This window comes from Hylobates moloch, unplaced genomic scaffold (genome assembly GCF_009828535.3).
Source record: "Hylobates moloch isolate HMO894 unplaced genomic scaffold, HMol_V3 SCAFFOLD_10, whole genome shotgun sequence".
NCBI classification, from domain to species: Eukaryota; Metazoa; Chordata; class Mammalia; order Primates; family Hylobatidae; genus Hylobates; species Hylobates moloch.
The window spans coordinates 90838560-90910648 of record NW_026652285.1 but is presented as its reverse complement, the minus strand read 5'-3'; the positions used below and the strand labels follow the sequence as shown (position 1 = coordinate 90910648).

At 38.0% G+C, this 72089-nt stretch overlaps 1 long non-coding RNA gene across 1 annotated transcript; it reads left to right on the top strand.

Annotated features, from left to right (window-relative positions):
* Positions 1 to 21932: 21932 nt before the first annotated feature.
* Positions 21933 to 61147, top strand: LOC131384493 (uncharacterized). Its single transcript, XR_009215382.1, has 4 exons — positions 21933 to 22048; positions 37219 to 37305; positions 41088 to 41194; positions 60907 to 61147. It is a non-coding gene; the product is annotated as an uncharacterized LOC131384493 (long non-coding RNA).
* Positions 61148 to 72089: the final 10942 nt, after the last annotated feature.

Here is a 72089-nt window from a genome sequence, read left to right as displayed (position 1 = left end):
AAAGCACAATAAGAAATATTATCATAGTTAACGATGAGTATTACTTAAATTTAGGAAATTTTGGTCAATTCCTCAAAAAGAAATAATAATTCTAAACATGTATGCACCTAACGGCAGAGTCAGGTATATTTAAGAGTTGAAAGACAAGAGGCAAAAACTGTTAGAAGTAAGGAGTAAGAGTCATATCCACTATTATAATTTAAAAATTCAACAGTGTTTTTATTTTTAGTAATCGGTAGAGAAATCAAGCAGAAAATTAGTAAGGATGTAGTTTACCTGGACAGCTAAATCAACTTGATCTTATTGTCAATTTTAGAAAAATCATGATAAAAACTTTTCAGCAAACTAACAACAGAGGCAAGATTCTTCAACTTGAAAAATAATGTCTACAAAATAATGTCTACAAAACAGACAAACAACTACAACAACAAAACCCACTATTGCTTTATGCTTAGAAATCGGACACTTCTCTCCCAAGATGAGGAATGAGTCAAGGATGTTCTTCCTCAGCACTCCTATTCAATATCATACTGCAGTTCCTAACTAGTGCAATAATTAAAGAAAATGATAAAAATTATATGAATATTAGGAATTTACAAATAAAACTGTTCTTGCTTAGAAATAAGGTGAGAGTCTACATAGAAATTCCCTAAGAATTGACAAAAACAACAGCAACAACAACACTCCTGGACCTAATTAGTGAATACAGTAAGGTTGCAGGAAAAGGGTAATGTATATGAATCAATTGCTTTCCTATATACCAGGAATGGACAAGTGAAATTGGAAATACTACCACTACTGCATACACACAAAAAACTTTATAAATCTAACAAAGTATCTATAAACTGATTAAACAAGTTAAAGAAGCTGTAAATAAATGGAGAAATGTTCAGTGTTCATGAACAGAACAGCTCAGTATTATGATGATGTAAGTTCATCTCAGTTTGATCTACAGAGTCATTGTAATCAACATCTCAATAAGCCATTTTATAAGTATTAACAAACTTATTCTAAAATTATATAGAAAGACAAGTGCCCTAGAATATCCAACACAATATTGACCAAGAATAAATTTAAAGAACGCATACACTGAACTTTAAGACTTACAAGACTTAGGTAACTAAGAAAGCATGGTATTTAAATATCTCCATAGGTCAATGGAATAGAATATATTGCCCAGAAATTGATCTATACAAATGAAGTCAATTGACCTTTAACAAAGACACAAAAAACATTTAATGAAGAAAATAAGCTTTTTTCAACAAATTGTGCTGGAATAAATGACATTCACATATCAATTATATATATATATATATGGAGAGAGACAGTCACATTTTCTTCATTCATCCATTGACAGACACTTAGGCTATTTCCATATGTTGGCTATTGTAAATAAGGCTGCAATGAACACAGGAGTGACATATCTCTTTGAGATACTAGTACTTTGGATATCTAATCAGAAGTGAAAATCCTTGATTATACAGTAGTTTTATTTTCAGTTTTGTGAGGGGCCTCCAGGCTGTCTTTTATAATGCTTTGACTAATTTAAAATTCTACCAACAGCGTGCAAATATTCCCTTTTCTCCATTTCCTCTCCAACATTTGTTAGTATATGATTTTAAAATAATCCCCTTTCTAGCATGTGCAAGGTGATATCTTATTGTTTTAATCTGTAGTTCTCCAATGATTAGTGAAGTTGAACATCTTTGTGTATTCTTATTGGGCATTTGTATGTGTTTAAAAAAACATATTATTTGCTTCCTTTGCCCGTATTATTAATATAATTGGGTTACTTGATTTTGTTGCTATTGAGTTGTATGAGTTCCTTATATATTTTATATATTAGCCACCTATCAGATATAAAATTTGCAAATATTTTCTTCCATTCCATAAGTTGCCTTTTCATCTTATTATTTCCTTTGCTGTGCAGAAACTTGTAAATTTGATGTAGTCCCATTTGTTTATTTTTGCTTCTGTTGCCTTTGCTTTTGAAGACATATTCATAAAATTGTCAAGATTAATGCCGACATCCCTATGTTTTCTTCTAGTAGTTTTATGATTTTAGGTCTTATACTTAAATATTTAATTCTTTTTGAGTTTTTTTTGTGTATAGTATAAGAGAAAGGTCCAATTTTATTCTTTTGCATTCACGTTTTCAGATTCTTTCATTCCATCAAGCATGCTGTTGAAGCTCGCTATTGCATTTTTAATATTATTCATTCATTCTTCAGTTCCAGGATTTTTTCTTGGTTCTTTTTCATGATTTCTCTTTGCTGAATTTCTAATTTTCTTCATGCATTGCTTTTCTTATTTTGTTGAATTGTCTATCTGTATTTTCTTGCATCTTGCTGAGTTTGCTTAACATAATTATTTTGAATTCCTTTTTTTTTTTTTGAGATGGAGTCTCACTCTGTCGCCCAGGCTGGAGTGCAGTGGCATGATCTTGGCTCACTGCAAGCTCCAACTCTCAGGTTCACGCCATTCTCCTGCCTCAGCCTCCCAAGGAGCTGGGACTACAGGTGCCCGCCACCACGTCCAGCTAATTTTTTGTATTTTTAGTAGAGATGGGGTTTCGCCATGTTAGCCAGGATGATCTTGATCTCCTGACCTCGTGATCTGCCTGCCTCAGCATCCCAAAGTGCTCAGATTACAAGCTTGAGCCACCACGCCCCACCTTGAATTCCTTTTTATAAAATTCATAGATCTCCATTTCTTTATGTTCATTTATTGGATAATTACTGATAATTATTGTTCTTTTGGTGATGTCATATTATCTTGTTTTTTCATGTTTCCTGTGCTGTTGTGTTTATGTTTGTGCATTTAATGGAATAGTTACTTTTTTCAGAACTTACAAGCTGGCTTCAGTGGGAAAAGACTCTCAGCTGTGGGTGATTGCAAGGTCACTGGTTGGGTGCAATGCAGTGACTCTGGTTTAGCATGGGAAGCAGCAGTGTAGTCTCCAGGAAGCTCCAGGACACAAACTTTTAGAGTGCCTGTGCATCTGGGCTCCGGGGCTTAAGGAAATACTGTGACACCTGCATCCTTGGGAGCAGGTCTACTCACTGAGTTGTGGACCTGCGCAGAACACCCAGAGAGCCAGAGTCTATGACTCTGTGGCATGCCTCAGAAATCTGTGCTGGAGAGATAGGCTGCAGCTGTGGCTTGAATGTAAAGGTCCCTGGAAAGTTGGGGTGCCACATCAGCTTAATTCCTGGGGTACAGAATGCCCTGGCAGCAAGGCCCCGAAATGTTGGCCCACAGCAAAAACCCAGGTCTCAAGATGTAGGATGCAGCACTAAATTGAGCCCTAGGAATATAGCTTTTTGGCAGCAGCTTGACCATGGGGACATAGAGCAACAGCAACTCAGACTCAAAGATAGTGGGGTACTGTGGCATCCCAGGCCCCAGGCAACAGAGTGCAGTGGTAACAAGGGCCCAGAAATGGTGAAGTGCAGTGGCTACTCAGGTAAAGGTGCAATGCAAAAGCATAGCATTGTCTCCTTCTCTGGGACAAGTGGAGAGTGTGGACTCCATCTGGGCAGCTTTCTCAGTTGGGCTTACCATTGATAAAGACTGTGGAGGTCCCCAGTGGTGAAGGCTCCAGGTATTGTGTCAGTGGTGAGGACTGGGATCCTCCTGCTCACCTTTGTCCCATGGGGGAAATATCTCTCTGAGGAGATCCCTCTTAGCTCCATGCTGCTCCTGCTGGGGGATGAGGTGACTCAGGCAAAGTGTTTTCCAACCCTTTCTATGGGGTCATCCTTAGTTTCTATGTTGCCCAGAGTTTCTACTACTTTTTGCATTACTCCAGAGTTCTTCCATAGCTATTTTCATTGATATTTATTTCTTTGCTTGTTGTTGTTTTTTGTTTGTTTGTGTCTTAGAGGGAGATAAGTGTTGGGACTGCCTAGTCCTTCATCTTGCTGACATCAGTCCTCCTGTAAGATTGATGTTGGATTATTATGTTTCACCATTGCAGATACCATATGCTAAAATACGGTTCATGCTAGCCTTGTGTGTGGTGTCCATTTGAATGAAAATCTATTCTTTTGATATTTAAAAATCCATACTTTCCCCATAACCTGATAGTTTATAAATCTGTGGTCATATTTAGGAAAATCTCTTTACCACAGGATTATAATTCTCTGATGTTGGAACCTATTGACTTAGTGGTATTTTTTTTTTCATTTATATATGAGCTGCCAATCCATCCTCAGTAGGGCAGAGTTTTAACATTATTTTTCCCCATATAGTGATTCAGTTCTCCCAGCACCATCTAGTAAATAATTTGTCCTTTCCTCACTAGTTTATAGGACTATCTTCATCATATACTAAGTTACCAGTTATAAATGGGTCAGGTTTTAAGATCTTTATACTCTTTTTTCCTCATTAGTTTATAGGACTATCTTCATCATATACTAAGTTGCCACTTATAAATGGGTCAGGTTTTAAGATATTTATACTCTTATCAAGAATCTTTACGTTTTTTTCACTCTAGTCTGTCCATTGCCATTTAAATATATTACTTTTTATTACTATGACTTTTTCATATGTTCATGGCTGATAGAAATGATTTTTCTTCTTTGCTTTTAGTTTGCAAATTAAATTAGGTCTTTGTGAAAATTTTATTTTTCTATGTAACATTTTAGAAAACTTGTCAAAATCTTCAAAAACGTTAAAGGAAATGTTAAATTCCCAGGTGTTTCAAGATTTGAAAGAAACAATTTTGCAATGCCACTCAACATTTATTTAGCACTTAGAAAATTGGAGTAACATGTGGGGAACACTCGCCATGGGCTAAACACCGTTCCAGATAATTTACATAATTTATTACATGCATTTCTCATAGAAACTCCATGATAACTTCATGTGAGCAGCACTATTTTAAAGGACATGCAGAAAGTTAAAGTACTTTGCCAAGGTCACTTTTTAGTTAGTATCAAACTTGGTATTCAATCCAGTCAGTTTAATTCCAACATAAAGTTCTTAGCCATCAAATATCTTTTTCAGGTAATTACACATTAATCGGACCTTGCAACCCTGTAGAATAGGTTCTGCTTCCTTCAGGAAGCTCATTGTGAACATTTTCACACTTTCTGTGTCCCTGATGGAAGTTACAGCTTTTTTTCTTGGAACTCCAATGACACTTTATCCACGTTGCTCTCTGGTGCAACAATAGTGGAAAATGTCTTTGAGGCCAGCAGTTCACAGAGGAAAGATCTGAAATTTCCCCTTTCATAACAGCTTTGGGGTAAATAAAATAGAGAACAGAAAACACACTCAGGGCTAGGCACTGTGGCTCACGCCTGTAATCCCAGCACTTTGGGAGGCCAAAGCAGATGGATCACTTGAGGTCAGAAGTTCAAGACCATCCTGGCCAACATGGTGAAACCCCAACTCTACTAAAAATACAAAAAAATTAGCCGGGCATGGTGGTGGGTGCCTGTAATCCTAGCTACTCAGGAGGCTGAGGCCGGAGAATCGATTGAATCCTGGAGGTGGAGGTTGCAGTGAGCCGAGATCGCACAACAGCACTCCAGCCTGGGCAACAAGAGCAAAACTCTGTCTCAAAAGTAAAGAAAAAGGGAAGAGAGAAAACACCCTCAAGTTGGCTTGGCTCTGCTTGAGTTTGATACAGATTCAGCAGCAATAATTTTAATGTTTAAATAGTATTGGTTATAAGAGTATGAAAAAAAGAAGAAATGCTTGCCCCAAGCAAAATAGTTTATTCATCTTTAGGAATTAGATTTTTGTTAGTTATAGATATACTTCTCTGTGACCTATTACTAGTGCATTGAGGACAACCCCATGACTGCCTAAATTGTGTGCAAATGGGGATATTAGCATTGCCTTCAATTTCTCTTCCCTTTTTCTCTGTGAGGCTACATTACATACTTTGGGCTGGCAGAAATAATTGTTGACATGTTCATAAAATATTAGTTGATCTTTTTTTTTTGTAACAAAAAATGTTAAAAAAGTATTCAATTACTTTCACTAAGCTCTGAAAGGATAAAAAATTAGAGTAAGTGACTAAAGTTAGGACACATAAAGTCTTTGGTGGTCACGTTTCAGCAATGCACCAATTCATAAGTTAGCTCTTAAGATAATAGACCATATGTTTATTTAGGTCTAGGTCTTATCTCCCTCATAGACTGTGAGCTGCATCTGGGCCTGTTGAGGTTTGTCTCCATGTTCCACATAATCAGCCAACTTAAATTCCACCTTCCTGACTTCTCAATAAGAATATAAAATATGGCTGGGCACGGTGGCTCACGTCTGTAATCCCAGCACTTTGGGAGGCTGAGGTGGGTGGATCACAAGGTCAGGAGTTGAAGACCAGCCTGGTCAAGATGGTGAAACCTCATCTCTACTAAAAATACAAAAATTAGCTTGGGGGGTGGTGGTGGTGGGTGCCTGTAATCCCAGCTACTCAGGATTCTGAGTCAGAGAATTGCTTGAACCTGGGAGGCAGAGGTTGCAGTGAGCCGAGATTGCGCCACTGCACTCCAGCCTAGGTGACAGAGCGAAACTCCATCTCAAAAAGAAAGAAAAAAAAAAGGAATATAAAATACATGCAATAATGTTCACAATAAAATGTTAAGTGAAGCAGGCAGAATGTACATTTGTAATTACTGGAGGCTTCTAAGTATATATGTATATATATTTATTTATATATACTCACATTTCTAAACATGTGAATAACGATATGGAAAAAGTGAAGGCAGGAATACGTCAAAATGAAATAGTGACTAACCCTGGATGGTGGAGTTATGAGTGATTTCAACTTATTTTATGTACTCTTTTTTATTGACAAATTGTATTTATTGAACGTTAAAGTAGAAATGACTGGCTGTTGACCAAAACACATTATTCCTGATCCATAATGTAGAGTTTTGTTAAGAAAAAGCTACTAAGCAGGCACTATGTTTCCCAGGCCCCCTTGCATCTGAGTAGGGCCCTGTGATTCCATGCTTGCCTTATAGAATGGGAGAGAATAGGAGACGTGTAATTAAAGAAGCAACTGTACCTTCTCTAGCTACTTTTTCCCTCAGAGGGCACTCTGAGGTCCTAAAAGTTGACAAAGCCAACTTTTGGTGGAAGGAACGTGGGTCCTCGAGTTTACCCTTTGGAAGCTGCCTGCTAAGTAGAACAATCATATTTTTTGATTATCCAAGCAAAAATTAAACTTCTGTTGTTAATCAAATTCCTTTGCCTGGTTTTCCCTAATAACAGAGCCTATAAAAAATTGTAGGCAGATAGTTTTTTACGAATTTATTCAGAGAGCCAGAGTGAGGGGTCACTGAAGCGAGTTAGAGACGGAGAAAAAGGGTTTGTAAGGACACATTATTGAGTTGACCCTCACTGCAGACAGGTGGTGCACAATCCCACCAGGACTTCTGAAGAGGCATATAAATTCATCTCAGGACAGCGTACCTGTGGAAGAGAAGAAGGGAGCATTTTTACATCTGCTCTCATCTTCAAGTGGTCAAGAGCTGGTCCCTGGGGCATAGATTCTTTGGCTTCCAGGCTGCATATGATTGCACAGAGTATGTCATGAAAGTGTTCCTTGCTAATCAGTCAGAGATGTCCTAGGGCAAAAAGATGGAGGTGCCTAATGCATGTCTGAGGCAAGGTCTTGCTATGTCATGCCTGAATTAGGCCATTCATGACTGACATGGCTGAAATAAGAGGTGAAGTTCAAAGGATTTCAAGTGGTATACAAGAAATATACAGAGTCACTGAAAATGTATAATTGGTTTATTACAGTATCTAGCCTTGCATTAATTAAAATAAGCACATATTACTCTTAGAATTAAAAAGTACACACACACATATTTATATACATATACTTGTTTGGTTTTGCAGAATATCTCAGTATTTTTATGACATTTACTTCTTCCGATTCACATTGAAAGCGTAACTAACAAGTGAGCCACAATGGGCATCTTTTCCTCCTCAACTATTCAACACCAAAGCCAATCAATCCCACCTCTTAAGCAGTCATTGGAACTTCCCCTGCTGTCACATCTGTTGACTCTCCTTTAGTTGGGGCCTTCATAAGTGCACCCATGAATTATTGCTAGAGCTTCCAATCTTCCTATTCATTTTTTAATATCTAAAATTACATTGAACTGTGGTAAATCCCTGCTTAAAACCTACCTCAAGGGCTCCCCATTGTCACAACATTCAAGCTTTTTATGTGGAATTCTACACACTTCATAATCCAGTCCCAATACAGATGTCTAACTTCACCTCCATTATGCCCTAGGCTACACCTGGCACTTGAGGAAGACAGTAGTAATTCTCAGGAAACCCCAAGACTTGTCATGCCACTCTGATTCTGAGCATGCCTCTCAATACTGGGAATGCTCTCCTTAATTATTTATTCCCCCTAGGGCAGGTATTGGCCAACTACAACCCCCCGGCCAAATTCAGCTCATCACCCATGTGCTAAGAATGTTCTTTTAAAAAATATTTGGAAATGACTGAAAGAAATGTTTAAAAGGTAATATTTTGTGACACATGAATAATTATATGACATTTAAATTTCATTGTCCTTAATGCAAAATTTCTCAGAATACATCCATGTTTGCTTATTTGTTCACATATTGTCTGTGGCTTTTTTGGTGCTCTAATGCAGCCCTCCCCCCAACTCTCAGGGCCCCCCCCAACTCTCAGGCCAAGGACAGGTACAGGTCCATGGCCTGTTAGGAAGCAGGCTGCCCAGCAGGAGGTGAGCAGCAGGTGAGCCAGCATTGCCACTTGAGCTCTGCCTCCTGTCAGAGCAGTGAGAGGCATTAGATTCTCCTAGGAGCAGGGGCACGAACCCTATTGTGATCTGGGCATGCAAGGGATCCAGGTTGCTCACTCCTCATGAGAATCCAATTAATGCCTGATGATCTGAGGTGGAACAGTTTCATGCCGAAACCAGCCCCATCTCCTGTCCGTGGAAACATTGGTTTCCACTAAACCAGTCTCTGGTGGCAAAAAGTTTGGGGACTGCGCTGCTCTAAAGCAAGAGCTGAGTAGTTGTGACAGAGATCTGCAGTCTACAAAGCCCAGAGTATTTATTACCTGGCTTTTTACAGAAAAACATTCACTCACTAAGAAGTTCTACTCTTCCTTGTCAAGCCTGCCCATGAAGGGTCATTCCAGATCTTTATGTCCACAACATTTAGTTCTTACCTACAGAAACACGCTTTCCCTAATTGTGAACCACGCATGTACATATCTTCTCCCCAGCCCTGCCTCATTACCTTCTTGGAAGCCAAGATCATGTCTTATTTATCTCTGACTGTCTCCTGGCCACTAACTTGGTGCCAAGTACACAGTGGGACTCAGCCAATATGGTTGAATGTGTCCAGTTCTGAGCCCTGCTTCCAGACACCATGACTTTTTTTTTTCTTTTTCTTTTTGGAGAGTGAATGGTTAATAGCATGGGCTAGGGAATTTCACTACCTGATTTGATTCTGGGTCTGGCACCTAAAGCTGTGCAACCTTAGGCAAATTATCTTAACCTCTCTAAGCCTCCCTATCCTCACTGACCAACAAAGATATTGATAGCAACTATTTCATAGGCTTGTTGTGAGAATTACATGCAAATTACTGTTCAACGTGCTAAGCACAGTGTGAGTGCATAGTACATTTCCAGTTAATATTAGCTATTATGATGATATTTGCATAGTTCCTGAAGCTTAAATGAAATCCTGGGGTCTCCTGAGAGACATTGCTGACCAAACAATATCCCCTGCATGCACAGCTCTACGGCATTACTTGTTTTTCGGCTATTTTAATGCACACATTTGTTGTTAAATGAAATGATGTCTTTGTAGAGGCAAGGGAAAAGATCGACTTGAAAACACAGTCTTTTCATTTTATCTAAGAATCTCCCTCAATCTTGTTTTGCCTACATCTATCTTCTTCCCGCTGGGTTTGTTTTCCTTTTCTCTCCGTGTTTCTTTCTGCCGGCTATGTCTCTCACTGCTTTCTCAACTAGTTTGATTACTTCATTTTGCTTTTTCATCCCTTTCAGCCTAACTTCCTTCCTCCCCACCTTGGGTGTCTTTCCTTTACTATGTATAGATTTTGCTATTTCTCAGCTTTTCTTTTTCCTCTCCCTTCACTTTTGGTATCTCCCCGCTTCTATTTACCCTCCCTTTCTCTCCCTCTCTATGTGTTTTTACTTTCTACCTCTCATTTTGTCTTATGAATCTTCCTTTATCTTTGAAATACAGGCTTCTCTATCTTTATTCTTTCCTTTTTTCCACCCTGTTTTCCTCTCATTTTGCTTTATTTCTGTCATCTTCTTATTATATCCCCTGGCTTTTCTTTTTTCTTCCTCTTCCTTGTTTCTGCCTCCTCACGCCACCTACACTGGTTTCTCTCCCTGGGTCCTGTGGGGGTAGAGGCTGCTCTGGCTTCCAGATGGCCAGTAGATCAACAAAAAGCTATTAGTCCCCTAGCAGAGGAAGAAGTCAAGCTGTTGAAATGCTTGGGGAGCATCTCGAGGCCAGGCAGAAAATGAAATGGTCAGGAAGGAAGAGGAGGTGGTGTTTAATGGAACAAAAATAAAATAGGTGAGAAAAAATGAGATGGAAAAACAGAGATTTACGACACAAGAGAATTTAGTTGGAATGAGATTGTCATCAGATCAGCTGGGGGGAGAGAATGGAAAAACAAGCTTGTTAAAGTGAATTCTTTGTCATAACCATGAGCTTTTTATATTCAGCTTTCCCTGCTTGGCTTCTCAACACTGTTCTGTTCTTTCATAACCATTTTGTTTGATCCTTCCCTTCTCACCATACTTCACTATTTACCCAGCCCTGTCTGATTCCCATTTACTGACTGATTTTCTTGAGCACTTTTGATTTCTAACCAAGAGGTTAGAAATAGATCTAGTATTATAAAGATTAGAAGTGCAGATTCAGGATTCAGACAGGACTTAGAATTGGGCTTCAAAAATCAGGCTGTTTTTGTATTCAAGAATACTATGAAATTACTTGTATCTATTACTGAGCACAGGCCTTGGAACAGGTTAACTTGAATTACAATCCTGTTTCTCCACTGACGGTTTTGTGATCTTGGTAATTAGTTAACTTTTCTAATCCTATGCATTTTTATCACAGTGATAACAATACTTACTTTCACAGATAGGTTTGAGGTGATAAATAAATGAAATGATTGAGGGCAAGTGCCAAGGGCAGTGCCCAGCATATAGTCAAGCTCTTTTAATGTTTGCTGGCTCATTGTTACTATTTTAATAAATAGGCCCACCACTCCTTTATTATGAGTTGAGGCCAGCTTTTCTGGATTACCCTCCTGCTGCCACTCCAGATCAAATGCTCTTTGTGCTGCACAGATCGCCTCATGATTAAGACTCACTTTCCTAGGTTGGTGCCCAGGAGACACCATGATTTGCTCAGCAGAAAGATGTGTGTTTTGGTAGACTTCAAAATTGTGTTAAACCTCACCCACCTGCCATTTCCATACCCTACCCTTCTTCTTGGTTCCTACTAGGGGAAGGACAAAGGAAAGGTTGAACTATCTTCCAAGAGACGCAGGATAGCCCATGAATTCACCACTTCCAGCTTAAATAGCTATCCAGAATTCAACACACATCAAACACAACTCCTCGCTTCCACCGCATTGGATGATTTTAGCTCCTGGTGAGAATCTCATCATAGAAACCATTTCTTTCCATTTCTCTCATTTCCATCACCAACTCCACCATCCCCACAGCCCACCCTTTGGAAACATTCTTTACACCCACACTGTTCATTTAAACCTGGTATTAAGAGGGTATAACCCAGCTGGAAATTTCCAAAGGTAATTTCACGGAGTCCTCCTGCATGCTTCATTTCAATACAAAGGGGCAGCAGCCTGTAAACCAAAGGGGCACAGCAAGGTTTACTGCACACCTCGCTGACCTGGGATGTTGCAGGTGACTCTCAGCAAGTCCCTCTGTTATACTTTACCTCAGTTTCCTCGACGGCACAATGCCAAAGGATCTTTGCAGTTTGTCCTAGCTCCAGCATTACATGTTCAGAATTCCAAGCTCTATTCTGGTGAATGCAGATATCCAAAGAGCCTTTGTTTTTACTTCCTGTGTCCATCACCTGGATACTAGTATACCTAAAAACTTCACCAATTCTGTCCTGTTTCCCAACTTCAGGACATACAAATTCCAAAGCATGCCTGTCCAAAGAGGGCTATAGAGAAGAACCACCTTCCTGGGAAATGGTAGCAGTGTTGTGTGAAAGTGAGTTACAACTGGCTCTCTCCAATGCCAAGCCATTGAATTTGAAAAATAAAGATGTTGGGGCCTGGCACAGTGGCTCATGGCTGTAATCCCAGCACATTGGGGGGCCAAGGCAGGCTGATCACTTGAGGCCAGGAGTTCAAGACCAGCCTGGCCAACATGGTGAAATCCTGTCTCTACAAAAATTAACTGGGCAAGGTGGTAGACTCCTATAATCCCAGCTACCTTGGGAGGCTGAGGCATGAGAATAACTTGAACTCAGGAGACAGAGGTTGCAGTGAGCTGAGATTGTGTCACTGTACTCCAGCCTGGGCCACAGAGTGAGACTCCTTTTAAAAATACAAAAAAGATGTTGGGGGCACCATTTCTTCAGATTTCAACTGTAAAACAAATTCTGAAAAATGATTTTGCAGAGAAAAAATTAGGGATGATATATAGTTTGGTTATTTGTCCCTGTCCAAATCTCATGTTTAAATGTAACCCCCAATGTTGGACGTGGGGCCTGGTGGGAGGTGTTTGGATCATGGGGGTTGATCCCTCATGAATCACTTGAGCTGCCCTTGGTGGTAAGTGGGATCTCATTCTGCATTCTCATAAGATCTGGTTGTTTAAAAGTGTATGGCATCTCTCCCTCTGTTCCTTCTCACTTGCTCCTGCATTCACCATGTGACATGCACACTCCCACTTCGCTTTCCACCTTGAGTAAAAGCTCCCTGAGGCCTCCCCAGAAGCCAAGTGACATCAGCACCATGCTTGTACAGCCTGCAAAACTGTGAGCCAATTAAACCTCTTTTCTTTCAAACTTACCCCTTCTCAGATATTTCATTATAGCAATGCAAGAACAGTCTAAGACAGATGAAGAGATAAGAAAGGGAAAAAGGAGTTTGGGTAATAACGTTCTGAAAAGCAACCAAGGTAATCCAATGGAGGCATGGGTCTCTCTTCAGTGTATACTTTATTCTAATTGCCTCTTTTAGCTAGGAATTGTAATTTCATCAGATGAGCTTCTCACATGTTGAAAAGTAGATACCTGTTGTAATGCTGGCTGCATATCTCCAAATGAAACAATAGGCAATGAAAGGGAAAACATGGTTGCAAACAAAGAGACTCAATTATAGCAAATAATTTTATGTTCTAGAAGGAAAAATACATTTAAGGTGATAAAGAGAAGCCAAAGAGGGGTGGTTAATAAAATTTAAGAAAAGAAAGAAATAGGAGAGGGATCTTACAAGGTAAAAATTGTGGTATAATAGAAAAGAGCATTGGATTGGGAATAAAGAGACCTGGCATCTAATCGAAATGGCACCAACTACCTCATGATGCTGTGAGCCTCTATGAACCTCAGTAGACTCATGTGTGAAATAGGGAAACAAAAAGCTTTTCCTACCCTTCCCATGATAAAAAGTTGTTGTGAGAATCAAATGAGATCAGAGCAATACAGGTGCTTTGTTAACTGTACCCACCTAAGGGACATTTTTATTATAAAATGTTGAATTCATTCTAAGTTTATTAAGAGTGGTGCATCCCAGAGAGTCAGGTTCTCAGGTTTAAAATGAAATAACAACATGTGAATGAGACTTCTTAATCTTCTTCATGTGGAATTCTTCCTTTTGCCTGAGCAAAAGACTCTGGAGGACTAGAAGTCACCAGGTTGGATGTGAATTAATGGAGAAACCTAAGGCATTCCCTCTGTTTTCTCTGCTTGATGGGCGTTGCCCAGGAGGGGGCATGGGTTTGCTCTTCAGGCAATCTGAGCAATTGATCATCCTGCTTCTTTCTGTGCTGGTCTAGAGCCTTTATTGATAAACAGAAACATGGCCTTTTCTCCCATCTGACAGTAGAAAAATTCTTATAATACAGTCATAGTGTGATAAATACCATTTGAAGTATGTTCTCCAGTAACCTCACTTTACTGGGAGTCCCTGCCAACCATTTTTAATTATGTGACTATATACACATATTTCTCACTGCTGATTGGATTAAACAGAGATGCCTGATCAAAATTGGTCTAGGTACAGTTTCTTCCTGAGAGTTTGGGGTGGAGAGAGAGAGAGGGACAGATAATTTTGGGCTATTAGAACTTAAATCCAGATTCTGTGATGACATGGGTATCTCTCTCTTATTCTTTCTAAGTGGACTGAAAAAGTGGGGAAAGTTATTGGTCTGGGAGAAGATTAAACAGATCAAGATAAAATTAACATGGTTTTTTTCACCTGAGTCCCAGTATCATGCAGTCTGAATTGTACCTTTACCTCAAGGAAACATGACTCTCTTTTATGCTTATAATGAGGCTCCTTTTCCTTTAAGTTATCTAGAATTAGTTGCTGTGTCTTGAAGCCAAATATATAATTTATTCACAAATTCATATTGATTATATGTGAAGAGATCTGAGATTAGGAGCTAAGCAGCAAGAGTTCTAGTCTTGACTCTCATGTAATATTTACTATGTGTGTTAGGCTATTCTTGTATTACTATAAACAAATACCTGAGACTGTGTAATTTACAAAGAACAGAAGTTTAACTGGGTTATGGTTTTGCAAGTTGTGCAAGCATGGCACAGGTATCTGCTCTGGTTCTTGGGAGGCTTCAGGGAGCTTTTACTTATGGCAGAAGGTGAAGCAAGAGCAGGCATCTCACATAGCAGAGCAGGAGCAGGGGGTTGCGGGGAGGTGCCACACACTTTTAAATAACTGGACCTTGTGAAAACTCACTCACTTTGGTGAGGACAGCACCAAACTATAAGAGATCCTTCCCCATGACTCAAACTCCTCCCACCAGAGCCCACCTCCAACACTGGGGATCACAATTTAACATGAGATTTGGGCAAGAGATGTATCCAAACTATATCATTACACCCCCTGGACCCCCAAATCTCATCCTTCTCACATTATAAAATATAATCATACCTTCCTCCAAAGTCTTAAATCATTCCAGAATTCATTTGAAAGTCCAAAGTCTCATCCGAGACAAGGTAAATTCCTTCCACCTATGAGCTTGTAAAATCAAAAACAAGTTAGTTACTTCCATGATGCATTGGTGATATATGCATTAGGTAAACATTCCTGTGTCAAAAGGGAGAAATTGGCCACAAGAAAGGGGCTATAGGTCCCACGCAAATTTGAAACCGAGGATAGTCATTACATCTTAAAGCTCCACAATAATCTCTTTTGACTTAATGTCCCACATCCAGGGTACTCTGGTACAAAGGATGAGCTCTTAAGGCCTTGGGCAGCTCCATCCCTGTGGTTTTGCAGGGTTCAGCCCTTGCAGCGGCTCTCACAGGTACCTAAAGCTTTTTCCAAACACAGGGTGCAAACTGCCAGTGGATCTACCATTTTGGGGTCTGGAGGACAGTGGTCCCCTTCTCACAGCTCTACTAGGCAGTGCCCCAGTGATGACTCTGTGTTGGGGTTCCAAGCTCACATTTCTCCTCCATACTGCCCTAATAGAGGTTCTCAGTGAGAGCCTGCATTTGCAACAGGCTTCTGTTTGGGCACCCAGGGTTTCTCATACATCCTCTGATATCTAAACAGAGGTTGCCAAACCCCCTTCACTCTTGCACTTTGTGGGCTGCCAGACTTAATATCACATGGAAGCTGCCAAGGCTTATGGTGGCTTGCCTTTTCCAAAGCAGCAGCCCTAGCTGTACTGGAGCCCTTTGAGCCACAGCTGAAGCTGAAGCTGCCTGGATGCAGGGAGCAGTGTCTCAAGGCTGTGTGGGACAGCACCATCCTGGCCCTGGCCCACAAAACCATTTAGTCCTCCTAGGCCTCCAGGCTTGTGATGGAAGGGAGTGCCTCAGATATCTTTGAAATGCCTTCAAGGCCTTTTTGCCATATTTGTGGCTATCAGCACCTAGCTTTTTTATTATATAAATCTTATAGCAAATGATTGCTCCACAACCCGCCAGAATTCCTCTCCTGAGTAAGTTTTCTCTTTCTCTGCCATATGGCCAGGCTGCAAATTTTCCAAACTTGTACACTCTTCTTTTCCCTTAAATATACCTTTCAACTTTAAGTCATTTATTTGGTTCCACATCTGAGTATATGTTGTTAGAAGCAGACTTGCCACTTCTTAAACACTTTGCTTCTTAGAAATTTCTTCCATCGGATACAGTAAATCATCACTTTCAAGTTCAAATTTTCACAGAAATCCTAGGGCGTAAGCAGAATGCAGCCAAGCTCTTTGCTAGCCAAGCTCTTTGCTAAGGCATAACAAGGGTGACTTTTACTCCGGTTCCCAGTAACTTTCTTATTTTCTGTCTGAGATTTCATCAGCCTGGCCTTCACTGTTCATATTATTATCAGTATTTTGGTCACAACCATTTAACCAGTCTGTAAGAAGTTCCAAGCTTCCCATCTTTCTATCTTCTTCTGAAACTTCCAAACTCTTCCAGCTTCCCATTTTCCACTTCCAAAATTGTTTCCATATTTTCAGGTATCTTTATAGCAATGCCCCACTCCTCAGTACTAATTTTCTGTGTTAGGCCATTCTTGCATTAGTACAGAGAAATGCCTGAGACTGGGTAATTTATAAAGAAAAGAGATGTCATTGTCTCATGGTTCTGCAAGCTGTACTAGGATGGCACAGGCATCTGCTGGCATGGCACAGGCATCTGCTTGGTTTCTGAAGAGGCCTCAGGGAGCTTTTGCTCATGGTGAAAGGTAAGGCAGGGGTAAGCACATCACATGGCAAAAGCAGGAGTAAGAGAGAAGGTGGGTGGGGAGGTGCCACACTTTACAACAAGCAGATCTTTCAAGAACTTATGCACTATCACAAGGACAGCACCAAGCCATAAGGGATCCACACCCATGACCCAAACACCTCCCACCAGGCCCCATCTCCAACATTAGGGATTACATTTCAATATGAGATTTGGGTAGGGACAATTATCCAAACTCTGTCAGTATGCAATAGTTGGAAAGTTGATTACCTTTCTTGAGCCTCAATGCCATCATATACAAGCAGCAAAAATAGTCTGAGTTATATCAAGGCTGGCTGGAGAATAACGGATTTAGAAGAGTTTTATAAATTATGCAAACATTAAAAAATTATTATAAATTATTTGTGTTTTTACTTTCTTTTAAAATGCACCTTAGCCTAAATCAAAGGCCTTCTAACCTCAGGTTCTAAACTATATTTTGAATGTTATTCTGTACAATATTTAAACTAGATATCTCTCTTTCTCTCTCTCTCTCACACACATGCACACACACATACACACACACACACACACACACACGCCCTTCTTTAAAATGTCCTGCAGTTTCCTGTCATTGTTCATACCTATGCTATCTCTCCCATTTGCACTAGTGTCTCCAGCACTGCTTCCCCAATTATCACCATATCTATTTTTGTCCATGTCATTTCTGTGCTCTCATTTTTGAAGAAATAACTCCAGTGTCCTAGCCTTTATAATTGCTTCTTAGATACACCCAATTCAAGCTCTTACCATCTTCATGAAGAACTTGGGCATGTTATGACACATCTTACAGCCTGCCTGCTATGGTAGTCTGTGTCATCAACTTAGGGTGGAAAACTTGGGCTTGACAAACTGACAGACATGGATTTGAATCTTGGCTCAGCCTTTCATAAGCCATATAATTTGAGGAAGTTCTTTTGTTTTCTTTAACTGTTCCAAGCAAGTTTCCTCACTGAAAAAATAAGACTGATAATAGAACTTATTTCATGAGTCTGTTGGGAGGACGAGATAAAATAGGATGCAAAATATTTAGCATCCTCCTTTAGCACATAGTAAGTAAGAAATTATAGCTATTATGACAATTTCTGTCAGTCCTGCCTGGTTTTCATAAGCTTAATTCTTTGTTCTTCCATATCTCTGTTCTGTGGAATATAGACCTGTATACTGCATGGTCCAGAATCTCATATGAAGAGATACATAGATATTCAAACAATAGGAGCACTGAAATGGTATTGGAGGGTGAGAGGAAGGGAGAATCCAGAGTATTTGTCCCTCAACACCCACCTCCACTTCCACCTTAGGTGATGTCTATACTCATGGCTGGTTCTCCTTTGTTTCTCTGTTTAGTCCACTGGACAAATATCCTGTGATTCTATGAGACCTTGTCTCAGAATCTAGCAATATCAAGATTTGTCTCCTTTCCTTTTAAAACTTAGGGATGGTTGTGTAGTTCAGCTGTTGATAATCTTGGGGTGCTTCCCTGACCCTCATTGTCTTCTCATCTCTTCCATCACTTGTGCAATAAATTCCTTGTACTAGGTTTCCTCTCAGAATAGTTTTTATTTTCCTGGTTGAACTTCATTAACACAGGCCACCCTTACCCACATTCCAGGTAGACTGGAAATTTATTTTAAATAGAACATATATCTTCATTTGCTAGATTTTCTTATAGAAAAATATGTACTTGAGTAATGCTAAACACATATTTATTGAATTCAATGTTTGTACACAGTGATTTACCAACTTTTGCCTGTCCCTTCTGTCAATTGTATCACCCCACTTGTGAGGTTAGGTCTAAGCCTGGAAAACTGAGTGAGCAACATCTCCGTCTATTCTCTGATGCCCATGTGCTAATGACCAGGAGATAGGTTCAGGATGATCATGGGTTGTAGACTGCATTCTATGCGGTTTGCTCCTTTTATTCCCTCCTAGATATAATAAAGACTTTATGCATCAAATTCAGTTCCATCTCATATCATTTGTCGTGTTAATTTTGTCTTAATTTTTTCATTTACTCTGCCGAGTCTATAGGCAAAAATTGCAGAATTTGAAAAGCCTATTAAGTAAACCCAACTTTTAGTATACAGGGTAATATGGTGCAGATACAGGGCCAAATGCAGTCTGAAGCCTACCTAGCCATGCTTTGTCTTTTCCGGATTCTAAATAACTGGACTTCGAAAATCAGGCAACATGTGTTTCTTCTTTTTAATATGCTTTTCTGCTAAGTCAAGAGTTGCAAACACATGGCATTCAGGCTGCCTTTTTCAGTGCCTATTGTACTCCAATCAATCGAAGCTAGTTCTCAGGGTAAACCTCATTGTCATTTCTTTTAAGTATTTATTCTTGCTTTGTTTTGTCTTTTCATGATATAGCCATGGTTGCTGTCTCCCAATACTCATGTTTCTCCTTTTCCATTGGGAAGCAGCCATGGGTTTAGAGGAGATTAAGTGTCCCAGCTCTTCTTGTACTATTTAAAATTTATCTAATCTCATAGGGAACCCCCACCCCATTGTTATAGTGATTAATTAAGGCAACAGAGGCTTAAGCCAGTCAGAGGACAACATGCCCATGGTCAGCGGCATTGATATAAAAATGTGTATGTGATTAAAGTTGAATCAATGAGTCATGGGAGAAGATTTTCTAAGGGCTTTATAGAAATAGTTACTTGCCATTCTGGGTAAGCTATCAAAAACCAACCCACTAGTAGTTACTGGGAAATTGTAGTACAAGAAGTAACTTAACAATCTTGACCCCAGGAGTGAAGCCAGCCTTATAATGATGTTGAAATTGGCACAAAGGAAGGCAGAGTAGAGAGACAGAAGAAAGCTACTTGCTTAGAGAGACCACTGAGCTACTGAATGAAACATACTGAAGACCTTCCACTTTATGAGGTCGTAAATAAGTCCTCTTTGTTGTTTGAGTCACTTTGAAAGGACTATTCCTAAAAGCCAAATTTAACAACACATCCAGCCTCAGACTCAGGTAAGTTCTGCTTCAGCCACCACTTTCTCCCTACATAGTCTCCAACTCCATCTGTCAGATCACATCAGGCCCATTTTTCTTCTTCATTGTTCTTACTTTAATGGTCCCTTCTTACAGATCTCTACCACCTCCCAGCACCTGACTCACCTTTACTGCTGATTTTCATTTGTTTTACTACTCTTCATAAGCCATCAGTTATTACTCTCTCTCTCCTTTTTGTTTTTTTTTTTTTTTTGGTATTCTAATACTCAGTAGTGACATCCTTTGGAGAGGGGAAGAAGATAGTTTCATATAGGCTCTGATTTAAATTTCAGAGTTGCAGCCTCGGGGTCAAATTGCCTGAACTGACAATTCATTATTTTGCTTTTCTTCTTTTGTGTGTTGTTTTAAATGAGTTTCGGAGAATTTTATAGATAAATGGGACCTTGAAAGATGTACTAGCCAAACCCCTTTATATAATAACTAGAGAAATGGAGGTTTGAAAATGTTAAGTGACTTGCCCCATATCACACAGCTGGGGATCTTGAGGAAAGATTATAGCTCAGGTATGCTGACTCCCAGCCAGTGCCTTCATTCTGACCTCATGCCCACTTTCATTCACAACATAGCATTTTGCTGGGGGCTTTAGTTGCAGATATCCTGCACAGAGCTCTGAGATTTGGCTGCTCCCAGACGGCACATCAAGTAGACACAGAAATGTTGCTGCTGTCATTCACCCACTGGACAAGGACCTGGTCAGGCAGCCTGACAGGTTCAGGATTCTCCCATAATTCCCTAGATCAGAACTGGCTGCTGTTGACAGCAGGGGAGGCCAGAGTGGTTCAGAGTTTCAATCCAGTCAGATCTATTTTCAGAATGATAATGTGAAGTGAATTTTCTTAGAAACTGGTGAAAGAGTAACAAAGAAAATTTAAAAGCTATCTTATTTTATCATAAAATCCAAAGCTCTCCAAAGATTCCTAAAATGCATTACTTGAGGCCATTGAGGCTTTAGGGAGGTAGCGTACCTAAATGGTTAAAGACCTGACACTCTGAAGTTAAACCCTCTGGTTTGTAGCCATCTCTGACAGTTATTAGATCCATAACCTGAAGTAGGCTCATTAACTTCTCCAAGCCTCAGTTTTCCCTTCTGTAGACTGGAGACTAGGGTAGTACCTGATTGGTAGGATTTCTGGGAAGGTTAAGTGAGTTAATTTAGGTAAAATGCTTAGAATAATGTCTGGCATATCGCACACCTTAAATAAGTTATTACTATTAATATCAACATCACATTTTTTATGTTCATTTTCATCAGTTACAATGTGTTTATATTTTGCAGGAAAGATGGAAGGTCATATATAAATTTTTTTAAATGAGTGAAAAAGAGAGAAGAGGTGAATAAATGTGAGAACCAGGGAAAGCAGAATAAAAAGGATACAAGGAAAGATGAAGGGGAGAATAAGGAGAAATGGGAGGTAGGAGGCAGAAGTGAGTGACTCATTTGTTCTACTCACATACACTGAGGACCAATATTTGACCCAGCTACAATGTTTGTTCCGGGAGTAAACCTTCTTCCTAACTGAACAAAAACAAAAAACAAATAACAAAAACACAAGATTACTGTCTTTTGTCTTTATAAGAAAGACAAAAACTAAACACAAAAATATAATCATAACTTTCTGTAAAGGCTACATTATGTGGTCAAAGCAGGCTTTCCTGAGGAAGCGACATTCACCAAGAGTTTTCTATAACCTAAGTATCAGGCATATGTGCATACATTATTACAATTCTATTTATACATTTAGTTTTTCATTTATTGCTTTATACACTCATCCTTCATTTTCTATCAACTATACCCCAGACCATTTGCATCATGCTTGGAGTATACTATTAGAATACAGAAAGGCAGCTGTGTAAAGAAATAGGGTCATGAAATCTGATGAAGAGTTATGAGGTCATATACAAGAAGGTGGAAACATAAGGAGATCACCAGAAAAAAAAAAAAAAAAAGACTCAGAAGAAAAGTAGTGGTTTTTTGTTGCAGTTTTGTGTTGTTTTTATCAACTCTGTGCCAGCCACTCTGACAATTCACAGATGCCATCTCATTTGTAAAACCATCTCATCTGGTAAGTCATGAAGATTCTAAAATTCAACATAGAGAAAAGGCTGGAGTCCAGGCTCAGAGTCTTTCTCTTCTAGGATAGTGCATGACACTGGGCAGAGGAGGGTTTCAGTGGAAGATGCCTTGCTAATAAAAGGAGAGAGAATAGCACGCTTGGCTGCTGTAGGGAGAACCTGTCCCAGTTTGTCCCTAGAGAGGTGGTAGAACTCTGCCATTAGACAGAGTGGTGCAGAGAGCTTTACGCTGTGCTGTCACCTCTCATGCCTACAGCAATCAGGCTCTCCTACCTCATTTCTTTCTTCTGGCTTCTCAGCCAAATCATACCTTCTCTTTTTCAAAGACAATGTTCTAGCTCTTTATAAAGCTGATGTCAGATAAAGGGGCTAGCATACTTACTGTTGAACAACTACCATATTAGGCTTGTGGTGGGTGTCTGGACTAGAAAAGTAGAGTGAAACTGAATCTCAGTGGTGTGGACCCATTCATGACTGGGTTTTAGGGAGTACACGCTTCTGCTGAAATTCAGGACTTATTGTGTGAGCATGTGTTCATGTGCATTTTTGTAAAAAGTGAGGATTTGTAGCTATTCTCACATTTTCCAGGAATCAATGACAATAACATGCCTAGTAATTAAATACTGATTATGCATCCACCTTTTACAGACTAAGACCATTGATTGACTAATAGACCAGGTCATGTTTATAAAAAAGCAGAAATGAAAGAGAACACCTGTTCATCAATATATGAATTAGTGCTAGACAAAACATATTATCATAGGTGAATATAAAAAATAAAAGCTTTATTTTCCTTATTACCAACAGACAGATTGAGCAAGGTCGCACAGTACAAGATTGAGTTTAAAGTAGTATACAGATGTCCAGGCTTTCAGGATTATATTTTTTTAAGTTTTTAACATTCTTTCATCTTCAAAGGATTAAAGTTATAAACAATTTTTCCTATGGGAACTATAAAAATTGAGGATTCTATGATGTTAGAGTAGCATGAATAAAGTATGAACATATTTCTCTCACTTAAATAGGTTGTATTCTGCTTCAAATACATTGTATTCTGCCACGTTATCAACACAATAAATATGCTATGTGTTGATAAACAGCAAATTTTACTATAAAACTATAATACGAATATAAAGCAATCAACTTGAGCATGGCAATAAAGTACCATTACGCTACCCAGAAAGCTGGAGTATGACTAAGCTTGGTAAATTCTGAAATTTTGGAAGTACTAATCTGAGCTAGAGAAGGCTCTTCCTGTAGTCTAATCAACATAATGAAGCCTGTTTTAAGGATGGAGAGAGCTTTTTAATATATTATTCTTGCCCTTTCTTTCTTATTCGTTTTATTTACTGACTTGTCCAGGCTTCATGATAGCATGGAAATAATATAGAATTCAAAGGGAAATGGGCTCACATTTAAATGTTGGAGCCATCATTTCATTTTAGTAGTAATAAGAATAAAAATGTAAAGGCTTGTTATATTTGCAGCAGTTGTTTTGTATCTGAAACTGGGCTAAAATCTTTATATCCATTATCTTATTTAATCCTCATAGTAAACCATCAGAGTTGATCTTCTATTATTCTCATTTTATATGCTTGGAAATTAATACTGAAAATTTGGACTGGGTATCCAAGGCAAGACGGCTAACTAGATGCCACCAGGAAGAACATCTCCCACCAAAACAGACCAAAATATCCAGTAAATCAGCATACTCAGAACAGATCATCTGAAGGAATGAACTAAAAGAGATTAGAGAGACAACCCAGACACCAGGATGAAAGAGAGAGGAAGCTGGGAATCCTTCTTGGGGTTGCTGAATATGGGACGTGTTCCAGGCCCTGAATGGCTCATAAGGATATAATGGCCCCGAGTTACGTAATTCACTAGACCTGAAGGGAGCAGGGCTGTCTTTCCTGCAGGACCAGGATGAATCTCATCTGTGAACCCCACTGTCCACCAGCCCCTTTTGGAGTCCCTGCCTAGCCATGTCTGCATGCAGCACAGCCTTAACTACCCCACCAGAGCACTTTTGCCAATGTCCACCACCATAGTGGTTTTGTCCAAGCTCCCCTGCTGCCCTACCAGAGCACTTTTGCTGATAGCCTCCCATCTGAATGTGTTCTCCTGCAGCCCTGTCACTACCCCCTTGGAGCACATTTGCCTATGGCACCCCTGATGCTCACGTTAAGCACTTCCTGCCTGTAGCACCCCTTCTGTACCTGCTGGAGTGCTTCCTGCCCCCAGTGCCCCTGCCACTGCTGCCATGCTTCGCATCTATGGTGCCCCTACCACCCCTGCTGGAGCACTTATACCCATGACTCCCCACTCGCCCCTACAGAGTGCTGTTGCCAGTAGTCTGGGAGCGTCCTAGCCCATCAAGCTCAGGCAACACTCAACTTTGATGGGCTAAAGGACATAGCTGCAGACCTGGTCCCAGCCACCTAGGGTTAGAGCAGACAACCCAGGAGTGCAGAGCTGAGCCTGAGCCCCCTGAAAACATCCAGAAATAAAGTCATTCAATTACACCAAGCTTGCACCACAGTCAAACTCTCAAGACTGGGCAAGATGGCTCACGTGTGTAATACTAGCACTTTGGGAAGCTGAGGTGGGAAAATCACTTGAGCTCAGGAGTTTGAGACTAGCCTGGGCAACATAGTGAGACTCCATCTCTACAAATTCTTTTTTTAAAAGTCAGCCAGGCATGGTGGTACATGCCTATAGTCCCAGCTACTTGGGAGGCTGAGGTGGGAGGATCGGTTGAGCCCAGGAAGTCAAGCCTTCGGTGAGCCATGATCATGCCACTGTACTACAGAATGGGTGTCAGAGTAAGACCCTGTCTCAAAAAGAAAACTCAAGGGAAATAAAGATCATAAAAACATAAAACCAAAAAGTCCCAATGGAAGAACAGCAACTTCAAAGGATAAAGGGACATCAGCCCTCTAGCTCCCTAGCAATGGCTCTCAAGAAGATTGAAATGATTGAAATGCCAGACATAGATTTTAGAACCTAGATGGCAACGGAGCTCATTAAGATAGATATAAGAAAAGATTGAAACCTAATCCAAAGGATCAGTGAAATGATCCAAAAGTTGAATAATGAGATAACCATTTTAAGAAAGAACAAAACTAAATTTCTGGAAATGAAAAATTTACTACAGGAATTTCAAAATACAATTGGAAACATTATCAAAAAAATAGACAAAGCTCAGGAAAGACTCTCGGAAGCAGTAGGCTGCTCCTTCAAAGCAACACAGGCAGACAAAAATAAAATAAAAAAGAATTTAAAACAAGAATAAAACCTCTGAAAAACTTGGGATTATGTGGAGACCAAACAAACGAAACATTGACATTCCTAAAAGAAAAGGACAAAGCAACTTATAAAACATATTTGAAGATACAGCCCATGAAAATTTTCCCAATCCCACTAGAGGTCAACAAACAAATTTAGTAAATTCAGAACATCCTTGTGAGATACTATGCAAGATGACCATCTCCAAGACGCATAATCATCAGATCCCCCAAGGCCAAAGCAAAGGAAAAAAATCTTAAAGGCAGCTAGAGAGAAGAGACAGGTCACTTATAAAGGGAACCACATTAGGCTAACAGTAGACCTTACAGCAGAAGCCTTATAAGCCAGAATAAATTGGGGGCCTATTTTTAACATCCTTATGTAAAAGAAATTCCAGCCAAAATTTTATATGCCATCAAATTAATCCTCATAAGTGAAGAAGAAATGAAGTTAATTTCAGACAAGCAAAGGCTTAGGGGATAATTTACCACTAGACCTACCTTATAAGAAGTCATAAAGGGAGTGCTAAACATGGTAATGAAAGAATGATACTTGCCATCACAAAAACACACTTAAGCACAAAGCCCATTGACATGATAAAGGAGACATACAATCCAGTCTACATAATAACCAGCTAACAGCACAATGACAGGATCAAATCTTTACATATCAATTTTGACCCTGAATGTAAATGGGCTAAATGCCCCCACTTAAAAGGCATATAGTGGCACATTGAACAAAGAAGCAAGACCCAACTCTCTACTGTCTTCGAGAGATTCATCTCACAAGTAACGACACCCATAGGCTCAAAGTAAAGGGATGGAGAAAGATCAGGTAAATGGAAAACAAAATAGATCAGGAGTTGCTATTTTTATATCAGACAAAACAGACTTTAAAACAACAATGATAAAAAAGGACAAAGGCATTACATAATGATAAAGGGCTCAACCCAACAAGAAGACTGAACTATACTAAATATATATGCAACCAACATTAGTGCACCAAGATTCATAAAACAAATTCTTAGACATCTATGAAGAAATATAGACAATCACACAATCCTGGGGGACTTCAACATCCCACTGACAGCATTAGACAGATAATCAAGGCAGAAAACTAACAAGGATATTCTGGACTTAAACTAAACACTTGACCAATTATATCTAGTAGACAGCTACAGAATACTCCACTTGACAACAACAGAATATACATTCTTCTCATCTGCACATGACACATATAATACTCTAAGACTGATCACAGTTCAGCTATAAAGCAAGTTTCAACGAATTCAAAAATATCAAAATCATACCAACAACACTCAGACCACAGAGCAACAAAAATATAAATCAGTACCAAAAAGATCTATTAATACCATACAATAATTTATGGAAATTAAACAACTTGCTTCTGAATTACTCTTGGATAAAGAATGAAATTAAGTCAAAAATTAAAAAAGTTATTTGAAACTAATGAAAACAGAATCACAACATACCTGAATCTTTGGAACACAGGTAAAGCAATGTTAAGAGGAAAATTCATAGCACTAAACCCCAACATCAAGAAGTTAGACAAATCTCAAATTAACAACTTACTGTGCCACCTAGAGGAGCTAGAAAAACAGGAGCAAACCAATCCCAAAGCTAGCAGAAGAAAAGAAATAAACAAAATCAGAGCTTAACTGAACAACATTGAAATGTGAAAATCTATACAAAACATTAGTGAAATCAAAAGTAGGTTCTTTGAAAGACTAAACAAGATTGATAGACTAGCTAGATTAATAAAAATATTAAGAGAAAAGATACAAATACACATGGTCATAAATGATAAAGGGGACATTACCACCAACCACACAAAAATGCAACACCAAAAAAATTCTCAGACACTATTACAAACACTCTATGCACAAAAACTAGAAAACATAGAAGAAATGGAAGAATCCCCAGAAACACTCAACCTCCCAAGATAAAGCCAGGAAGAAATTAAAATCCTGCACAGACAAATAACAAATTCCAAAATTGAATCAGTAACAAAAAGCCTACCAAACAAACAAAGTCCTGGACCAGATGGCTTCACAGCTGAATTCAACCAGAAATATAAAGAAGGCCCAGTACAAATCCTACTGAAATTATTCCAAAAAATCAAGATGATGGGAATGCTCCCTAACTCATTCTATGTAGCCATCATTATTCTGATACCAAATCCTGACAAAGAAACAGCAAAAAAAAAAAAAAACTTTATGCTGTTATCTCCAGTGAACACAGTAGCAAAAATTTTCAACAAAATACTAGCAAATCAAATCCAGCAACATATCAAAAAAGGAAATTCCCCATAATCAAGTAGTTTTTATTCCTGGGATGCAGGATTGGTTATGTGATTCACCTCGTAAATAGAATTAACAACCAAAATCACGTGATCATCAAAATAGATACAGAAAAATCCTTCAATAAAATTCAATACTCCTTCATCTTGAAAGCCATCAACAAATTAGGAATTGAATAAACATATCTCAAAATAATAAAGAGTCATCTATGACAAACCAGTAGCCAAAATCACATCAAATGGGCAAAAGCTGGAAGCATTCCCCTTGAGAATCAGAATGAGACAAAGATGTTCACTCTTACCACTCTTATTCAACATAGTACTGGAAGTCCTAGCCAGAACAATCAGGCAAGAGAAAGAATACAAAGCATCCAAACAGGAAGAGAAGAAGTCAAAATATCTCATTGTAGACAGTATGATTCTATACCAAGAAAACCCCATAGCCTTCTAGAACTAATAAATGACTTCGGCAGTTTCATGATACAAAATTTATGTACAAAAATAAGTAGCATTTCTATACACTAGTATTATCCAAGCTCAGTCAAGAACACAATCCCATTTATAATGGCCACAAAAGAGAATAAAATACCTCAGAATACAGTGAACAATGGAGGTGAAATATTTCTACAACAAGAATTAGAAAAAACTGCTGAAAGAAATCAGACATGAGACAAACAAAATAAAAACCATTTCATCCTCACTTGTGGGAAGAGTCAATATTGCTAAAATGGACATACTGCCCAAAGCTATTTATAGATTCAATGCTATTCCTATCAAACTACCAGTGATATTTCACAGAGAATTAGAATTACTATTCTAAAATTCATGCAGAACCAAAAAACCCTGATTTACCAAAGAAATCCTAAGCAAAAAGAACAAAACAGAAGGTATCACACTACTTGACTTCAAACTATACTACAAGCCTACAGTAACTGAAACAGCATAGTACTGGTACAAAAACAAACACGTCAACAAATGGAACAGGATAGAGAACCCAGAAATAAAGTCAAACATCTACAACCACCTGATCTTTGACAAGGTCAACAATAACAAACAATGAGGAAATGACTCCCTATTCAATAAACGGTGATGGAATAACTGGCTAGCCATATACAGAAGACTGAAACTAGACCTCTTCTTTTCACTATGTACAAAAATTAACTCAAGATAGATTAAATACTTAAATGTAAAGCCTAAAACAATACAAACTCTAGAAAAGAAAACTAGAAAATACCATTCTGGACATCAGCCTTGACAAAGAATTTATGACTAACTCCTCAATAGCAATTGCAACAAAAACAAAAGTTGACAAGTGGTACCAAACTAAACTAAAGAGCTTCTGTACAGCAAAAGAAACTATCAACAGAATAAGGAGGCAACCTACAGAGGGGAGAAATTGTTTGCAAACTATGCATCTGACAAAGGTCTAATAGAATAAGGAACTAAAACAAATCAGCAAACAAAAACAAATAACCCCATTAATAAATGGGCAAAAGACATGAGCAGACACTTCTCAAAAGAAGACATACTTGTGGCCAAAAAATACATGAAAAAGTGTTCATACTCACTAATCATTAGAGAAATGCAAATCAAAACCACAATACGATACCATCTCTCACCCATCTGAATGGCTGTTATGAAAGTCAAAATTCAACAAATACTGGTGAGGTTGCACAGAAAAGGAGACACACACTGCTGGTTGGAATGTAAATTAGTTCCACCACTATGAAAAGCAGTGTGGGGATTTCTAAGAGAATTTAAAACAGAGCTACCATTTGACCCAGTGGTCCCACTATTGGGTATATACTCAAAGGAAAACAAATCATTCTACCAAAAAGACACATGCACTCATATGTTCATTACAGCAAAAGCATGGAATCATCAAAGATTCCTATTAACAGTGAACTGGATTACAAAAAATGATATATATATATATATATATATATATATATATACACTGTGGAATACTACATAGCCATAAAAAATAATGAAATCATGTCCTTTACAGCAACATGGATTCAGCTGGAGGCCATTATCCTAAATGAACTAACGAACTAACGCAGGAACAGAAAATGAAATACCGCATGCTCTCACTTATGAATGGGAACTAAACATTAAATACATGTGGACATAAACATGGGAACAATAAACAAAGTGGGGAGGGGGGGTAGGAGGCAGGCGTGGTGATGAGATTATTCATATACACCAAGTGTCAGCATCATGCAATTTACCCATGTAATAAACCTGCACATTACCCCCTGAACCTAAGATAAAAGTAGAAAAATAAAAAAATACAAAACTATAAGCCTTGGGGAATAAAAAAGGAATTTGCTAAATGTACATGCATGCACACACACACACACACACATGCATACACACACAACTTGTTCAAGGTTACCGAATTCTATGGATAATGCCTGGATTCAAATCTGTTCTGGACAGTTCCAAATTTCAGGGACTTAACTTAGCATAATAAACAGTTTCTCTCTCTTCTGTTTCTGTTCCTTTGAGCCAGTTATTTGTCTCTGATCCTCAGTTTTTCTTCATTTAAGAAAAAATTAAAAGGACTAGCCATAATCTCTTAGCATTGTTTTGAGAATTAAATAGGAACATGCATGTAAAATGTCTGGGCCATAGAAACAGACTTACAAAAACTTGTTCCCTTCCTGCTTCTGAATCATCAATCTTCTCTCTCCTTGGAGTTCTCCTCTGCTATCTCTGCTCCTCTATCCTTTCCTTGCCCTGCCCTGTTGCTTGGGCACAGATGGCAAAGAAGCCAAATGACACAGGCCGTGGTGACTGGTAGCTACATGTCTAGGGTCACGTAATTTCTTCATTATCTTTCTTGATTGAAAACAGCTTTTGTAAGATAAAGAGTCCATTAGTAAATATTGATGCTGGCAGGCAGGGCGTATAAACTGTCAAACAGCTAAAATGAGGGATTGTCAGTTCAGCAACAAGAACATGGGGAGTCAGTATAAAGTAAAAATGAATAAAAGAGTTTAATGTAACTAAAAGAACAAGCAAACACTTATCAATGATGAACAAAGGCGAAGAAGGTCTCAGGTTGTTTTGTGTTTGGAGTGAGTGTGCAGCTTCATGAAAGCTTATGCTCTAAGGCGGAGTTTAATTTAAATCAATTTGCAAAGGAATAAAAAAAAGCATGGTGCCTGTCACGTGCAACGTGTAGGGAATCAAATATAAGCAAGACACAGTTTTTGTTTTTATAAGTTTACTAACAATAAGGAGATACTATAGTATGGTTATTGATAACACAGATTTCACATTGAGAAATATCTGAATGTAAACCCAGGTGGTATGACCTTGTGTTCCTTATGCAAATCTTAATTCCTTCTCATAAAATGAAAATGATAACGCCAGCACCATAGGATTGATGCTAAGGTTAGGAAAGCATGTGACATTGTCTTTAGCCCCCAGTACATGCCCTCAAAATTACTGATTGTTAAGAGTTAAGATATTATCGTGTAACATTATAAAACAGAAAATTCTAGAAATAAAAGAGATAGGAGTTCAAAAATAACATTTGCTTGTTTAGATTAGAAATAAGGAAATGAAGCAGGAATGCTGAAATTGTTTGTTGAGGAAAGGTTAGTATTTGGCCATGATAATTTTGTAAAGACTATTAGATTCAGGGAGAGCAGTGAAAACAAAGGTTGTGAGGTTGGGAGCTTGAAGTGGAGCAGCAAGCAGGAGACTTTTTTGTTCGTCTTTGAATATGGGGTGTGATGATGGGTACTGTCAGGGAATGTGACTGTGAGAAAAATTTGGATCTAGATATTGAAGTCTTAGATGCTTGGCCAATAAATTAGGACTTCAATCTCTAGTAATAAAGTTACCAGAAGGTTTCCTTGAGCAGGATGAAATGTCATCATTTATTTTTATCAGGCCCTACTTCCATGTCCAATCTTAAATTTGTGTAGCATGCTTGCAATGGACTGACCACATCCTGTTTTCTCCATGCAAGGATACAATGAGAAGATGGCAGTGTGTAACCCAGAAGAGAGCCCTCACCAGAACCTGCCCATGTTGGCACTATGATCTCAGCCTTCCAGCCTCTATAATTGAGAGAAATAAATATCTGTTATTTATAAGCCACCCTGTCTATGGTACTTTGCTATAGCAGGCCAAATTGATGAAGACTGATGTTGAAGAGCATTGGTTCAGATGTCCCGTAGTCTTATTTTGAAGATCAGGTGACTATGGCATCTCAGTCAAATGATTTCATCTCTTTCTGCCTCAGTTTCTTAACTAGTAAGATGGGATAATTACTAACTCACAGTACTATATGATGATTACATGAGAGAATATGCTGCATTATTTACAATAGAGACTGGTATCATCATCACCTAGGTCAATGAGCTATTTAATAATGCTTAGTAAAAGATAGCTATTATTGAATAATGACTGACCTGGGTGATAGGTGATGATGATGCTGAATCAGTCTTTCTCCTATAGCTGACACTCTACATCCAATTTCTTCTTTGACAATGGGCATTGTTCAGCTATGAACCCATGTATAACCATCACAGTTTATAATAGAATGGCTTTGGCTGAATTGCAATAGAGATACCACAGCAGGAGTGATACCATAGCTGGTACATCATGAGGAAGATCCTGCGAGAAATTAGGTCCAGCATGGGCAGATGCAATTATCAGAGCTCAGAAAAGTGTCTGCCTTTCAAGAAAATCACTGGTTAGTTTGTTGGAGGAAGAACACTCCCATTTGAAGTTTGGCTCAACTAGCCATGAATTTGCCTACTGACTTGTCCTAGTTGTATCTCAGACAGTTGACATTGTTGAGTAATCCTGCAATGCTTATCCCCATGCTACTAACTTTCTAACATTCATGTGAACATGAATGGACCAATTCTTTATTACTTTCCATTAAACCAGCCTCCTTTGTGTCTAACCCTAAAGTCTAGATACAGAGTGGACTCTGCATGTTCGAAGTTCCTTCTGCTGCCCTGATTGGAGCTTCATGATAACTGCTAGAATTTAGGTAGAGCATAGATTGTCTTCCTTGCAAGGAAATAAACAATATAAAAGGGAAAATAACTTGTTCCAAGATACGTACCCAGTTAGTGGAAGCCCTGGTGCCCTGCCCTGGCTATATGAAGTCCCTGGCACTGTACTGCCTCTGTATCTGCTTAGAAATATTTTTTTAAAAAACTATAGAGATGTGTGCAGACAAGACATATAAGAGTATTACTCTCAAACCAAATCCTACCACTTGTATGGTACTTCTCCAAATTTTTAAAATGCTTTTCATTACATCTTATCTAATACAGCACAATCATAGGCTGTTAGTCTTAATTCAAAATTTAGACAACTCTGAGAGAAAAGAGGGCTTGGGAAATAGGGCCTGTTGGATAGCTGAGAAAGATTGGAACTATTTAGCTAAGAGAAGAGAAGGTGGATGAGTAACTTAATAATAATCTTCAAAGGTTATTAAAAGACCAGCTGTTACCGATTTCCACCCGGGGTAGTAGGGAAGAAATTGCAGTCATGAGAATTTAGTTACAGCATAATAAAGAATTTTTTTTCTTTAGCTATAAGGTCTGTTAACCAAACATGTTACTAAGCAAAACTGTGGACTTTTTCCTCTGGAAACACTCCAGAATAGGGTATGTGTCCTAGTCAGTGATTCTTAAGCACTACTTCTTGAACCATTAAGATCAACTCGCCTGGAGAATCTGTTAAAAATACAGATTCCTGGGGCCCACTGCAGAGCTACAGTCAGAATCTGGCAGTAGAGACAAGATTCTATGTATTTTATCAAGCCCTCAGGTGAATCTTGTGCTTGGCCACATTCAGAAATCCCTCCTGGATGTAAAATCAGTATAATTTAATGTATCAAGAGTGCACTGAGTGCCTACTTGGTGATTCTGCCACTACTGTTAGCTTCAGGGAGCAAAGATAGTAAAAGGAGATAGCATAATTTTAGTCCTTGTGGAGCTTTCAATAAGATAATTAAGAACTAATGAAGAACTGGAACAAATGTTTGCCTTTAACTTGGTGTGACTAGGGGAAAGTTTCTTAATTCCTTTGGCTTGAGATCCTAAATTGTTGAGGAGCTTGAAAAAAATGGTTCTATAAGGTCTTGCTAATTTTTAAAAAAACATAATGCAGAATAAAGCTTATTTTGAAAGATAACAAACAAAAGGCTGATACAAGTGTGAAAGGGAACAACAGGAGGGAGACCACTTCATCGAGACAAGACTTACGAGACTAGGCCTCGTAGAGAACATAAGATTGAAACTTGACATTGAAAGATGGATAAGACCGTAAGACATATGAGTATTTATTCTTGGGGCTGCAATTTTGGAACACCACTTTATACAAGGTATTTTCATATATTACAACATTTAATATCTGTAAAGACTTTTGTTGTGATTGTAGGGACAAGTTTTAGGCTAGGCACTTCGGTTACTTTACAAGCACGATGTAATTGGGTGATAATTATTGCATCATTCCCCAAGGTAGAATTATATAGCTTTCTCTGACCCCAAGAATTCTTTGATTTTCATAGCATAGGAAAAGATTTGGGGGAAAACATGAAGGAAAGAGAAAGGAGGAAGGAAGGACATGCTGTGGAGACAGAAAATAAAGTACAGGATACTAAAAGAAAATAAAGTACAAAATACTAAAATAGAGTACAAGGTACTAAAAACTCCAATCTAGTTTGAGTAGAGGATGAATTCTCATTTATATTTTATGGTTGTGGTTTGTTTATATAATTGAATTTTACTAATTGACCGAGGGGTGAGAGGAGGGGATGCATGTGGATTCCAATGAAGCATTTTTAAAAAGGACCTCAATATTTCAAAAACAATTGTAACTGAACTGAATGTTAGTATAGTTATATTTAGGTAGTATAGTTAGTATAATATAGTTAGTATATTTATATATAGTTAGTCCAGTAAATGTTCAGGATTTTTGGAAAGGGCATAGATTTCCTAAGCAATTGAACATTTTATTATTAAGTGGAGTTCCTAAAAGGTTTTTGTTTATTTATTTTATGTCCACAGAAAGAGAGGATTTTCTCAGTTCCCAAAGGTTTGAGTTTCAGTAAGGTCTGTCTCAAGTATTAAGTCAAACATTTGATGAAATGATCAAGTCATATTTATCCGTGTTCAGATGACACAAATTCATAAGGAGTAGTTCAGAGTAGTTGGGCTTAAGTATCAGTTAAACGTAATTTGGGCCTGGGGTTGGGCCCAAGAATTTGAATTTGAAGTATCAATTACTTAAGCCCAGAACTGGGCTTAAGTATCAGTTAAACCTAAATTCAAATTCTTATTCTGCCGCTAAAATACTTTGCAATGCAATAAAAATTATTTGCCTTTCTGAGATTTACTTGCCTCATTAATAAAATAAATTAGTAAATTATTAATGTATTTATATATTTACCTAAATATACTATAATTTATGAAATTTATTATTAAATTAATAAAATTTAATTTTATTAAATTGAGATGTTTCTGTTTAGATTAAATGATACAATATATAGATAGTCTTACATTAAACATGCATATCTTTTGACATGTAATAACAAAGCAACTTCCAAACCATTCTAAGAGATTAGCTGCTTCTCTGCCCTTAAACAGGTATCTTTTCTACCCTGGTCATCATATAAAATATTCTAAGGTAACTAAGTTATAAAACTCTAATTTAATAATTATTATGTTCTGTCCAATGCAATCTCACAACTTGGAATTAGATATAAGGGAAAGAGAGCATATGGATAGTGGCACTCTTTTCTCTTTGTCTTGGCTTCTAAACATTCCATTATTGGAGCAAGCATTCAGGAGGCTAGGTCAGGAAGCAAGCATAAAAGTTCTCATTGCACTGGCTGGGGATTTAGCTTCAGTGCTCTTCGTGCGTGAAAGCTGTTTAATGCTGTCCATGTCTCTCTTAGGTTTTTCTGATTCTAACATCCCCAACTCTGAGTGTTTCTCAGTTAAAGTTTTCATGATGCATTTCTATTCTAGATTACCCCGTCTGACTCAGCCCACAGCCTTCACCTATACTCTGTTCCTCCTGCTTCTCCATGTAACCCTCTTAGACACTGCTAGGCAATTCCAAATCTATGTTCTTTATCTCATGGCCCAGAGCTGGTTTGTAGGGAAGGCCAAATATCCTTTGCTCTAATAAACTTGGTGGGGATGGTTATTTCTCAAACCACAGCTCTTTATTCTGAGAACATAGGTCACTTTATCCAGGGTCTTGACTTTTATATTTCTGAGATATGACTCAGGTGTTAGATTACAAAAAAAAATTTAATAAGTTCTTCAAATGGTTTTCCTAAGGTCACATGTATTGATATGAGATAAACAGGGAAGCTTCCTTTACTTGTTTCCTGACAGGGGCGTGAGACTTAGAGCATATACAGCGCTGTCTCCAAAATTATTTCTTTAATCTTCAATTAGTGAGTACTTTATAGCCTTAATGAGAGATCAGGGTTGAAGTATTGTCAGATAAATTCTAATCCACTATTTTGAAATGTGTGCTTCTTGGTTTAGAACCTTATTTGGGAATATACCTCAGTCAAAATTTGCATTTTAATATTCTATTACATATATAAAACTGTTAATATAATATCTAGCCATATTGTTAAAAAGTAAAAGATTCATGGTCAAGTTGAAATTGCTATAATTGTATCATATTCTTCATCTATAAGAAAAACAGGGCCGAGCACAGTGGCTCATGTGTGTAATCCCAGCACTTTAGGAGGCTGAGGCTAGAGGATCTCTTGAGCCCAGGAGTGCAAGACCAGCCTGGGTAACATAATAAGGCCCCATATTCCCCCCCGCAAAGGAAAAACAAATTGTTTAAAAAATTAGCTGGGCATGGTAGCATGTGCCTATAGCCCCAGCTACTAGGCAAGCTGAGATGGGAGGATCACTTGAGCCCAGGAGGTCAAGGAAGGGAAAGAGGAAGAAAGAGGAGAGAGAGAAGGAGAGGCGGGGGCAGGGAGGAAGAGAGCAAGGGAGGAAGGAAGGAAGAAGGACGGAAGGAAGGAAGGAAGGAAGGAAGGAAGGAAGGAAAAAGAAAAGGAAAGGAAAGGGAAAGGAAAGGAAGAGAAGGGAAAAGAAAAGAAAAATATAGATATATGGGCAGCTTGTGATGATATATTTTAGAAGAGGATTGGTAACCTGAATATTTCTCTGACAGGAGGTTTTAGGAAGAGCTGAGATCGTAGAGACATCTAATTTACTCCTCCAATATTAGGCCTAATAGTATGAAGCCAATGTAATGGCAGCCAGAAGGTTGATATGACTGTATTAATAGCTACTTTAAAATTCCCACATTCAGCATGTGAATATTGAATGATTCAGTACTACTTGTATAAGAAATGCTTCAAGGTGCCTTAGTTTCATGAAAAAATTTTAATAACATTTAAATGGAATAGAGAGCATGCTTTCCTTCCAGTTTTCTTCCTTTCTTCCTTCCCTTCAATGTTAACTTTCTTCATTTTCTCCTTTCTTTTCTTTTTTTTTTTTCTGCATCTATTCACTCCTAAATTATCTAGTAAAAAAGCCATTAGGTGGGCGGATGAAGGTTTACATTCTCCAAGGAAGAAGGTCAATGCCTGAGGGGCGTGTTGGATCCTGAACGGGTGAGAAGAATGTTTAAGGGAGAGTGGCTGGTGCCAGAATGCATGTGTATGTAATTTCTGTATGTATATACACACATATTCTATATCTCTTCATTGAGAGGTCTTAGAAACAGAAACCTCATAGCAATGAACACATCTAAGATGTACATATTTGTCTTTAAATAACATTTTCCCCTACAGGGCCACGGACAGTGGCTCATGCCTTTAACCCCAGCACTTTGGGAGGCTGAGGTGGGTGGATCACTTGAGCCCAGGAAGTTGAGACCAGCCTGGGCAACATAGTGAAATCCTGTGTCTACAAAAAATCAAATAAAATAAATAGCCAGTTGTGGTGTGTGTTTGTGGTCCCAGCTATTCAAGAGGCTGAGGTGGGAGGATCACTTGAGCCCAGGAAGTCAAGGTTACAGTGGATCGAGATCACACTACTGCACTTCAGCCTGGGTAACAGAGCAAAACACTGTCAAAGGGAAGGGAAGGGAAGGGAAGGGAAAGGAAAGGAAGGGAAGGGAAGGGAAGGGAAAAAGAAAAGAAAAGAGAGGAGAGGAGAAAAGGAAAAGAAAAGCAAAAAAAAGAAAGAAGGAAGGAAGGAGATAAAGAGAGAGAAAGAGAAAAAAGAAAGAAAGAAGAAAGAGAAGAAAGAAAAAAGAAAACAAAGAAAGAAAAAGAAAGAAAGAAAGAATGGAAAGAAAAAGAAAAAGAAAGAAAGAAATGTGTGATCATTTGCACAAAAGAAAGAAAACTAATGATCCCTAAAAAGATTGCTGATTTCAATGTTGTGGAAGCAAAAGTATCAAATAAGCCTGATACATCTCAGTATACCAGAAAATACACAAGTGCAAAGAATAGTGGTGTGGTATAAAAAAGCATAGTAACCAGCCTCAAGGACCTCCCAGTGAAATAAGCCTGATGTCAAATTAAATAATTATGGTAATGCATTATAACCCATTGAATAAAATAGGTACCTGAGAGTACATTCTGATATGTTGTAAATAAATAGGGATAAGTAAATACCAACTAATAAATGGAGAAAGAAGGTTGGCCACAGGAAATCAACATTTGGCAACCATTGTAATAATTCATTTATCCAACTAATATCAATGGATGCTGAAATTAGTGAGTGGAAGTTTGGTAAGGAATAGAATGTTTGCCCAATCTCAAAATGACTCCCATATAATATTAATTAATTACAAAAGTGACTTTACAGTGGAGAAACCTGACAGAAACAACCTAAATTAGGCAATCAAAGTTAACAGTGAGACAACTGAAACTGTGTACCACCTGATAGGATACAATGAGAACACAAGACCTCTTGCTTTATATTTTTGCCAAGGATCCATAATTTAAATCTGATCATAAAGAAATATCAAACACATTCAAATTGAGTGACATTCTATCAAATAATTGGTCTATGATAGTCAAAATTGTCAGAGTCATTAAAGACAAGTAAAGGCCAAGGAACCATTCCTGATTGAATGATACTAAAAAGATATGAAAATTAACTCCAACACATAATTTTGAATTGGGCCGTCTTTCTATAAAGAACATTTTTGGGTAAGTGAAGACCCTTGAGAGGGATTGCAGAATTGGGTATTAGTAACGTATCCATGTTAATTTCCTAATTTTGGAGATGGTGTTGTGGTTATGTTGCAAAATGTTAATGTTCATAGGCTTTACACACTAAAGTGTTTAAGAGTGCTGGGACATCATATCCACAACTCACTCTCAAATGCTTCAGGGAAAATAAAGATGCCTTTATACTATTGTTATGATTTTTTATAAGTTTAAAATTACTTCAAATTTTTCAAAAAGAGTAGAGAAAAAAAGTAAAAGTTAAAAATTACTTGCTCTGGTAATATCAATTACACATTTTTCCAACCCAACTGGTGCATTGCCTGATGGTATCCCTTACAGAATGATGGCAGTGGGCAATTGATCAGCTCTTCTTGACTCTCCATATGCATGAGCTAATTCATATGCACAGAGTACTTTAGTAATTTGTTTGACTTTAGATATACAAATATTAGTGAGCTATACCATAAGAATACTGAGCCATGTGTTGAATGCACAGGTCATTTAATAAACAGGAAAAAAAACTACCAAAATACGATTAAGATTGCCTAATGTGGGTTAGAAATCAGATAATAGTTACATTTTCAAATAGTTGCCGTTCTTTTTGATGAAAAAGTGATTTTATTTATTTCTCTAGGCACAGATGGTAAACAAATTGATTGAAGATTAAGGATACCAATTTTGATTCAAAAAGAGATAGTTGCCTAAGAGAAATACTGCTTTGTAAGATAGTGAGTTCCCTATAGTAAGATCTGCTCAAGCTAGTCTGTGGGATAACTTGTTAAAGATGTGGAAGAACAGATAGAGGAAGTAGAAATGAAGGAAAGCCTGATTTCTAAATTCTCCTCGAACTGAAATACTTAACATTTGATGATTCCCTGAGCAATGGAAGGTAGAATTAGACTAATCAGATGTACTCAAGGAGACAGAGTCTTAAATATGGATGTTTGTATTCCTATTCATGAGCATTTCAAAGGTGTTCCACTTCTAAGATATAAGTACAAACTCAAAATATCCATTTTCTCTGCTATAGATTTGATAACCATCTCATATTGATGGGCTTAACTTCAAGTGGAAGAAATAAAAAAAGAAAAGAAAGCCTCCTTCTTTACTGTCAAAATAACAAACAGAATGAGATTTTAGAAGAACATTGACTGATCTTTACTTCATAATTGAAAGATGGGCCTATTAAAGGGACACAGCAGGCCTGATGGAATTGTGTGATCATTTGCACAAATGCTCATTTTGATATGTGGCACTTCATAACTGTAAACATAGGATGGCTGGGTCCATATGATGTACAATGCATTCATCCCCCAGGGTCCTAGGCCTCAGCAAATCAATTACTGAAGGACCATTTGCGGGGATTGAGGGATGGGGTATTCACTCTCTCTTCTTGCTGTGCTGATGGACAGAGCCTGTCTGAAATGGCAGGGTGCTGTGCTTACAAGGGAAACCATCTTCTTCTCCAGATCAACCATCTTTGTGTGTACAGATGTACATATGAAGCCAGGAGAAAATCGTTTCCTTTCTTTGGCCTTAGTTTCTTCGCTTATAATGTAAAGAATTTGGAATAGTTTAATGTCACTGAAATGACTCTGCTTGACATGTAGTGTGGAATGAGAGAAAGAATTTAGGCTTTTAATTAAGAGAGCCAAGGATTCAAGTCCTGCTCAGCCATTTGGGCAATCTCGAGCAAGTTTCCTGAGCTCGTTGAGCATTGCTTTCCTCAACTAAAAACAAATGAGAATAATAACACATTCTTTACAAGGCACTGGGTATGCTAGTTGGGACACAGTCCTCAGTACATATTTGCTGCATAGCTGAACTTTTATATATGTAGCTTAATACACACCAATATGTATATGATTAAGTAATCAAATATTTACATTTGTGCACTTTTACCCCTACAAAAGTCCAGGAGGTGATGGAAAACATGGTCAAGCAATAAAGATGTGCCACAGGATGAATAGAATTCACCGCCCCAGATTCACATAGCCTTATCACCATAAGGCAGGTGTTATGCACTGAATGTTTGTCTCTCCTTAAAATTCATATGTTAAAGCCTTAACCCCCTATGTGATAGGATTTGGAGGTGGGGCCTGGGAGGTAATTAGGTTTTGATAAAGTCATGAGGTTGGGGCCAACATGTTATTTGTATCCTTATAAGAAGAAGAAGAAACCAGAGTTCTCTCTCTTTTTGTCATGTAAAGTCACAGTATGAAGGCAACCATCTGCAAGCCAGGAAGAAGGACCTCATGAGGAATTGATTCAGCTGGCATATCGATTTTAGATTTCCAAGCCTCTAGAATTGTGAGACGTAGGTATCTGTTGTTTAAGCCATTCAGTTTATGGTACTTTATTATCGCAGCATTAGCTGACCAAAACAACAAATACTCAGTAAATGTTTGTCAAATAAACACATGAATAAAAGTACCACATGCCAACCCTCACCTCCATAAATGAAAGTCCTTAGTGTTACTTAAAATTGTAAAAAAAATAAATTTTTTAATAAAGATATGCTAACATGCCATCTGCCTCCTATGTATTCAGGATTTTCTTTTCTTCCTCCTCCTCCTCCTCCTTTTTCTTCTTCCTCCTCCTTCTTCCTAGTTCTATCTGGTTTGTTATAATAGCAATGGAAGGAATATTTCTCATACAATGCTCTGAGCTCAGATCCATTTAGCTTTGTATGGAAAGGTCCATAGGTCTGTGTGCAACCTTAATGTAGGTTTCTTATATGGATTCACTGAAGTAAATTAATCAGAGCCTTGCGTTGGTCACACATAGAAAGCCTCTATGAAACCCAATGGGGGAATGTAAATTTGGATGTGGAACCCGAAAGCATATACATTTTGTAAAATCCATCTCAAATTCTTTTGGGAAAGATAATGAACTAAAATATTGGGAAATGCTACAATTTTCTCAAGCAAGAAATAAGAGAATTGAATAAGTTGGAAAGAATGGACTTCTAATAAATGGTACAGTATTTGATGTTTTAAAAAAATCAAATAAAAGGCCACAAATTGAATAAAATAGTTTTTTGTTAATGGTGAAACTTGCAGGGCCGGTTAGAGCTCATTAAAAGGTGATGGGAACTATGCAGATTAGATCAAGTTTGGTAATTGGCTGGTTCTGAATCCATTAGAAAGGTTATAGGGCTGTTTGGGTGGGTTATGTTTTATAAATGGATGATTAGAAGTATATTAATGGGCCAAAGGGTTATAAGGATGGGACTGGTTTAGTAATATAATGTCTGGGATAACATTAGATTGGGGGAAAGGTTATATGGATAGAATTAGATTTGGGGAATAGGTCAGTTATGACCATATTAGACGGGTTATGGGGTTGTTTGAAAAAGTGTCCTTTGTTTAATGGCAGTGAGAAAACAAGTATCTAATTAGACTTCCTGTGCATCTGTAGCACTTCTAATACTCTGGTGCCTTTACACATAGAAATTACCCTCCAAAATATATGTGGGATCTTGACCAAGATCTTACTAAGAGTTCAGGTATCAAGCCAAGCCATTAATTCCTAGCAGAGTCTGGTTTTTCACTGGCATGTTACCAAAATATAAAAAATGCATCCTGGGAAAAGAGAAAGCATGAGATTATGTCAATATTTCTCAAAAGTGAGTTCAAGAGGAGATAACATTTGAGCAGAGTCACAGCAAATTGAACACATACTTGTCACAGAGATTGTAATCGGAGACTGAAAAGGCAGAGTCTAGGAAGAGGGTGTTCTGTGAAAACATGTGGGCATGATAAACAGACCAATGCCTTCGAGGAGCTCAGACAGCCTGTGTGCATCTGTGTTGGAGAGAGTGGAATGAAAGAAGGAGGGCTGTACAGATGTGTGTATTTGTGTTTGCAGTAAATGATAAGAAAAGATAAGATGGCAGGGGCTGGAGTTTGAGGGAAGAGTGTATAATTTATAAACTTTGTTAATTATAAAATGTGAACTTCATCTTTTCTACAAGTCTACCCCCAAATGTATTCCACAGCAAACAAATATCATAAATACACAAGAAAACAATAAAAAACGAGGATTCTGTGGTCAAATATGTTTGTTAATGCTGTTTTAAATTCTTCGCATCTGCCACTTCTAACACATTTAAATCACATTAGAAACTTAAAGGTAGTGGCCCGGCACAGTGGCTCAAGCCTGTAATCCCAGCAGTTTGGTTGACCGAGGTGGGCAGGTCACTTGAGGCTAGGAGTTCGAGACCAGTCTGGCCAACATGGTGAAACCCGTTCTCTACTAAACATACAAAAATTAGCTGGGTATGGTGGCTCGTACCTGTAGTCTCAGCTACTCCAGAGGCTGAGGAGAGAGAATGGCTTGAACCTGGGAGCTGGATCACGCCACTGCACTCCACCTGGGTGACAGAGCGAGACTCTGTCTCAAAAACAAACAAACAAACAAACAAACAAATACTAAACTTAAAGGTTGTGAGGAGTTTTGCAGTTACAAAAATAGGATTCCTTGCCCTCCCCGACCCAACATGTTTTAAGATTTGGGGATTATAGATACCTTTTTACTTATTCCAACATCCAACAGAATGGTTATTAATATTCCTTTGCAAAAATGTTCTAAGGAATATACTTTTAGAAAACATCCTAAGAAAAGGGAAGCTGTTCAAAGAAAGGCTAAGAATACTTAATTTTCTCATTTTAAAAAGATAGAATGAGACAGAAAGTTAAATAACTGCGAAGAAAATGGGAAAAATATTGATATTATAGTAGAACAGTTAATTTGAATTTTCTATTCCTAAATGGGTATATGACCTTTAGAAAACTTGATCTCTGTGTGTCTCAGTTTTCTTAAGTATATGATTGGGATAAAAAAGGGATTTAAGGGCACTAGATAAGATAATGCTTGTAATGATGAACAGTGCCTGGTAAGTAGTGAGAACTTGATTAGTATTAAAAGTTGCAAAAATTCTAACTTTCCCCACAGTCTCAGGTATTCTGGCATGCTCAGTTTAGCCTCATGTTCCTAAGTTCAAGTGCAGGAGCTCCTCCTCACTTTATGTCCTGGGCTTCCTTTTAATCTACTGTCATATTTGGAAGCATTATAGGGAGATATTTTTACCAGGTAGACCAAGGGTGGTAGATTAAAGCTCATAGATTGGGCATCAGTTATCTTTTTGGCTGTTGGATAGTAAGGATACTTGATATAAATGGAAGGAGATGCTCCTATGATTAGTCTAAACATCTAACTGGTACAAGAATCAGAATTTTGAGTTGTAAGCACCCTAAATCACATGAGGAAGGAGCCACCAGCTAACAACGTCATTGTGCCAGTACTGCTACTGATCTTAAATCTTGGGCTTCTAGGAAATCTTTGCCCAGCCTCCATGCTCATTTCTTCCTGGACAGTCATTTGACTTGGAACCTATTGTCTCAGTTCTGAATATTTGCCTGGTATTCAGACTTCCTAAATATCCCTCCCTGTCTTCACCAAGCCTCTTGGCCAAGACATTTTATAAATTCAAAAATGTTATGTATATTTTTTCTTTTTATTTCTCAATATTACCTTTGGCAAGTAATCAAACAGAGCCTGGACATAAACCAAGTTAAAATAATTAATAATAGCTGAAGTGTTTTTCCCCTTCGTTCAGGGACTGGCAGAGTTACTCTTAAGAAGAAATAAGAAACAAAACCAAAAACAGTCTGATCTCTGCTTCTTCGGGGGAGTGATGGGGTTCTGAACTCTGTTCTAAGTCAGTTTTCTGCCCATTTCTATTTCTCCATGATTTCTACTCTAGGGCAATAAGGAAACAGTTAAGTTTCCATATCGGGATAAAAATTTGAATCTCAACTCACTATTGTTATGCTGGGTGCAATACTATGGAAGCAAAATTGATTTACTCTTAGATCTGAAATGTAGATCTTAAATGTTCTTACCACAAAAGAAAGAAAGAGAAAGAAAGAAAGAAAGATAGAAAGAAAGAAAGAAAGGAAGAAAGAAAGAAGGAAAAATATATGGATTACTCTCACCTTTCTTTCCCTCTTCCCTTTCTTTTTCTTTTCTTCCTTCACATCTGTCTTGCATTTTCCTCTCTTTCTTCATGGAAACCCCATCGATGTCAATTGCTTTTCTCTCTGGTACCCTCAACAATATTTTACACACACTTCCCTTTTGCTTAGGTTTTATTTTTGTTTTATTTAAAGTTTGATTTGGCACAGAAAAAACATTCACATTTAACAAGCTAAAACAGCGAAATAAAATTTACTGCAACTTTTGTAGAATTTAATTTGTGCTACAAGACATGTTACTTTTTTTTCTTTTTTTTTTTGAGACAGAGTCTCGCTCTGTCGCCCGGCTGGTGTGCAGTGGCGCAATCTCGGCTCACTGCAAGCTCCGCCTCCCGGGTTCAAGCTATTCTCCTGCCTCAGCCTCTTGAGTAGCTGGGATTACAGGCACCTGTCACCAAGCCCGACTAATTTTTTGTATTTTTAGTAGAGATGGGGTTTCACTATGTTGGCCAGGTTGTTCTCGAACTCCTGACCTCATGATCTGCCCGCCTTGGCCTCCCAAAATGCTGGGATTACAGGTATGAGCCACTGCACCTGGCCAGGTGAGGATGACTTTCATATGTGGTAGAAGTGGAGAATAGAAGAAGCAAATGAATGCGATATGGTTTTCTAAGTTATCATAGACAGAAATTGGTGATAAGATAAATGGGAGAGAAAAAATTAAAAAATCAAAACAATACCTAAATTTGGGGCACAGTGATTTACCATGGAGAGTATTATTTCAAGAGAGGATTGGATTAGAAACGATGCTTGTATGTTCTGTTGGTGATGGTCACATACTGCTGTTGGACATAGTGTAATTGCAACATTAAACATGAAAATAGCAATAGTGGCAATGCTTACATAGTACTATATGTCAAACATTCTCTGCATTTTACAGACATTGGCTGTCTTAATCTTCAAAACAACTTCATATGTGAGATATGACTAGTCTCTCCATTTGAAAAAAGAGGAAACCAAAGTAAAGAGAGTTAAAGTAACAAAGCTTAGAGCAAATAGCAAGTATGATGGAAGTGGAAATATGAACAAGGCAGTTATGTAGAGGAATCTGTAATTCAGACTGTAGCTCTGGGAATCTTAATTTGTGATATTTAAGGAATGGTTGAGATTTGATGTCTATGTAGAAAGATGGTGTTACCACCAACAACAAAAATAGCCTTTAAGCTTTGGTAATATGATTGGTCAAACAATGTAAAGAAAAGATGGAAACAAGCCAGGTATGGTGGCTCACGCCTGTAATCCGAGCACTTTAGGAAGCCAAGGTGGGCGGATCATGAGGTCAGGAGATGGAGACCATCCTGGTTAACACGGTGAAACTCCGACTGTACTAAAAGTAAAAAATTAAAAAAAAAAAATTAGCCAGGCATGGTGGTGTGCACCTGTAATTCCAGCTACTCGGGAGGCTGAGGCAGGAGAATTTCTTGAAGCTGGGAGGCAAAGGTTGTAGTGAGCCGAGATTGCACCACTGCACTCCAGCCTGGGTGACAGAGCGAGACTCCATCTCAAAAAAAAAAAAAAAAAAAAAGCCTTTAAGCTTTGGTAATTCGATTGGTCAAACAATGTAAAGAAAGATGGAAACAAATGAGTAGGCAAATCTAGCTTCTGTGGTAAATTTATATTCTGTTATGTTGGAACATTTGGAAAATATAGGAAGTCTTCAGATTTTCTGGGCTTTGAATGCCAGGCTAAGTAGTTTTATTTTCTGTATGTATTCTGAAGTCTTAGAGAGCCTGTGAGAAAAAAAGTGGCAGCATATAGTGGTACTTACAGATGACACATCAGGCAGTAGTAGGTGGAACAGTTAAGAGTACTAGTGAATAGAGGTTTTGAAATCATTTAAAAGGTAAGCACAATACCAAATTTCCTCCCAGGGACAAGGAATAAAAGAGCAGAGTAAACAATACATGATGTTAGCAAAAGGAGCATCGCAAGGGGCTGATGCATTCATTTTAAGAGAGCAGCCCAATGTCCCCAGGGATTCTGTCTCTCAAAATGATATTTCTCCTTCAAGCCTCCAATGGGTCCCTTCTATTTCACTTTCCTTGAGGATAGGTAATTTAAGAGCTGTTGAGATTTTGTCAAAGAAAACATTCTCAGTGTTTCAGATCCTCAACAAATGGGGCTTGGATGAGAAATTTCAATCTGGCAGAGATATGATATAGTGTGTATAAATCTCTGTACATAGCGTTGAAGATCTAAAATATGCACATCAAAAATCTTCAAACACCCAAAATCCATACTTCAGTGTCCAAATAGTTACAGATAGTTCCTTTCTTTTCTCAGTTAATTATCATGTAGAGTGCCCTGAAGAATGCGGAGAGAAAAGTAAATAATATTTCTGATTGCCTTCTATCTTTTAGGCTGTATTAGGCATATTGCCCTACAAGTACTCTGAATGGTGATTAGATTGTTTATTTATCTAGCATAATTGACTTCTCTACTTATCTGAATTTACCATTAAACCACATGTTTCCTTGGGCTAAGAATCAAAGCTTGTATAACACTGACATTTGAGAACATGGGCCCAACAGCCATATTTTCTGGGTTTAAGTTCCAACTTTCGTTCTATAAATAGGTGTATAAATTTTGACAGATGATTTAACCAATCTGGGCTGAACTTCTTCATTCAAAACTAGAAAATGTAATAGAAATCATGATGAGGATTAAGAATTAAGAGATTTAAGCTGCTTGTCTTATTTTGCATCAATAAATATTATTATTGACATATCTCCCATATATAATTGGAGATCAATAAGTATTTGATGTTGGTATTGTTGGATATTGTGATGATCTAATATGGGTTGCTTAAGGAAGTGTTTCTGAAGGCTGTGTGAAGCAGATCAAGAAATGCTTAATGTAGTGTGGCTGTACTGAAATTGTATTGGTTGTATTAGTGTACTTGTGTTGAAGGTGGGAGGCAAGTTCAAAGGAAAACAGGAATTCAGGTCCTAAAAAAGTGTGTGCAACGAAACAGTGTTCAATATATGACATTAATGGGTGACAAGGGGTGCTTAGTGCTCAAGTGGTCTATTCAAAGGTCCACGGAAATATTGTGAGACTTTTGAATTTATAACTAGAAACTCAAATATTGTTTAAAAAACATGATTTCTGGGCCAGGCATGGTGGCTCACACCTGTAATCCCAACATTTTGGGAGGCTGAGGTGAGAGGATCCCTTGAGCCTTGGAGTTGTGTAACATAACTCCGGATGGGTAACATAAGGAGAACCCATCTCTATAAAAAATAAAAAAATAGCCAGGTATGGTGCTGTGCACCTGTACTCCCAGCTAGTCGGGGAGCTAATGTGGAAGAATTGCCTGAGCCCTGGAAGTTGAGGCTGCAGTGAGCCATTATCATAGCACTGCACTCCAGCCTGGGTGACAGAGCTGAGACCCTATGTTAAAAAAAAAAAAAAAAAAAAAAGATAAAAGGAAAAGGTATTTTTGCATTTTGGAAAGAAATGGGACCATTTCTCACCTAAGATACTAAAAGTGGTCCATAATTCAACAAAATGTACAGTTGGAGATTATGAAACATAAAGAAGTGCTTTTTTTTTTTACATGAGTGCATGAAAAATATTTGTAGTAGAAGCAAAGACAAACTAGAGAATTATGACATAACCTCAGAGACCATGAGGTGGGAAAGAATAAGCAGGCTTCAAGAAAGAGTTGTCAGAGGAGACTTAGCTTTATAAAGACAAGAGGAGAAGGAACATTTGGTGACAAGGTTCCCGATATAAAGGAGGCATTTATAATGGTGATTAAGTTATAACTGGCAGAGAGATAAAGGTCAAGGAAATTTTCAGAAACCAGGAAGCATAGATTTTAAATGAAAGGTTAAGGTAGGATGTGTAACTATATGTGTGTCTGTGTTGGAAGAGTAAAGATGGGTGAAAAGACTTACATTTTAATGGTGGACAAGGATGCTCAGGATGAGAGGCAAAACTGTGTCAACTGCACTTTTGATTTCAGGACAATTCAGTCTGAGAATCCAAATCCTTTTGAAAGCAATGAAGTGAATTTGCAAATTTCTAAAACAAATGAGAATTTAATGTGACAGAAAATGCATTAAACATAATGGTAAAGTAATGGTGCAAAGTCCTCAAAATTAAAAGAGATATACAGGATGGATACAAACAATAAATAATTAGTTAACAGATGTAGTTTAAGAGATTATTTAAAACAACCTTTCCAGAACGCTTAGGATGTTGGTTAAGACTATGAATGAGCTTTAAAGAGAGGCTGCCTGGATTCGAGTTTCAGTTTCATCTTTTTGCAAATATGGGGTCTTAGGGAAGTTAACTAAACCTTATGTTGCTGCTATAAGATGACTATTACAACAATAGTCATCTTATTGAAGTATAAGACTTATACTTCTATAAGATGTATAGAAGTATAAGTATAGCTGTATAGATGTATAGAAGTATAAGTCTTATACTTCAATATGATGACTATAACACATCTATAAGATGGCTATAGGGAGGCCAAGGTGTGCGGATCACGAGGTCAGGAGATCAAGACCATCCTGGCCAACATGGTGAAACTCCATCTCTATTAAAAATACAGAAAATTAGCTAGACATGGTGGCACATGCCTGTAATCCCAGCTACTTGGGAGGCTGAGGCTGGAGAATGGCATGAACCAGGGAGTCAGAGGTTGTGGTGAGCTGAGATTGCTCCACTGCACTACAGCCTGGCAACAGAGTAACACTCCATCTTAAAAAAAAAAAAAATGACTATAATAACAATACTAACAAAATAAGAAATTTCATACTTATAAACCATTTAAAACAATTCTTGACAAATCGTAAATATAAATGACAAAAGAATTTGTTAAAACACACAAATGCCAAAATTTATTTATTCATTCCTCTACTGAAGGACATCTTGATTGCTCCCCACTTCAATTCTGAATAAAGTTTATGTATTCATGTGCAGATTTTTGTGGGGACATTTTCAGCTCCTTTGGGTAAATATATAAAAACACAATTGCTGAATCATATGGTGAGAGTATGTTTAGTTTTGTAAGAAACTCTCAAACTCTCTTTCAAAGTGTCTGTACCATTTTGCATTTCCAGTCCTGTTACTCCACATCCTCATCAGCATTTGGTATTGTCTGTGTTCTGGTTATTGGTCATTCTAATAGATGTGTTGTGGTAACTCATTGTTGTTTGAATTTGCATATGATGTGGAATATCTTTTCTTATGTTTACTTGCTATCTCTATATCCTCTTTGGTGAGATATCTGTTAAGGTCTTTGGCCCATTTAAATTTTTTTTTTTATTTTAGTTTTGAGTTTTAAGAGTTCTTTGTATATTTTGGATATGAATCTTTTATCAGACGTGTCTTTTGCAAATATTTTCTTCTAGTCTGTGGCTTGTCTTCTCATTTTCTTTATATCTTTTGCAGAGCGAAAGTTCTTAATTTTAATAAAATTCAGATTGTCTATTATTTCTTTCATGAATTGTGCTTTGGGTATTGTATTTCAAAAGCTACCCCCATATCCAAGTACATCTAAATTTTCTTCTATGATATCTTCTAGCAGTTTTCAAGTTTTGATTTTACACTTATGTATATGATCCATTTTGAGTCAATTTTTGTAAAAATTGTTAGGTCTTAACCTTAAACCCAAAGGTACTGGTTTTCAGAAGTGAGGCTTTGAGAGATGATTAAGCCATGACAGCAAAGCCCTCATGGATGGGATTGGTGACCTCAAAAAAGGGCTTGAGGGAGAGTTTGTCTCTTTTTTTTTTTTCTTTTGGCATGTGGATGTCCAGTTGTTCCAGCACCATTTGTTGAGAACATTATTTTTGCTCTGTTCCATTTTATTGCCTTTGCTCCTCTGTTCAAGAACAAGTTGACTAAGAGCTCTCTTTTCTGTTCCACTGGTCTATTTATCTATTTCATAAATACTGCACTGCCTTGACTAAAGTCCCTTCATGGTAAGACTTGAAGTCAGGTAGTATCAGTCCTCCAAGTTTGTTCTCATTCAATATTGGATCAGCTATTCTGTGTGTTTTCCCTCTCCATCTAAGCTTGAGAATCAGTTGGTCAATAGCTACAAAATAACTTACTAGAATTTTAAATGGAATTGCATTGAATCTATAGATCAAATTTGTAAGAACCGACATCTTGACCATATTGAATTGTCCTATCCATGAACATAAAATATTTCTCCATTTATTTAGTTCTCCAATTTCTTTTCTCCAATTTTTGTAGTTTTCCTCGTATAGATCACATACATATTTATTAGATTTATACCTAAGTATTTCCTTTTGGGGGTTACATCTGTGGTACACTTAGATAATGGAATATTATTCAATGCTAAAAAATAAATGAGCTATCAAGCTATGAAAAGACATGGAAGAACCTTGTGATGGTTAGTATTGTGTGTCAACTTGACACACATTGTTCCTGGCTGTGTCTGTGAGGGTGTTGCCAAAGGAGATTAATATTTGAGTCAGTGAACTAGGAGAGCCAGACCCACCCTCACTCTGGGTGGGAACCATCTAATCAGCTGCCAGTGCAGCTAGGATAAAAGCAGGCAGAGAAATGTGGAAGGACTAGACTGGCTAAGTCTTCTGGCCTCCATCTTTCTCCCATGCTGGATGCTTCCTGTCCTCGAACATCGGACTCCAAGTTCTTCAGCTTTTGGACACTTGGATCTACACCAGTGGTTTGACAGGGCCTCTCTAGCCTTCAGCCACTCACTGAAGGCTGCACTGTCGGCTTTCCTACTTTTGAGGTTTTTGGACTCAGACTAGCTTCCTTGCTCCTCAGTTTGCAGATGGCCTATTGTGGGACTTGAGCTTGTGATCATTTGAGTCAATACTCCTTAATAAACTCTCCTTCGTGTATACATCTATCCTATTAGTCCTGTCTCTCTAGAGAATCCTAATACAAACCTTAAATACATATTACTAAGTGAAAGAAACCAAGATGAAAAGGCTGCATACTATATGATTCCAACAATATGACATTCTGGAGAATGTAAAACCATGGAAATGGTAAAAAGATTAGTGGTGGTGGTGGTTGGACAGTGGAGAGGAAATATAGGCAGAGCACAGGTGAGTTTTAGGGCAGACAACATAAACGATCTGTATGATATTACAATTGTAAATACATGTCATTGTACATTTGTTCAAACCCATATAATGTACAACACTAATATTAAACCCTAATAGACACTGTGAATTTTGAATGTTCATGGTGTCAAAGAGTTCAATTGTCATCAATGTACCACTCTGGTGGCACGTGTTAATAATGAGGGAGGCCATACATGTGTGGGGTCAAGGGATATGTGGGAAATCTATGCACCTTCATCTCAATTTTGCTTGGAATCTAAAATTGATCGAATAAAGTCTTTAATAATAATTTTTTAAAAATCCATACCACTATGGTTTGAATGGATGCATCTTTTTAAAATTCCTGTGTTAGAACTTAAACCCAAAGGTGTTGACATTCAGAAGTGAGCCTTTGAGAGATGATGAAGCCATGATGGCAAAGCCCTCATGGATAGGACTAGTCCCCTTTAAAAGGGCTTGAGGAAGTGAGTTTGTTTCTTTTTGCCCTTCTGCCCTTTGAGGACACAGTGTTTATCTCTTCTCCTCCAGAGGACTCAGCAAGACAGTTCCATGTTGAAGCAGAAAGCAAATTCTTTCCAGCCACCAAATCTACCAAAACCTTGATCTTGAACTCTCCAGCCAATAGAGCAATGAGAAAAAAATTCTATTGTTTGTGAATTCTCGAGCCTAAGATATATTTTTCAAGTTGCCCCAATGGACTGAGACATTTACCAACTGTTTGACTTTGGGTAAATTATATAACCTCTATAAGACCCAGCTCTCATATTTATGACATAAAAATAGAAAAATATGTGCCTCACAAAGTGTGATGATTAAATAAAAATTAAGTAAGATAGAGCAAATAAAGCACATAATATAATACATTGCACATTGCGGTCAAAGGGTATTTTTTATTACCTGTTACTACCTGATACAGTTTGGATATTTGTCCTCAGACAAATCTCATTTTGAAATACAATCTCCAATGCTGGAAGTGGGGCATAGTGAGAGGTGTTTGGATCATGGGGGTGGATCCCTCATGAATGGCTTTGGCCATCCCCTTGGTGATAAGCAAGCTCTTGCTCTGAGTTCACAGGAAATCTGGTTGTTTGAAAGTGTGTGACATCTCTCGCCCTCACTGTCTCTTGCTGCTGCTTTCAACAAGTGATGTGCTTGTTGCCCTCACCTTCTGCCATGATTGAAAGCTCCCCCGGGCTTCACCAGAAGACAAGCAGATGCCAGCATCATGCTTTCTATAAAGCCTACAGAACGTCTTTTCTGTAGGTTCTGTAGGTTTTCTGTAGGTTTAACAGCCAATTAAACCTCTTTTCTTTATAAAATACCCAGTCTCAGGTGTTTTTTGTTTGTTGGTTGGTTGGCTTGTTTTTTGAGATGGAGTCTCGTTCTGTCGCCCAGGCTGGAGTGCAGTGGCGCGATCTCAGCTCGATGAAAGCTCCACCTCCCGGGTTCACGCCATTCTCCTGCCTCAGCCTCCCGAGTAGCTGGGACTACAGGCGCCCGCACGCCGGCTAATTTTTTTTGTATTTTTTAGTAGAGACGGGGTTTCACTGTGTTAGCCAGGATGGTCTTGATCTCCTGACCTCGTGATCCACCCGTCTCGGCCTCCCAAAGTGCTGGGATTACAGGCGTGAGCCACCGTGCCCGGCCTCAGGTATTTCTTTACAGCAATCCAAGAATGTCCTCATACAGTACCACTATAATAACAACTATTTAGAAAATCACAACAATTATTTTGAATTTAAGGTTTTTAGACTTCATAAAAAGCACAAATTATCTGGAAGGAATTGCTTAATTAATAAACTTTAAAATATTTTGCAATATTTTATATTTTAATAAAAATTAAAGCTTTTTCCTCAGTTGATCATCTTTTCTCTTAACAATTCCTCATCATATATTTATATCATAAACAAAAAAGCATATCTCAACATATATTAAATATAAAAAACAACAACAAACATATTGTTCTTAGCAGAAAGCAGGATGCCATATTATTCTTAGCAGAAAGCAGGAAGGAGAAATCAATTCTGTTGTAACAGGGAGAGGGACTTTTAACTATACAGACATTAAAAAGCTACTCAGGTGTACAGAAGGAGGTTATAGAATTCAACGAAACTAGACACAGTATATATTTTGTACATGATGCATGCAAACAAAAATCAGAAGAAAATCAGTATTTATTTACTTTCTGCCATGAGAATGTGTTGCTCTTGACCAACATAATTGTCTGCATTTTTCCAACAGCTGAGTTTCTATAGGATACGCACCATGTCTTGGACACTCTTGTGGACTTATTACCTATTAAACTTCCGAAAATATGGGAGGCATTTAGTAAATATTTGACAAATGTATGTGTTCATAAAGAAATCAACAGAAATCAAAAACAGGTGACTACCTTATCCACAGGGAATGGATAGAGGAAGTGAACATCACACATTTTTAAATCAAGATTGTATGTTTGTCACATAGTAATCTGAAATACTTTGTAGTTACTATTTCTAAGGCATTATTCACAAAGAAACTCTACTATTTAGTTTTCTTTCACCTCCTGTGTCTTTAATAAAAACTGAAGAACTGACCACAATTTTGCTACTATTTATGATTTTTGTATTAGAAGACAATGGGGATTCCTTCTTCCCTTATGAGACCAAATTCTCAAAACTATTTTTGCTACCCCATATGTAAATTTTACTTCCTCCAGTGTGCCTTGATGCATTTACAATGACAATACTGTCAGTCTCGTTTTCCCATTCTTTCATAATTGTCTGAGAACCTCCTCTAATATCTTCTATTTGTTAGTCATTGATAATTACCTGCCCCCACCCCTCATTTTTTTCATCTGTGTAATATCAATGTCTCCCTCGGAAGGTCTTTTTATACTTTCTGGGGTGTCAATTTTTGAATTCTGCAAAAGTAATTAAGATTTTCCCTAGTTCTCTTTTTAGTGCATTTTCTTCACTTTAAAATCAGTTGTTGAAATTCAAGATGTCTTATAACAACCCCTCCTGCAATTAAGAGGCAGACGTGTGTCTGGATGTTTCAGTAGGAGAAAAAAAAATCATTCAGCAAACAGCTGTGGTTCAGAAAAAGAGCAATTCTGCGTTGTCCATGGTGCTGAATGTGATTTTCTGTGGGTATGGCAAGGCATTAATGGCTTGTCCAAGAATCCAAATAGAATTTGATTTTTACCAACCACATGAGCCAGTCTGGAATGTATAATAGAAAACTGAATGCATATAGATTAAAAGTAGAGTACATGTCACAGCATTAAAATATGACAATTTTATTCATTGTTTTCCCTCCATAATTGGAAATGTTTTAAGTAATACAAACAGGTACAATGTTTGATTCCCATCATTTGGGAAGATGTTTCTTCATGAGTTTTGGATGTTCAAATTTTCCACTATTACTTAAGCTATGAGATTTGTTTCTTAGCTCGTTACTTACTAGTCAAATAAAGCATAAATTCAAAGAAATGTTATTTATTGCCAAGGCATTTGTTGAAGACCTAATATGCACAATGTCTTCTATGCCATATGTTTTTGCAATACATATTTAAATGTTATAATGCATGTCAATATCATTTATTTTAAAAGTTTACTTTTGTGGAGAAGGCATTTGGCTGCAACATCCTTAACTATATGTACAACTACTTAGGCCTTGATGAATAAAGGGATATGAAATTCTGAGTGTGAGACTGGTCAGATTCTGACTTCAGCACTGAAGCAGAATGTGAAAGAAACTTTTTTAAAACTTATGCTAGTGCCTTGCCCATTGCTAGATAATCCTGTCAGGATCTAGGGACAGAGAAAGATAGGATGGAGAGAAAGATTTAAATCCGATTGAATGCCTGAAATTTGTCTACAAAAGGGCAGATATGGCATGTGGATGCTCCAGTGAGATCAAGTGGTTTAAGGAATGTTCGATGACTGTTGGTGCATTACCCACGGGTTCTTTCACTTTGAATTATTCCACTATGAAATACTCATCTGCTGGCTGCAGAGAGAGGATGACAGAGAGAAAAGAAACATGTTTGCCTTGTCTAAACTTTGTAGAGAGGCTGTCGCACATAGGGCAGGCTGTCTTCTCTCATTTGTGTGAACAGGCCCTAAATCACTCTTTCAATTCACTGCCTCTTACTGTGGAGACTGTGGTGCTTGGTTCTTCCACGATGCCATAGTTACAGAGGGCTCCCATGAAATGTTTCAGTAGGTGCATTGTAGGATTTCAACAAGTCCTCCCCTCCTAGCTATTCTACTAACTGTTACTTTCTGGACACACACACACTCCACCAAACTAACGAAACTCAGAGTAGCACTGGCAGTAAAATTCTCATGAAATCTGAATGTGCTAATTAACATCTACCAGTGTTAATATGTGGGATTGACCTCTGTGAACCTTACAATTAACACCTTTCTCAAGAGTTTATTCTGAGTATGCATTTTCTTTGGACTTCACACCCTGATCTTTTTGTTGTATCTTATTGGTCCAGTTTATGAAGTAATCCTTTTCCCTGTTGTTAAAAGCGAGTGCTCAAGTCACAGAGTTGCATATCAGCACTCCAAATCACCGTATGCATGACCTACCCCAAAGATTCTCACTGACTGAGACTTTGGCAAATTTAGCAGGGTGATTCTAGCTTGTACTGTACAAGTTATTCATTGCAGAGAATTTAGCAATTTTTGGTTCCCCAATATTAATTTCCTATTGAATAGTAGCATAACTATGGAGAAGGCACCCTTATGCATTTCCAAATGCATTTGGGAGAGATTTACCACCTAAATTGACAGCCATTCATAACCCCTTCTTGCAGTGAAACTAACTTACGAAATAACTACAAGGGTTGTAATTACAGCTCCAGTGTCCTGGATTCAATTCTTAGGTTGTCTTGGTCTCATGGGAGTCATATATAGAGGAGGTGAGTTTAGAAAAAAATAAAGTCAGAACAAAGTACCCTCTGAATATTTAGATAGGTATGGTTATAATTTTTTTCATTTGTTAAATGTGTATAATTGCATCTGTCTTACCTAGAGTTGGGATTATTTTTCTCTTCAGTTAGGTTTATGTTTATGAGAAAAACACTATAAAATTCTAAGAACCATTACAAATAAAAATGTGTTAATTGATTTGATAAATTTTTAGAGTGTGTGCCAAAAGTATACTATTTTAATTCAGGAAGTTTTTTTATGCTTTCTTTATTTTATTGTTTCAAGTTGAAATCTCAAAAATTGGCTAAATACCTCTCTAAGCTGCTTGTTCAAACCAGTTACCACCAGAACTCATTTAGAAGAAAGAAGTACTTTGTAATGGATCTGAATGGAGTTTATGGTATCACATTCTTAACAGACAGTTGTGCAGCCCTAGGCATGATCGACCCAATTGGTGGGTGCTCTCTAGAGATCCCCTAAAGATTCAATAAGTGGAATAAATGGGCAATGGAGAATGAAGTGAGTTGGAAAAGTGCCTGTTTGACTTAATAAATACTAGAAAGGAAAGATAGGGCAGGATTTATATTCCACAAATAAATCTGATTTACTTGGACTGTCTGCACACATGCATGCATGTATTTTTGCACACATGCATGCACACACACGTGTGCACACACATGCTGCAATTTGTCTTTTACTTTAAATATATCAAGCTTTCTTGGGCTTTATTCTGACAGTAAGTTGACCCACCTTGACTTCAACTGTAGTTAAAGAAAACCCTACCTCATCCAGAGCATAATTTGTCTCTCTCTGTTGCTGTAAGAAGCCATATCTCTGGTATTTGATAGTCAACCAAAGAGAGAGAAGACAGCCTAAGGGTTCTCAAGCTGAAATTGCTTCCATGTAGAACTGTTTATCAATGTGCTCACTCCCCTTTCTCAGCTTTTTCCTTCTGCAGCTTACTTTCATAATGCAAATACCTTCAAGCTACCCCTGGGAAACCTGAATGTCTGAATTTGATCACTCTTATGCTAACCTGGTACCCTGTGTCCTTTTAAGTAATATGTAATTGGAATTACCAATATTTATTGAAAAGCGATTTGATGCTAAATACTTAACAGACATAATTTAATTTTTGTAGCAAATCTATGAGGTTATGTATTGGTATCATTCTTATTTGATAATTGAAGGAACTAAGACCCACGGAGATCAGTAGAGATAATAAAAAAACAGTCATAATAAAGGCAGAAAGTGAGACTTAAACATAGTAACCCAGTTTTTCTTGATTTAAAAAATATTCCAGCTTTCTTAGGAATTAAATTCCAAATGGTATCTCCTCTCTTATTCCTATAATGCTATAGATTTCTACGTTAAATTCAAAACCGTAGGTAATGCATCAAGAACATCAAGACAAATATTGAATGTCTTCATTCAATATTTCTTGTTAATTCCAGGAAATTTTATACAATCAAATAGGTTCTGATTTCTGTCTATCCTAGTTCATGTCTATGCAGCCTCTTCCATCTCTAGGGAATCATCAGTATAAGCACTGGGCTTATCTGCAACTCACAATCTGCAGCTAAGAAATCTTGAGACTCAGGAATTATCTAGGCTCAGCCTGCCGGCACCACTGCATTCAACTCACTGAGGTCTGTATTTTGAAAGCTGTGGATTCCAGTTATTCTTCCTTCTTCTATTCAACATTTTCAGTACTGTTGTGCTACATCCGGTTTATTTTGTTAGGAAAGGGAAGGGTCAGGGAGCTCTCTTGAGAGAGAATGAAGGGATTTATAACCCCAGATTCTGCAAGGGAAGGATAATATTTAACAAAAAGCAAACAATCAATAATGATAATTCCAATACCATTGCATTTTCAGAAAGTAAGTTTTTTTAGTAACTACATATTTATAGAAAATGTTTAAATTATGTCCTTTGATTGAATGTCGGATTCTTATCTGGGTAGGTCGAATCTAATTACATGGGTTCTTAAAAGTAGAGAATATTTGCTGACTGTGATAAGAAAGAGTTATGACTATGGAAGAATGGTCAGAAAGATGCAGTATCATTGGCTTTGAAGACAGAAGAAGGGAGCCATAAACTAAGAAATTAAGTGGTCTCTAGAAGCCGGAAAAAGCAAGAAGACAGATGTTCTGCTAGATCCAGATAGGAATACAGCTTTCCTGACGTCTTGATTTTAACCCAGTTAAAATCATATCAGACTTGTCACCTATAAACTGTAGAATAACATGTTTGTGTTAATTTAAGTCACTGAGCTTGTAGTATGTTTTATGACAGTTATAGAAATACAATAAACTTGACTACTTAGACATCCAGACAAGCCGAAATCTATGCTAGATTTCCCAACTCAGGCTCTCCCTAGATGTCCTTATCTTTACTTTTTTTATGGCACCTAAAGTGAGGTTTAGGTCTACTACAGTTTCTAAACAAAACTTGTCTGGGTAATGATGCGGCAGTCTTGGTTCCATGAATGGTGAGGTTGTGATAACAGTCCTAACTTTAAGTGTTGACATCTGCAAATCATAGACATTCCACATCCATTGTCCAAGAATGGCCTAGCCTGTAAGACTACGCTTCTTGATTTGTGGAACAAATATCTATTTTATACCCACTATGTGCCATTGTTATGCTGATTCCAGGAATCCAGGAGAAAACAACCTGTGGAGTTTACACCTTAGAACAAGGGTCAGCAATTGATGGCCCATGAATCAAATTCAGTCCACCACCTGTTTTTATAGTTTTGTATAATACAGGCATGTGTTATAAAAAAATTCATTCGTTTATTTTCAATGCTGCTTCTATGGTAAAGGGGTAGAGTGGAGTAATAACAACACACACTGCATGGTCCATAAAGCCTATGATATGTATTATCCAGCCATATCTAGAAAAAGTTGGCTAATCCTCACTCTAGAGGGAAAACAGACAATGAAACAAATATGTACAGATATGAAGAGTATTACGAAGAAGTATAGGGTGCTCTGGAAGTACCTTAGGGTATGGAGATGACATTTAACCAAATCCGACGTAACTAACACTTGGGTTACAGGTCATCACACTGGCTTAGTATCCCTTGCTTTCAAGTATCTCTACCCTCATTCTGTCAGATCCTAGTTTCCTATCATTTAATGGAACCAGACAAACAAATATACAAACAGAGAGACAGACGAGCATTATCATCACCTCAAGCGCCAACTCTCCAACATCCTAGCTGTGTGGTGTTAAATAATGACATTAAATGGCTTCTGAGCTTCTTATTTCTAAAATGGTCATAATTTTTATAAGGATTGATTGGAAAACTACACAGCAGTAGCTTGATTGCATCAATGATCCCACTAAAGATATCTTTGTATCCACATCCCCTGGTGTCTGGACCCACTCTGTAACCTTTTGTTCCCTCTTGTATTAATCAGGGTTCTCTAGAAGGACAGAACTAATAGGATAGATGTATATATAAAGGCAAGCTTATTAAGGAGTATTAACTCACACAATCACAAGGTCTCAGAATAGGCCATCAGTAAGCTGAGGAGCAACGAAGCCAGTCTGAGGCCCAAAGCTGAAGCACTTGAAGTCCAATGTTCAAGGGCAGCATCCAGCATGGGAGAAAGATGGAGGCTGGGAGGCTAAGCCAGTCTAATCTCTACACATTCTTCTGCCTGCTTTTTATTCTGGCTGCGCTGGCAGCTGATTAGATGGTGCCCACCGGGAATGAGGGTCGGTCTGCCTCTCCCAGTCCACTGACTCAATATTAATCTCCTTTGGCAACATCCTCACAGACACACCCAGGAACAATACTTTGCATCCTTCAATCCAATTAATTTGACACTCAGTATTAACCATCACACCTCCCATGCTGACTTCTACCTTGGCCCTTTAACTTTCTTTGGTCAATGGAGACATAGAAAATGTCACACAAAGAGAGACTCCAAAATGTCCTCATGTGTTAATGCTTCTTCTTTTACTTCTCAGCCTTCCCCGAGAGAACATGCCTAAGACAGACTGCTGAAGAAGTGGCAAGTGGAACAGCACTGAATCAGCCTGGTCATCCCAGCCAAGCCTCCAGACATGTAAGCGCCCTCCTCTGATCTGCAGAGCTTCCTGGCCCAAACACTGTTGACCACTCTTGAGTGAGCCCCACCGAGATCAGCTGAGAACAGTAGAACTGACCAGATGACTCTAGCCTCATGAATAAATCCAAGTGTTTCTTTTATTTGCCTCTGAGGTTTCATGGTTGATGTTTTCATTTTTTTTTTTTTTTTGCAGCAGTTAACTGAAGCATACAGGAAATGGGATAAACAATGTGCCTAGCATGTACTCAATAAAAGGTACCTCCTACCTTCCCAACACTGTCACCTGTATGATATAAATATCAGCAGGTGTCATTTCAGAGTATGCTGTCATTATTACACTGATTGGGGTGATGTTTCACTTCTCCTGGGTTTCCAGGTAACGGCATGCTTGCAAACACACACACACACACACACTCACACACACATGCACACACACACACACACAGTTAAATAAACTGTGGGTCTCACCATCTGCATTCCTAAATAAGTACCTGCCTGTTGCATTCTAAGGGGACCAAAGTCCCCTCCAAATCTCAACTTGCTTTCTCTTTAGGGCCCACTATATCTCACACATGCTCCTTTTCCCAGAAGAACTGAGCAAGCTACATCACGTCGGGGTCAGCACAGCCGGGCTTGTGAAGTAGGTCTGGAGATGGTTTCCAAAGAGACGTATTATTAAAGAAACAATGCCTTTGTCTCAGCAGCAGGGCTAAGTGCTGTTTATTTCCAGATGCTTTCCTGGAATACAGGGAAGGGAATGCAGCTGCACGTCATTCACGGAGTGGCTGAAACAGGATGGGGACAACACTCAGAGGAAATGACCAGGCTCATTCAGGGGTAGGGACATGATGCAATTTGTTGTCCCTGAAAGAGAAAGACTCAGTTTCCTTCTTCATGGGTCTGCACCTGCTCCAAACTTCAACACTCTTGTTTGTTTGAATGACACCATCCATTTCTCCTTCACCTAATCTTCTAAGCTTTAGCAATTTTTAATTTATCAATATAAATATCTTCTTAATTCTTTTTTCTCACCCCTATATTATTCATTCTGATTAAAATAGTGGCTCTGAATACAGGCTGTGGAGAAAATCTGATTCAGTCAGAATCCATCTGCATTTGTTTTTGGACAAGCCTTCTTCAAAACTTGCTTTTCATTAGCGGAGATGGTGATGTGAGCCTGTAATCCCAGCTACTTGGGAGGCTGAGGCAGGAGGATTGCTTGAGCTCAGGGCTTCAAGTCTGCAGTGAGCCATGACTGAGCAACTGCTCTCCAGCCTGGGTGACAGGACAAGATCCTCTCTCAAAAAATAAAAGAAATAAAAAGGAAAAAATAAACTTGCTTTCCTTATAATGGCAGATGTAAGAAATAGTGCTACATTATAGGTGTGTTTTACAAAATAAATAATTCAGAATTAAATGTTCATCTCTGTATTTGGCAAAGAGCAAGCAGTTAGTAAATATTTGTTCTTAACTATCATCACCATCATTTTGTTATTATTGTTATTATTATTCTGGCTGAATCCTGGTGTTTGTTGGACTAAACATCTCACAGCTCTTCCGTTTGTCTACGTGAGTCCACCGTCCCTGTACTCACTATGTAAGTCACCTTTCTGGCTTTCCAACCAGCCTCACCAGTTTCTCTGTCTTGCTCCTAATCTTTCTTCACTGGCCCATCATCTTTTTCTAGGATAACTTCTACTCTTTGTAACATGTGTTAGTTTCCTAGCGCTTCCACAACAAAGTGCCACAAATCTAGTGACTTAAACCACAGAAGTTTATTTTTTACACCGTTCTGGAGGCTGTAAGTTTGAAATTAAAGTATTGACAGGGTCATGGCCCCTCTGAAACTTTTAGGGAAATACTTCCTTGCCCCTTCCTACCTCCTGGGAGTTTGCCAGCAGTAGTTGGCAATGGTTGGCTTGTAGATGCATCATTCCAGTCTTACCATCTCAGGGAATTCTCCTTGTATGTCTCTGTCTTCACAGGGCCATAGTCTTATAAGAACACCAGGTGTGTTGAATTAGAGGCCCACTCTCCTCCAGTATGATCTCATCTTCACTAATTACATCTGCCATAATCCTGTTTCCAAATAAGGTCTCATTTTGAGCTACTGGTAGTTTGGACTTCTAGATGTATTTAGGCAGGAAGGAGACAATCTAAAACATGGCTCTTCAGAACCCACCTTGGTTTACCTCTCAGGCCCTCTTCCTTGCCACTCCCTCCACACTCTTCTCTCTGGCTGTAAGAGTATTTTTAGTGAGTTGATGATTCCATGCCCTCTCTGTTTCCTCAGAACCTTTTCATAGGCTGTGCACTGTAGCTATCACATAGCCAATGCCCTCCCTTGGTTGATTTTCCACCTAAGGTTTACTTGTTCTTACAATCTCAACTTGGTCATACCGTGTATTATAAGAAGCCTGAACTAAACCCTCTGGGTAGTGTTAGGTATCCTGCTGTCATTCCTCTATGGCTTTTGAGGGGTTACTGCCTCATGGCACTTATTACATGGCTTTCTAACACTTAATTACTTTTCTGTCTCACCAACCAGGCCGGCTATGTCTCCCTTTTGTATGGCTAGCTCCAAATGCATTGTCTCTTACATAGTAGATTTCCAATTATTACTTGTTAAATGAATGAACAGCCATCCATTATGATGACTATTAACTTAAAACATTAAACAACAAATGTTGATGAGGATGTGGAGAAATTATAACCCTTGTTACAATCTCACATTGTTGGTGAGATTGCAAAATGGTGCAGCCGCTATGGAAAACAGTGGGGTGTTTCCTCAAAAAAATAATAAAGGTAGAATTACCACTTGAATTACCATGAAAGAAGTAATTTTGCTTGTGAGTATATACCCGAAAATATTGCAGGCAGGCACTTGAAAAAAATATTTCTACACTTATGCTCATAGCAGCATCATTTACAACAGTCAAAAAATGAAAGCAACCCAGTGTCCATAGATGGATGAAGATGAATGAATAAACAAAATATGATATACACATACAACGGAATATTATTCATTCTTAAAAAGGAAAGAAATTCTGACACATGCTACATCATGATGAACCTTGAAAATGTTACGCTAAGTGAAATAATCCAGGCACAAAAGGACGAATACTGTCTGGTTGCATTGGTATGTAGTACTTAGAATAGTCAAATTCATAAAGACAGAAAGTAGAATAGGGGTTCGTAGGGGTGGAGGGGAGGAGGAAATGGGAGGTTATTGTTTAATGGGTAGAGAGTGTCAGTTTGGGAAAATAAAAAAATTTCTGGAGATAAACGATGTTTGCACAATGACAAAAGTGTATTATACTTAATGCCACTGGGCTATAAATTTAAAATGGTTACAATGGTAAGTTTTATGTTATATATATTATCACAACAAAAAATAAAAGCTACCCCAAGCACCTGCCCCACACAGTAAGTCAATGAGTCCTATCTATGTATCCTGAGATGTCTGAATCAATCAATCAATCAATCAATCATTTTTGAATAATTAACTGAAACTTAATGCATCTATATGCTGGTCACTGTCCTCAGCACTATGCAAATATTAATTCATTTAATCTTCATAACACCTTATGCTGTAGGTAATATTATTATACCAATTTTATAGATGGATATACTGAAACATAGAGGCAAAGCAATTTTCTTAAAGCTAACAGTTTGCATGAGGCAGAACGGGGTTAGAACAGAGCCAGTCTTGCTCTCCAGTCTGGACTGTTAATTCTCATAGCTCAGATCATGTTAACCACTGCTGTAATCACGATATTCAGGGATCCAGGTTATGGGCACAGCAATGTTCATACTACTTAGTTTTCTATGAGGGCACTCAAATCAGCCCCATACAGGCTTTGTTTCTATAATACTCTTCCATGTTCCTTACTCCAGGAAAAAGACCTCCCACCTATATTTTTAACATTTTCTAAAGTTTCTTCCCTAAGTGATTTTCTCCACATTATTTTCCTTGATTATCTATTTCTGTGTAAAAGCTATCCTGTAACTTTTAATACTGCAAAACAGCCAACTGGCTTTTCTCACAATTTTGTATGTCAGAAATTTTGAAGGGCTTGGTTGGGCAGCTTTTCCCTGATGATGCATATGATACCCACTGGGGACAGCTTAGGGTGGAGGATGCACTTCCAAGATGAGGGCTTCTTTTTTTTACTATAATTTTATTTTTTGAGATGGGGTCTCACTCTGTCACCCAGGCTGGAGTGCAACTCCGCTCACTGCAAGCTTCTCCTCCCCGGTTCACGCCATTCTCCTGCCTCAGCCTCCCAAGTAGCTGGGACTACAGGTGCCCGCCACCATGCCCAGCTAATTTGTTTGTGTTTTTTTGTTAGAGACCGGGTTTCACTGTGTTAACCAGGATGGTCTCGATCTCCTGACCTCGTGATCTGCCCGCCTCAGCCTCCCAAAGTGCTGGGATTACAGGCGTGAGCCACCGCACCTGTCCGAGGGCTTTTGAACTCATAGGTTGGCACCTCAGTGCTTTTTGTCCTCCCCTCTCCTCCCCTCCCCTCCACTCCCCTGCCCTCCCCTCCCCTCCCCTCCCCTCCCCTCCTGTTCTCTCTCCTTTTAACCTTTTTCTCTTCTTCTTCTTCCTCCTCCTCATCATTCTTTCTCTCCCTCTCTCTCTTTCTTTCCCTTCATATGACTTCTTACCGTTTTAGTATACGGTGACTTCACTTGCTTGGGCTTCTTAACAGCATGGTGGGTGATCTCAGGGCAGTGGCATTTTTTACATGGTGACTGGATTCCAAGACAGAGATAGCAGAAGTTGCCTAAAGAGTTAAAAGATTTGTTTAGAACTAGGACAACATCATTTCCAACGTATTCTGTTAGTCAAAACAGTCACAAGACCAACCCATATTCAAGGGGTTGAAGAGAGAGGCTCCACCTTTTGATGGAATAATGGCAGTTTCCATTGCAGAAGAGCGGGTGGAATGAGAGGTGTCACTGTGGCCACCTTTGTACAATATTTCACTATCTATAGTTACACTCTATCTTTATCTCTATCTCTATATTTATATCTATATCTAGTTGGAATCAGATACAAAACTTTTTTTTTTTTTTTTTCTTTTTGAGACGGAGTCTCGCTCTGTCCCCCAGGCTGGAGTGCAGTGGCACGATCTCGGCTCACTGCAAGCTCTGCCTCCCGGGTTCACGCCATTCTCCTGCCTCAGCGTCTCCGAGTAGCTGGGACTACAGGCGCCCGCCACTACGCCCGGCTAATTTTTTGTATTTTTAGTAGAAACGGGGTTTCACCGTGGTCTCGATCTCCTGACCTCGTGATCCGCCCTCCTCGGCCTCCCAAAGTGCTGGGATTACAAGCGTGAGCCACCGCACCCGGCTGGATACAAAACTTGATAGCTAGATAGACTAATATAGATATAGGTAGCTGTATCCATCTATAGGTGAGTTTGTATGTGTATTTATTAGATAATACTTCATCCCAGTCAGTTGTATATGTAGCAGAATCCCAATTTTAATTAAAGATAAAGATAGTATGCAATGACTCAGCATCCTAAGTGCAGAAGAGGCAGGGACAGATCTTGCTCGTTTTAATCATAACTGAGTCCAAGCAATCAGATGCCTTGGAACACTGTCTTTTCTTACCTAAGTTTCTTTTTTACCTGCATTTCCTTGTGTATGTTGGCTTCAGAATTTCTCTAGAACTGGGAAGAAACATAAAACAATTATAAATACATAGCAGAAGCCCAAAGAGAGACACCAGAGATGAAGATGAATGTCCAAGGATCATTTACATAGAGACAGATCATTTTTTGCAGATGTGAAATGAATGAGGTCTTTTTTTTTATTATTATACTTTAGGTTTTAGGGTACATGTGCACAATGTGCAGATTTGTTACATATGTATCCATGTGCCATGTTGTTTTGCTGCACCCATTAACTCGTCATTTAGCATTAGGTATATCTCCTAATGCTCTCCCTCCCCCCTCCCCCCACCCCACAACAGTCCCCGGAGTGTGATGTTCCGCTTCCTGTGTCAATGTGTTCTCATTGTTCAATTCCCACCTATGAGTGAGAACATGCGGTGCTTGGTTTTTTGTCCTTGCGATAGTTTACTGAGAATGATGTTTTCCAGTTTCATCCATGTCCCTACAAAGGACACGAACTCATCATTTTTTATGGCTGCATAGTATTCCATGGTGTATATGTGCCACATTTTCTTAATCCAGTCTATCGTTGTTGGACATTTGGGTTGGTTCCAAGTCTTTGCTATTGTGAATAGTGCCGCAATAAACATACGTGTGCATGTGTCTTTATAGCAGCATGATTTATAGTCCTTTGGGTATATACCCAGTAATGGGATGGCTGGGTCAAATGGTATTTCTAGTTCTAGATCCCTGAGGAATCGCCACACTGACTTCCACAATGGTTGAACTAGTTTACAGTCCCACCAACAGTGTAAAAGTGTTCCTATTTCTCCATATCCTCTCCAGCACCTGTTGTTTCCTGACTTTTTAATGATGGCCATTCTAACTGGTGTGAGATGGTATCTCATTGTGGTTTTGATTTGCATTTCTCTGATGGCCAGTGATGATGAGCATTTTTTTATGTGTTTTTTGGCTGCATAAATGTCTTCTTTTGAGAAGTGTCTCTTCATGTCCTTTGCCCACTTTTTGATGGGGTTGAGGTCTTTTAAAAAGGTAATGGCCCAAGTAAGGAGAAAAGACATTTAGATCACAGGGAAGTCTTGATTTTCAGGATGAAAACTTTTATATTATAATGTATGTATGAGTGTGTATGTGTGTCTATCTGGCCAGGGAAAGATTTAATAGATCCTTGACTAGAGTAAGTAGTAGTTAGTAGTAGGAACTGGTAGTAAACACACACTCTGCCTCACCTATTTCAGACTGAAGTTGTAACCTTAAGAAAGAAATGAGATAACACATTGCTTATTGGGAAAAGACTTTGCAGTTGAACTCAGCAGACATCTTTCTGGTTCTCCATTTTCAGCTGATGGAAATGGGTACCTGAGGCAAGCTTTCTAAGTCTTTGGAGGTTGTTTCTTAAAGTTATAAGATGAGAAACCTGGGTTATATGAGTATTGGAGGCTCTTCTAATTCTAAAAGATTGTGACTCTATAAAAATGCTCTTGCGAAGTATATAAAATTACACAAAACAAGATTTTATGACTTTTAAAAGTTGATTTATTCACAGTGCCTGTCTACATTGATCAATTTCGCCATATAAATGTCAACCATTTCATTTTATTTGCACTGATGGACCTAACCAGCGTTATCAGTACATTCTGACCATACCCACAAGGCCACAGCCAAATGGAAATTCCTGTTAAACATCATCAAAGGGGGAACTACAGATAAGCTTTTCTTCATGCAGCTGCTGTGGTTGTGGCAAGCTTTTGGTAAGAGATAGTTTTGTAAATTTAGTTACTTCTTAATTACACTAGAAACACTGTTATTTAAAAAACTCCAGGGTGACTCACATATATATGTATTTCTATATATACATATACACATACATATGTAAATATACACACACACACACATACATAAAATGCCTTTGTAATATGAATCTTAATGGCTTAATTAATGTTTTTCAAATTATAATTTGGGTATCTCCAGTGTTCTTAATACTCAGCCTACCCATATTGCATAGTCAAATACTTCTATGATATTTCCTGTACAGAACGAATTGATATGCAGGATGATATCTTCCAAACAGATCAGCCAGACACATTTTTCAAGTGGAATTTTATCTCAGCTGTCCAAGTCAATGTTTCCACTGCTCAAATTCATCAGCTAATTGCCACCATATCAGTTTGACTTTGACAGCCAGTCCATTTTCTACTGCTTTTCACTGCTTCTTTCTAGTCAGTCATGTTATCAGTTTCTGCCTGACTCACTTATTCTTCAATAATTTCCTTTCTTTTAGCTAAATGTATGTGTGCATGTTTTGTTGACTGTAAATAAATTAATTCTTGCTACAAAAAAATTTAAACAGCACCACTATTTATAACGTGAGATATAAATGATTTCACTCTCTTACACTTCAAGCCTCTAAGATGACCACTGTTCATAGTTTGGCATGTATTTCTTTCAAATTTTCAAATTTTAATTTAAAATTTGATAAATTATATTCATCTGTTAAGAAAGCACATATACAACCACATTGTTTTCTGAATTTGTGTCATAGCTTATAGAATTATTTTCAAATCATTTATGAAATTGACACCTCGATTTTAGATGTATTAGGTGCTTTTATTTTTTTCTTATTTCAATATTGTATTGAACATATTCACCCCATCTACTAATTGTTTACTTAATGTAAATTCTTAAAATTAAAATTCTTAATTTAAGTCATGTGGACATATTTTTTTTTAGGAAATTATAGTCAGAACAAAAGTGCATAAGGATGCTTGTTTAACCATATCTTTGCTAAAACTAGACTTAGGAATCTTTTGATAAATATGTTTTTCTTTCTTTCCTTCTTTAATTAGTATTGGTAGGCATCTTTTCCTATTTTTCTGGTTATTTATAGTTTACTCTTGATAACTATGTAATGCCTTTAGGTTTTCTTATTCTGATGCATTTTAACATTCAACATAAAGTTTTTCTAAACAATTTAAAAGTGTTGAGCTTAAGTCTTTTGAACAGATCTCATAATGAAAAAAATTCATGTCCAATGTAAGTTTTACTCACTTATCCAAACTTACTCCCTGCTTTTCCTCACTATTCCAGCTTGAACATTCTTTCCCATCTTTCTCACACACTGTGCTCATCATAACTATTTGATAATTACTTATTTATCCTTCAAAAGCTCATCTGCCCCATAAAGCTTTTCTGTCTCCAGTTCAAGCCCTTCCCCCATCAATGCCTCTCATAGCTGACACCTTTAGAATCCAATTTTGTGACACCTTGCATTTCCTTCTCTTGTTGCCTTCAAAAGCAAATAATTCCTTCTGGTCCAGAATAAAATTTAGTTCATTTGAATATTATTTCAAATCATACAATGGATTTAGAAAATCTCAAGGAATCAATAAATATTGGTAGAATGGTTTATCCATTTCTAATATTTTGCCTTTACCATAAGCCCTCAAATGCTAACTCTTCTTGTCACTCCAGTTTTGAGCTATTGTGCTAGCTAGTAGATACTAGCATGCTTCTATCTTGTTCCCTTTCATCTGCTAATGGATTGCATACTCTGAGTTCCTGAGAGTGAATACATAACTTGGGTCTATGCAAAACAAATAAACAAATGCATAAATGAAGAATGAATGAATAATCTATTTTCCTTACCACCATAATTATTTTGGAAATAGATACATGAATCAAGCCTCGTCATGCTTTCTGGGACTTTTCTGCCTGGAAATACTGCTCCTTTCCTTGGATGTCATGGTAATGCAAAAATGTCAACTGGGCTGACAGTAGCATTCTTCAGAACACTATGAATGGAACCCGGTTAAAGATATAGAAGAGCCAATATATAGACAGACAAAGGACAGGTGTGAGGAGGAGTCTAATGGACAAATCATTTGAGCCCTGAATCAGGGCATGCCAGCTCTCTGTATTTCTTCGGTATCTCCCATATATGAGAATCTCAAGAACTGGCTTTAATAGCTTTGGGTTCCTTTACATATTGTGGAACTATTCCTAATAAAAACCATTAGTCCCTTATACTTCCCTGCCAATCCGGAATGTTCCCTTTGGATTTTCCTTCTTAATTTACCAATTTCTGAATCCTGGATTAAGATTCTTACCCCTAGTATGATACCTTCCTTAAGCCTGCCACTAAATGCTTGTCTAAATGCTTGGGGGATTTCCTGTGAAATAGTTTTCATTTGACTGGAAGAGTGGTTAGAATAGAAGACAAAATAGAAGAGAAAGAAAAGTTTGGAGAATGTGCAAAGAGAAAAAGAAAACGAAGGGCCACAAAATTGTAGCACATTTGTTCTTGGATAATTATGTGCACATTTCATAGTGATGAACAGTATATCATGACAAAAATAAATGCATATAAAACATTTTAACAAAACAGGACACAGTGTTGCATACATATTATAATTACAATATAAAATAATAGGTATTAAGAGTAACAGAAAATAAAAAAATAACTTTTTGCTTTTAGTGTGGTAAAATTATAGGTGAGATTTTTTCCCTGCAAATATTTACATTAATTTTACAGTTTAAATAAAATTTTTTTCCTCTATTTTCCCGATTTTCTACAATGTGTTCATGGTGTGTGTGGTGGGGGCTGAGAAGTGTGGGAGGAGAGAAAAACACGTGGTCCCAATAATCTCAGCTCCATTACTTCTGTGTGGGATCTTGTCAAGATGTTAACATATTTAGTCTTAGTCTCACCTTCCGTAAAATGATGAAAAAAACTGACATGGGGTTCTAATGCAAAAGCCTGCTTTTTAAAATGTAAATTATGTACCTTAAGTGTTGGTTTATTAAACTTTTAAGGCTATTCTTTACTTCCCCAAAGAACATATCTGCTTCCATTTTCTTGATGCACATAAAACACTCATTCTACCACCACCAAGATTTTAATAGAGCCACATTTTTTTTCTGCTTCAAAAATGTCAGCAGGACAAATATATTGAATTCTGATTCCTTAAATTGGTCTCCTGTGTTGAGGAGACAATATAGAATAGTTGAGATATGGTGAACTGAAGCATGTATATTTGGCTAAAGAAGAAAGCAACTATTTATCTCCAGAAAAAAATGTATCAAGTCACATTACAATAAAGAAACAACCTGTATAAATCTTAGAAATATACATTTTTAAAAATAAATCCACTCCTTGAACCATGAATATGCAATCTCTGAGCTACATGAGAAGTAATGGATCTTTCAGTTCTGTTATTGATTAGAATTTAATTAGTTATTATGTCTTTGAGGTCTAATAGAAGGACATGAGCATTGAATATAGTTTGTTTTTGTTACCCAGCATTCATTTACTCTTTTGCAAAAATCTCAGATTTTAATTGAAGAGTGGCATCTTTCGTCCACTCTCAATCTATATATTCTGTTGGAGTTGAGTCCATCTGTAGCTCTAAGGGGAGCTTAAGGAAATAAAATG